This window comes from Castor canadensis, chromosome 16 (genome assembly GCF_047511655.1).
Source record: "Castor canadensis chromosome 16, mCasCan1.hap1v2, whole genome shotgun sequence".
NCBI classification, from domain to species: Eukaryota; Metazoa; Chordata; class Mammalia; order Rodentia; family Castoridae; genus Castor; species Castor canadensis.
The window spans coordinates 60,769,599-60,841,687 of NC_133401.1; the positions used below are offsets into that span (position 1 = coordinate 60,769,599).

A 72,089-nucleotide genomic window follows, 5' to 3' on the forward strand; every position below is an offset into this window, starting at 1 on the left:
TGAAATGTTATTCACAGGTAAATGGATGGAACTGGAGAACATTATTCTGAGTGAGGTTAGCCTGGCTCAAAAGAACAAAAATCGTATGTTCTCCCTCATATGCAGCCATTAGATCAAGGGCAAACACAACAAGGGGATTGGACTTTGATCACAGGATAAAGCAAGAGCACACAAGGAAGGTATGAGTATAGGGAAGACACCCAAAAACTAAATAGCATTTCGTGCCGTAAACGCAGAGAAACTAAAGCAGATACCTTAAAGCAACTGAGGCCAATAGGAGAAGGGGACCAGGAACTAGAGAAAAGGTTAGATTGAGAAGAATTAACTTAGAAGGTAACACACATGTACAGGAATCAATGTATGTAAACTCCCTGTATAGCTATCCTTATCTCAACTAGCAAAAACCCTTGGTCCTTCCTGTTATTGCTTATACTCTCTCTTCAACAAAATTAGAGAGAAAGGCAGAATAGTTTCTGCCGGGTGTGGGGATTGGGGGGCGGGCGTGGGGGGAGGTAAGGGAGGGGACAGGGGAAAGGAGGGAGAAATCACCCAAACATTGTATGCACATATGAATAAAATAAAAATTAAGAAGATTCTTTGTCATTAGTATGTAAACATGTTCAGATGTGTCCTTTCTTAACAAGAAAATACCTGTTGCTCTACCTCATGAGTCATTTTTTTTCTGCTGTCCTTTACTCTTCAGTCCTCTGCAATCTAGCTTCTGTTCTCTTTCCTTGTTGTGACCGCCAATGAGTGATCTCTGTTTCCAAAGCTAGTGGATGCTTTTTTAGTGGCTGCCCTATTTCCTTGTCTCTAAATGACCACTTTCCTGATTTTCATCCTGTGCTAGTGTGTTCTTTTATAATTTCCTTTGCATAACATAAAAGGAGAGTTTTATAAAAGCAGTTCAGTGTGAGCCAAATCAATATGATCTAAGGATGTCTCTGGTTTAGTTTGAGTGTCTAGGATAAGACTTGTATTTCTAATGTATAGATACTTGCTAAGAATTAGGTGGGAGAAAACTAAAATTGTATTTTCTTGCAAAAATTTGGAATGAAGATGTTTTATGTTGCCAGTTATAGGTAGTTTCACATGTATTGATAGAGTTCAGGTCCTTTTAAGGGCATGAACAGATCAAAAACTAATCAAACCTGGTGATTGTAAGGAGTCCACAATTCAGCCTTGATATAACTAAGGAGAAATAATCCCTAGCATGTCATTTCTCTTGTATTTTATCAGTTGTTTGATCAGTGGTATATTTTGTTCACCTGGCTAGTTTTTTTTACCCTTTTTCTTTCTTCCCTACCTTACCTGCACATCAATCTTCTAAACTGTGAAATTTAATGCATATATAAAAGTGCATAACACAAATGTGATATGATTTTTTAAAATACATATACTGAAAAGTGAAGACCTATGTAAGCATCATATAGTCAAAATACAGTTTTTGTCCCAGTCCATCCATATGACCATTCCTGGTACATTCCTATCTCTCCTACCTAACTGCTAGAGGTAACCAGTTTTCAAACTTTTAAGGCTATCACTTCCTTTGTTGTTTTTTTATAGCTTTATTTATTTATTTCTGGCAATACCAGGGTTTGAACTCAGGGCTTCGTGCTTGCTAGGCATTCTACTACTTGAGCCTCTCTACCAGCCCTCCCCTACACTTTTTTTAAAAATAGTTTTACATATACATCCCTAGACTGAAATTTGCCTGTTTTTAACCTTTGTTTAAGTGGTAAATGCAGTCACTAGTTGTGTATATGACTAACCTATTTTTCTTGTCGTCTATCACAGGTTTTGCTTACAGCTGAAGTTCATTCATTGTGTTTGTGACATAATGTTTAATAATCTGAATATATCATAGTATACATAGCTGTTCTGCTATTGGTGAACATTTTGTTTTCAACTTCTAGCAATTAAGAACAGTGCTGCCATGAGCATTCTTCTTTTATCATAAACTTTTCCGGAATAGAATTGCTGTGGTCAACTTTTAGTTTTACCAGAGAGAGAGAGAGAGAGAGAGAGAGAGAGAGAGAGTTTTTACTGTTGCCTAGAGATTGTGCCAGTTTTGATTCACAACAGTGCTACTTGAGAATTTTCACCACACTTGATTATTTAACATTTTTCCTGTTAATCTCTTGTAACTTTACTTCTTTATTGCTGTTTAAACTTTAAATGCTTTCTGTTTTCACATTTCCATATTAAAGAAAAAGCAAAACTATTTTAAAATATGGGTTAACACATATTGACAAAATGTTATGTCATCTATGTCCATGCCATGAAATCTACAGTATATTTTTATTATGTAAAATGTACTTTATATGTTTTAAGTTAACTTTTTATATTCATGTGCAATGACTATATTTTATATATGTTAAGTAATAGTTGCTACTTCTATATTTAAATAAACTAAGTTTGGCTTTGCTTTTATTTTTAATCTAAAAGAGTATAGCTGTATAACTTTTCAGCCCTAAACTAAATAGTGATGTTTTATATAGCGATCTGCTATATGTACTTCAGTAATAATATAACTGCTGTCTCTATGATATAAATTTTACTTATAAGAATACATGTGGATCATTTATTAAAGTAACTGTGATGTCTTTTTTTTTTTTTTCAAGTTGGCCTTTGCCAGAGTTTGATCCAAGTCAAATTCGACTGATAGTGTATCAAGACTGTGAAAGACGAGGGAGAAACATCTTGTTTGATTCCAGTGTAAAAAGAAAAATGAGGACACATCAGTATCCGTGAGCATTATTGTTGATTTGTTTGAAATTTAACGTTGGGTATGTTAATAATTAAAGAATAAGTAGAATTTCAGCTTTGTTACTTTGGTTAGTATGAAACATCTTCAGCATGTTTAAAATTCAGAGTCCTAATTTTGAGATTTTTTTAAAGATGAAAATACTTGCATTCTTTGTCATTAATCTACCCAGAAATTATTTTACTTTGACATTTATTTCCTTATATTATTGTGTTGTTCCATATGGCCAGAGCTACTGGGATCCTCATGGAGGATCACTTTATAATTGTGTAAAATGAGACCTACAGAAATGAAAATACTTGTCAGTGGTTACCTCTTTCTTTTTGAGGAGGTAGTAATTCTTTTTTTTTAAATGGTATTGAGGATTGAAGTCAGGGCCTTGAGCTTGGTAGACAAATACTCTACCAATTCAAACAATCCTTTTGGCTTTTAGTTTGTTTCAGATAGTGTCTCATGGTAAGTTTGCCTAGAATGGCATCGAAATCATGATCCTCTTGAGCAGCTGAAATTCTGTCTGTTATGCCACCATGCCTAGCTGAATCCCATCTCTTAAAGGTTCTACCACCTCATCACTAGCACACCAAGGACCAATCCCCTAGCACATGAGCCCTTGGGGACAAAGTATGACCAAGCCATAGTACACGGAATAGCCAGATAAACCCCAGTGACCACCTCTCAGTGAGAACATGACTCCACAGAACATGTGTCTTCTTGCTCTAAACCCACCAATTAGAACTCGCCAAGGGAAAACTGCTCCAGTAGTGCCCTGGCCCCCAATAAAGATTTGGGTCTACAAGTATTGTGTCATAGCAAGAGGAAACAGATTACATCAGTGACAGACATAGCTCATAAATATACCTATGCATCTTAACATCCTAAAAACCTTACACAGTGGGTAGACCTATGTCTAAGGTTAGATAGGTGTTGCATTCCAGCCATCCTCCAAGTATCTTCTGAATCAGGAGTCCTCATTTCATCCAAACTCACACTTATTACATGGTTTCACTCATGCTATGAATAGGTATAGGGAGAGCAGAGCCAGCTTGTGGTGTCAGACACTTCCTTCGGAAGTGCACACAGCTGTTCAGCAGCTATGTCCTCTGATGTTTCAAATGACAGTTCAGGTACAAGGAAGCAAGCCTCACACTGGCTTTGAAACCCTGAGCCCTACCAGAGCCAGTGTCTCTTAAATAACCTAAGAGCACAGTGTAGTTTCCAGTGTCCCTTCATCCCATGATGTACCTGGACAGGTACAACTTACCCATCAGGAGTCTTTTTATCACGAACAAGGTTGACTAGTAATGTAGCCGTTGAATCTTTTTGAAGGTTAGCAAAGTAATCAGAATCATAAATAAGGTTGCTTAGGAGCTCAGTTGATAAATTTTCTTTGTAGGTTATCAGAAGAATGGAGGTAATAAAGCAATCCAAGAACAAATTCTTTTACAGAGAAGAAGAAAGGATTTTGTTGGTACACATGCAGTTATAGAAATAATCAGAAGATCCTGTGTATCCTTTACCTAGATTCCCCATGGAGATATGTTGCAAAGATGTACCACAAAACAACTCATTGGTAAGTTTGTTTTCTTTCTTGTTTTTTTTTTTTTTGTGGAACTGGGGTTTCAAGTCAGGGCTTCACTTGTAAAGCAAGTGCTCTACTGGGGAAGGCAAGCTGCACTGCATCTTGCTCTGGTTCTGAGGAAGTGTTTACCTGGCGTTCCTCCCAATCTAATCATCCGAAGTAGCTGGGATGACAGGTGTGCACCCCAGAGCCTACTGTGACTAGTTTTTGTGTGTTGATTTTGTATCATGCAACCTTGGCGATAAAATATTACTCAAACAGTAATTTTTGTATGTGGAATCTTTAGGACATTCTGTGATCAGAGATCAGTTTACTTCTTCCTTTGCATTTTGAATATTTTTCTTTCTGTTGAGTAGTTTCTTTGGTTTGACTAGAACTTTCAATACTATGTTGAAGAGAAGTGGTGTGAGTTGCATCTCTATCTTGATCCTGGTCCGCAGCATGGACCACTTTATGGCCTCCACCTTCTTTTTCTTCAGTGTTTTCAGGGTTTACACAAATAAGTACATTCATGTGGTGACCCAGCTCTTCCTCAGTGACAGGCATTTTTAATTGGCTTGATTCCTATTTGCATGAATTCCTGACATTTCTGTGCTCTGATCCTCAGCAGTCCACTTAGGCAGGCAGCACAGGTCTTGCCTTGACCTTCAATGGGTGCTCTAGCAGCTTCTAATTGACCTTCAAAAGGCTAACAGCAGGGGCTGGGCATGTAGTTCAAATGGTAGAGCACCTGCCCAGCAAGTGTGAGGCTCTGAGACCAAACCCTAACCACCACACACACTTTTTGATTTTTCATCTTTCCCTACTGCCACCCCAAGGGCTATCAGCAGAATCTCACCAGAGAAAATCTTCTTGTGTTGATGAATGAAGGCTCCTCGAGTGACATCAAGCTCTGAAGGACACTTACTTCTGCAGCTCTGGCCTAGAAGAAGTTACCGTGACAACTTCTGGTAAGTTCTTTTTCATTTTCATTCATCAGCAGAGATTTTCTAATATCCTTTGTGATTTCTCCTTGGATCCGTTGACTGTGTATGATTGTGCTGTTCTATAATACCTGAGAAAAACAGAGTGTTGGCGTCTAGTAACTTTCCCTGAAACACCCCTTTTCCATTCCTGAGACTCCTGCCAAGTGGAGGGGACAGTGACAGTGGGCCAAGAGTGACACGCTGGGATAAGGCCACCTGGAGGGCCAGTGACTCCCTGTCATGCACATGAGAGTGAGGGCAAACTAGTGTTATCTAGAAGAGCTCTGCTTCTTGTTCACCTTGTAATTCAGCCATTCCTGGGAGTGCTGGTCACACAAGCACAGAGCAGGCTGAGCTGATGTGTTACGACTGTGTGGTCTAACCCTTAACCCCTCTCCCTGTAGTAATTTGGGGTCATAAAGGAGCACAGGGGAGAGGACAAGTGCTCTGGGTCCTGCTGACCACCACTGCACTTCAAGGTGATGTAGTGGTGAAGGTATAGTTACTGGCATCACTGGTGAGGCAGCACAAAGGACAAAGTCGCTACTTGTCCAGCCTGTGTTTTCCGCTGGACCTCATGAGTGCTATGGAGGTCAGGGCTGGTCCACCTTTTCCCCTGGGAGCTTCCCCGTTACTAATTTTCAATAAATCTCATCTCTCAGAGCATATTTTCCTCTCTTGGCAACCTCCCAGACTGCCCTTGCACACTTAGGCTCTACAATATATTAATCATATATTATTAATTTTTCCTTCTGATTCTTCATTTTATGATTAGAAAAGATACCTCAAATGACTGTTTATCTTGTTTTTTTTTTTTCTTTTGGTGGTACCGGGGTTTAAATTGAGGGCTTCATTCTTTCTAAGCAGGCATCTACCTCTTGAGCCACACCTCCAAAGATTTTTCTATCTTTATTCAGGTGATTAAAGGTAATCTTTGGCTGCCTATGTTGTCTATCCTGGCAAAGGTCTGATGTTCACTTCAGGATGTGCATTCTGCTGCTGTTGGGTGGAGTGTTCTATAGGGTGCATAGATCTAATTGCCATATAATATTGTTAACTCCTCTCTTTCCTTATTAATCTGTCTGATTGTTTTATCCATCACTGAAAATGATGTGTTAATGCCACCAACTCTTATCATTAAAATGCCTATTTCTCCTTACAGTTCTGTCAAATTTTGCTTTATATATTTTTGTAGTTCTTGTAAGGTGTGTGTACATTTATAATTTTTGTACTTTCTACCTTGAGCCTTTTATAAATAATTATGTATAATAATAAATACTTTATAATTTCATCTCTTTTGAGTTAAAGCATATTTTTTGACAGTAATGCACCCACTTATCTCTGTTATTTACTATTTGCATGAATATCTTTTTCCTTCCTTTCAACGTCAAAGGAAGATTCTTGCAGTGCATAGACAGGTCATACTTTTTTCTAATGTCCTAATATCTGCATTTTACAGGAAAGTTTCATCAATGACCAAGTTGAGGGTGTTGGCTTTTACCTGTAATCCCATCTACACGGGAGGTGTAGGTAGAAATATGGTCCATGGCTAGCCTGGGCAAAACCCCAAGACCCTATTTGAAAAATAAAGGAAAAAAGGTCTGGGTGGTGTCTCTCAAGTGGTAGAGCACCTGGATAGCAAGCATGATGACCTTAGTTCAAAAACCCATTCTGTCCAAAAAAGGAATTACTGAAAAGGAAGGGTATAATTTTTCCATGTAGCTATTTGTTTTTACATCTCATATTTTTCCTTAATTACATCTATTACTGCCTTCTTTTGTGGTATTTTCTGGTGTATCAATTTTATTCCATTCTCAGTTCTTTTTACCTTGCATGTTTTATTTTCTTAGTTATTGCCTGTGGAATCACAGTAAACATTTTAATTTATAGTAATGTAGTCATATTTAATTAATACCAGCTTATTTTAACAGTATTACAATTGCTTCTATATAGTTGTACCCCTCATTTTGTGCTGTTAGAGTTACTAATTACAGCTTTATATATTGAATATCCATTAACCTAGTCTTATACTTGTTTTATGTGGTCATCTTTTAATTTATGTTGGAAAAGAGGAGTAACAAGCTAATATATTTTAATACTTATTTATCTATTCCTATTTAGTTGCCTTTACTGTTACTCTATATTCCTTCCTGTAAACTTAGTTAATGTCTATTTCTTTCATTTCAGAGTGATGGATTTACTTATCATCTATTACAGGGCAAGTTGACTAGTGATGAACTCCCTAAGATTTTCTTTTTTTGGAAATGTAGTAATTTCTCCTTCATTTTTTGACAGTGCTGGGTATCAAATCCAGGAATTCACACATGCTAGACAGACACTCTGCCACTGAGCTACATCCCCAGTCCCTCTCGGTCATTTTTGAAGGTTAATTTTGCCATAAATAGAATTCTTACATGGCAAATGGCTTTCCCCCAGTACTTAAAATATACCAGTGCACTGCCTTCTGGCCTACATTGTATCTAATGAGAAGTCAAGTGTTAATTCTATTCATGGGACTTGTACACAATGAGTTACTTCTCTTTTGCTGCTTTCAAAATTTGCTTTTTTATTTGGTTTTTCATAATTTTCTAGTGTATGGGTCTCTTTGAGTTTATCCTCCTTGGAATTTGTTGATCCTCTTTACTATATTAATTCATGCTTTTCGTTACATTTAGAAAGTTTTTGCTTATTGTTTCTTCAATACCTTTTTTTTCCTTTTGCCACTTCTGTCTTCCTTTCTTTTTAGGAGTTCCTATGATGTATAGGTTGTTATGCTTGATAATATCCCAAAGGTCCGTTGTGCCCTGTTTATTTTCCTTTATCCTTTCTTCCTCTTCCTCAGACTGGACACTTTAGAATGTTTACATATACAGAATGAGATTATGTTGTGGTTAGGACCCAATTCAGAAAACAGAATTTGTTGATGTTCTATATGTGTATTATGCACATACCTGAGGATATTTTTATATAATATTTTAAAGATTTTGTGCATAATTTGAAACAAAGTCACAGGTGTAGATTTTCCATCTGTATCTTTATACTAGCACTCAGAAAGATTTGGATTTTGGAGAATTTTGGATTATAGATGTTTCAATTACAGTTTCTTATAATTCGAAGTATTTATTTGGCAACGTCAAATTGTCAGTATTTTAATCTACTCTGGCTCCTCCCCCTATATTCCTCTGTCCATCCCTTTTTCTCTGTTATTTTGGGGGGTGACACTGGGCTTTGACTCAGGAGCTCACATTTGCTAGACATGTGCTCTTTCGCTTGATCTACCCTGCCAGATCTTTGTGATGGGATTTTTGGAGATAGGGTCTTGGGAACCATTTGCCCAGGTCTGGTTTTGAATCACAGTGCTCTGATCTCTGCCTCCTGAGGAGCTAGGATTTCAGGCATGAGCCAATGGTGCTCATCTCTTTCTTTTTTCATAGGGTTTGTTACATAGCCCAGGCTGGCCTTGAACTCAGGATGCTTCTGCCTCAGCCATCTGCTCACAGGTGTACGTTATATGCCTGACTATAGATGGGATTTTTCAAGATTGATTTTTGGTTTCATTATGATAAATTTTAAGGACATATATGAGTATTTTATTATAAATATAGAAATTACTTGAACCAAATTGATCTCCAGGTTGTTTCCTGGCATGACTATGATCTGTAGGAATTTTGTGATATAATTATGCTTTTGTACTGTGAATTTGATCTGCACCATTGAGTTTGAATACTTAAGGGACCTTTAGAACCACAATCATTTGAATTCACAGGCAACATGGAAAAATGATGAGGTTTTCATCCAGTTATTCATCATCCTCCAGCAGGTACATGTGGAGCAGTCTGCTCTATCCCCGTTGGGCCACCAGAGAACAGAGACTAGACCCTGTGCTCTGGGAAGAACACTGCATTCCAGAAGGCATTTACTAGACTCACAATTAGCTTGTTCAAAGCCATGGCTGAGCCAAAAGAACTGAGACATGTTAGAAATTCATGAGGCATCTCAGCGGTCACACAATGCCTGGCTTGTGAAGGAAGACACTGGGGAATGGGAGAGAATGAAATATGCTTCTAAAATATGTTTTTAAAGGCTGGTGGAGTGGTTCAAGCAGTAGAGCAACTGCATAGTAATCCTGAGGCCCTGAGTTCAAGTCCTATTACCACAAAAATAAAATATGTTTTAAAGAGTACCTGAAAGGGTGGATATGTTCAAAGCACATTATATGCCTATAGAAATATCACAATGAAACCTCTTGGTACAACTAATACATTTTATAAATCATATATAAGTCAACATGGCACAGTGCACTGTGTACTTATGTGAAGATATGAAATGTCTTTAGTGACTGGGCAGGATTTGGTACCTGTAAGGAACCTCTCCTCCGTTATTCCTATTCCACCTTTGTAGTGTGCTGCTTATGGGGAAGTTGAGGCATAGAAAGACAGGGGAGGCTGACACTCCCAATCCCACCCTGGCTCACATTTAGTCTTTCTAGAATTTGATTTCTTAGCAGATTGTTGTTCTGTGTTTTCCCCTCAATCCAAAGCAGGATGGATGGTGAGGAGGAAGGAGAAGGTGTACTTAGTGTCTCATTCAGTCCTGGGAGAACGGAAATCAAAGGGCTGTAACTTCCAGCTGTTGCAGCCTTTATTCAGGACCACATCTGCTCTCATGGAGAGCACTGTTATACTGCAACCTTGAATCCCAGTGGTTCTCACCCTGAGAAGAGTGTGAGTAGAAGGCCATGTGAAACATCCTCCACATCCAGGTGGTGGCATTGAATGAGCACCTCTCCCATTGCAATTGTCCCTGGTCTTACTGAACTGCCTGAGCTGGTCTGAATTCCTTTCTCTAGCTCTGGCACTGGAGCCTTTGCTCTGCCTCTGGGAAGAATTGGAGGCTCTGTGATTGCCCCACTGGATTAAAGGCTCTGTGACTGCCACACCTGAGTGGGGTTGCGTGACTGCCCAACCTGATTGGAGACTCTGTGACTGCCCCACATAGAGCAGAGGAGCCCCAGCAAGGGCTGTAGTAGGTGAGATGACTGCTTCCGCCTGCTACTCATGGAGAGCCCTGCTGGAGCATCTCCTGCCATATAATCCCTCAGAGACGGGCACCCACCCATCCCCAAAGCAGCCTGTTTCCTTTGCACCCTGTTGAAAACCTCTATGGATTGGGGATTTCGATGACGCTGAGGTCATTTTTGTAACTGTGGGGTTGTTGTGTGATGCATACTTGCCCGAATTTACTGTGTGGAAGACTAGGTCCTGCTTTGGAAGTTAGGGGACGTAGGATCTGCATTTTCTTGGGTGAGAATGACCATGACAGAGCCACTGTGCCAGTTGCTGCCATGTTTTTCCTGTTTCTTATCAGGTAATTGGTGAGGTGTTATTCTTAGGCACTGACTGAATAATATCTAAAGATGATTAGTTGATTAACATGTGTAAGGATTTTTCTCATGCATTATCTGACTTACCTTCTGGAACGGTAGGAGATGCTGTGAAAGACAGAAGTGTGATCACCTCATTAGTAATTAGGGCAAAAATTGAAAACTTTGGGAAAGGATCACATGGTTTCAGATGTATTGGTAGCAACCTCTCTTTTCTCACTTTTCTATGGTGTGGGCACCGTACCTCGGGTCGTGGACAGCACCATCTGTGTTCTTAACCTGTGGGCTGGCTCATAGTCTCGTTTCATGTATGTGGGGGCTTTATGGTCCCCTACAGCTCCTTATTACAGGCAGTTCACATGCGAGTTTGTCTGTGTCCTGCAGATAACAAATGAATCAGCTTCCCTAGGAGCTAATGAAGAAAGAAAGGGGACTAGTGTTCTTATCAGAAGTCAAGGTGATGAGCTTTTGCTATTGGGAATTTGAAAGGATAGTTCAGGTCTCTGTTGATCTGCATTCTCTGTTCTTTCTTTTCTAAATATTCTCTGCCTCAGTTTTATTCTCATCAAAGGAGTAGGAAAGAGGTGAAAGGACACAGATCCTAATTGTGAACAGACCTAACATATCCTCTGATTATTACGTGTATTTGGAGTTGGTTTGGTAACAAAACATGTTAGAGAATTAACTCATACCTGATGGGGTAGACAGTGCCACGAAATGGACAGTGTCTATGTGAGAGTCAATCTGAGTATCCAAAATTAAGATTTTTAATCCTCTTGGTCTTTGTTGAGACACGAACACACCTTGCTGGCCTCCATCCAGTCCTTGACGCCAGTACTTTGTCAGACATTATCATAAATCTGATCCAGCAATCACACACTCTCAGGGATATGGCAAAAGGAATGTGACTCAGGTTACTCCAGTGGCACCTGCACATCCACGTTTATTGCAGCGCTATTCACAATAGCCAAGTCATGAAAACAGCTAAGATGACCCACTACTGACAAGTGGATTAAGAAATGTGGTATTCTACAGTGAGCACTACTTAATTTGCAAGTTAATTCCTCACAGTATAAATTTGTTCATTCCTGGTAGTCTATTTTCTATAAAAATGTATTTTTGCACAACATTTTTAAAAATTGGTGTGCTTTCATCGATGATGTGTGCCAATTGGACAAACAGCTTTCGGGCATAAATCTAGAAAAGTGCTTTATATGAAATTTATCATTTTGAAGTTTGTGATTTTGAAGTTTGTTATTTTACGTTGTTGAAATGTGAATTTTACAATTCTTAGGTAATGATATCATTGGATATTGATGCACTCATGTTACCAGATGATTGCCCATTCCATTGTGATGAAACAAGCCGATTTGCTGTTTGGAAATTATTTTTCTAGAAATTGTCAATCTTTAAAGAGAAATACTTAAGAGATGGCTATTAGTTTTTTTTTCCTTTAAAGGATAGTACCAGGTCTAACAAGAATGAATGTCTGATAATTGCTGTGGCAGAGTGATGATTCTCTGGTTGATGTTTAGAGTAGATTGTCTGGTGATGTTTTTATTTTCATTTGTCATTTTGTTAGTGAAAGAATTTTAACATGGTGTAGAATTTTGTGACAAGATGAGCCTCCTGCTTCTTCTTCTTGGATTCAACTAAGAGATTTATAGCAAATGCCTGGAACCAACCTTGCAGTTATTTTATAGCAGACTACTGTCTTAATATCTTGTTCCTTATAAATTCTTCCAGAAGGCAAAATAGGATTATCCTGTATAATATAAAAATGTCTATAAACAGAGCTTGTATGGTTTGCTGGGTCAAACAGTGTTTCCTATTGAAAAATCTTATCTCCTTGCCACTTCAACTACTTTTAGTCGTATTTATTAAGTAATACAGTTTGTACTTTTTTATTTTGTAACATTTTGTGATTTTTTTGGTACAATACTGTACTTGTACAATAGAACAATTCTCAGCTGATGGAATGAATGAATAAAATGCATACATTTACAATGAAAAAAAAATGTGGTATTCATATACAATGTAATTCTACTCAGCCATGAGGAATTTTGAAACCTTATCATTTGCAAGTAAATGGATGGAACTGGAGAACATCATCCTGAGCGAGGTTAGCAGGCTCAGAAGACCAAAAATCCTATGTTCTCCCTCATATGTGGACTTTAAATCTAGGGCAAAGGCAGTAATGAAGTTGGACTTGGATCACACGCTAAGGGGAGAGCACATACGGAAGGAATGGGGATAGGTAGGAAACACAAAACTTGAAAGTGGTTGATGTCCCGACTGCAGAGGAGCTAACACAATAACCTTAAAATGACAGAGGTCAATGTGGGAAGCTGACCAGGAAATAGTGAAGAGGTCAGGCAGAGATGAATCATTTCAGGTTGTAATACACTTGTGCATGGAAGCAATGCTAGGAATCTCTCTGTATAGCTATCCTTATTTCAACTAGAAAAAACGCTTTGTCTTTCTTATTATTGCATATGTCTTCTCTTCAACAAAACTGGAGAAAAGGGCAGAAGAGGTTCTTCCTGGAAGCGAGGGGGTTGAGGAGGGGAGGGTAGGGGAAAGGGGCAGGTGGAAGAAATGACCAAACAATGAATGCACATATGAATAAATGAATGAAAAAAAATAAAATAATATACAGTTGTAAACTTTTTACCAAGCCTTCTTCTGGTGAGTTGATAGCCTCTTTAAAATAACAACCAAGATGATCTACTCTTCCCCTCTTTTTTGCAATCAATTAGAAAATGAATAAAGGATATGAGAATTAGAAAAGGAGTGGAGGAAACTGGACTTTCTAACAGATGCCTTATTCTCTGTATAAAATATCCAAGAACATTCCAAAAGCATCAGAATAAGAGACCTAGAACATTTTTAAAAGTTCATCATCACCTTAAAAAAGAAATAGCACAGTCATTTTCAAAACTGGAGCTACTGCTATGAAAAATGGTACAGAGGTTCCAGAAAAATTAGATTCACATATGACCTAGCAATTATACTTCTGGTTGTATATCCGAAAGACATGAACATGGTTTTCAGATGCTATTTTCACACCCATGTTCATAGCAATATTGTTCACCATGACTAGAAGTGAACCAAGAGTTCATCTCCAATGACTGGATTAAAAAATGTGACATGTAGACACAGTGGAATACGAGTCAGCTTTAAAAGGAAGGAAATTCAGATGCATACCCCCTGTGGATGAACTTTGAAAATGTTATGCTGTGTGAAGCAAGCTGGTAACCAAGAATGAATACTGTGTGGTTCTACTTACATGACCTATCTAGAACGGTGGAATCCATAGAGCCAGAGAGTACTGTGGTGCTTTCCAAGTGAGTGGAAGGGGACTTGGGGGTATGTTTGGTGCATTCACATTTGAAAACTGAAGACCTGCCACAGAGTTATGTGAACATCCTGAAACACATTCATCTGCATGTTTAATACGATTCAGTTGGTAAATTTTGTTGTATTTATTTCACCATAATTTGAAATAGTTTCATACCTCGCATTTGTAAACATCAATAATAATCAGAAAGAAAACATAGTAGAAAACCAAAGGTTAGCATGACTCCATTGTCATTGTAAATATTAATGCAGAAAATAAAATACTACCTGAAAGATTGTAGAGGTCTACCATATTCATGAATAATGACGATTCTCTGCCACAAGAAACATATATTTTACCCTGAACTAATTCAAATTGTTCTCTGATGTATGTGTAATAAAATTCCAACAGAATTTTTCATAGAATTTTAAAGAAACAAAGATGAAAAAGGAGAAAAACATTTTTGAAAAAGAAATAGGTCATAACTACAGAATTAGGCTGCAAAACTCGAACATATTGTAGATGTATGGATTCAAAACAGAAGGTGTTCACATAGGGAGAGAAAATGGAAGAGCAGAAGCAAGAACCACTAGAAACAGATCCACGCATATATTGAAATTTGATAAGTCACAAAGCCAGATCTTTGGGGAATCCTGGTATTCCAGTAAATGTTGCTGTGAGAAGAGATTTTTGTGGTACTGTGGGGGGAGAGGGGTAAAGTGGTAGAGCACCTTCCTAGCAAACTTGAGCCCCTGACTTAAAACCCCAGTACTGCAAAACAGGGAGAGAGAAAGAGACAGAGACAGAGACAGAGAAATTATCCAAAAGGAAAGAAAAACCAAGTTGAATACAACTGTAATATATTGAGAACCTTTGTAAATGTCACAGTGTACTCCAGTACAACAATAATAAAATAAATAAGTAGATAAAAGTAAAAGAAAGTGGAATTGTAAGACTTCAATATTCAATATAAAATGGAAAAAAATAGAAAATATGAAAGGGAAAAAAGAAAAAGGAAAGTCTGTCCATTCCTCTGTGAAGGAATTGTGCTTTCAAGCAATGGGAATTAAGACTGGTGTGTTAAATATGAATAAATTGTGACATGTCTAAAAGAAATTCTGAGTCTGTATTCAGAAAAACAATAGGTCCCCCTACACACACACACACACACACACACACACACACACACACACATACACACACACACGCACAAACACAAGAGAAAGAATAGAATTTTTCTTAGACTCTATCTATGAGGGTTCCCAGATGAGCTTTAGGATACATGGGAAATCTTTCTTCATTTTACATAAGAACGTGGGCCCTCCTGGAAAAGGTCAGACCAATACCATGTAAAGCTTCCCCCTCTGAGCTGAGGGAACAGCCCATTAACAAATCCTCCCCTGCCACCCCCGAGTCAGCTCTGAAATGGTCTGCTCCACTGTGAGGGTTCCAGGCAGAACTTTGAGTGTTGTCTGCTGAGGCTCAGCCAGGCCTTGGCAACAGCCAAAGCAGCCTTGGAGCCATGGATGGGCCCAAGACTGTCCTTCAGATGTACTCGATGCTGGTCCTAAAGGAATTTTCCAGGCTTGTGACAACAGATCCTGAAGAACTGAGACCAAAGCCCTATGATTTTCCATGGGAGCTAGTGATATGTGTAGCTATTATTGGACTTTTTTCTGTTCTACTGATTTTTGTGGAGAAGTTTTCAATCCGTTCGAAGCCGACTTTACGCAAGAAGAGAAAAACATCTTGCTGTGAAGCTTTCTGGACTAATTGAGGAAAAATGTAAGTTACTTGACAAACTTAGCCTTCTTCAGAAAGAGCACGATGGCTTGCAGTCATCGTTAAAGGACGCTAGATCAGTAGAAAGACACCCTTTTGAGGCAGCCTCCACAAAGGTGGAAATATCCAAGTCGAAACTGGAGGAAGTTCTCCTTCTAGGAAACCAGCTGATAGAAGAGAAATCTAAACACTCAACAAGTTGAATTGAATGTGGAAATGTCAAAAATGATACATTGCCTGGAGGATGAGTCAAAAGTTCTCAAATCCAAAGTAGCTAAAGCCAAAATAACCTTAAGACTCCTTCAGGTCAATGAAGCACATCTTAAGGACTCAACAACAGATGTTTGGAAGGAAAACTCCAAACTTCAAGAAAGCTGTAAGCAACTTTTACGAGAAGCTGAAGCATGCAAAGAACAAGTGAGTGAACTTAATAAACAGAAAATTAAGGGGGAAGACTCTGTGGCACATGCAGAACAACTTCTAAGTACCAAGGAAGATCACATCAGGTCTCTAACTGAATGCTTGCTAAAGATGAAAGTCTGGCCTATTCTTCAAGAATATGTGACAGATAACGGGCACTTGCCATCAGCAATGAAGAGTGGATCAGGAAATGGCACTCTCTTAGATAACCAGACAGAAGAAGCCTTGAGAAAGCTGATGTATGCTGTGAAGTTAGATGGTTCTTTAAAAACCTTAGAACAAGAAAGGAACAAAGTTTATACACAGTTGTGTGACGTCAAGAGAGCAAGTGAAGATCTTACACAGCATATTAAAAATGTCCAGTGTGAACATGAAATTTTACAGTGTGAAAATACCCAGTTGGAAGTTGAAAATAAGAAACTTTGGCAGAATATTAAGAAAATTAAAGAACTGTATGAGGAGAATGGAGTGAAATTCTACATGAAATTTATGGCAGAGGATCATTACCAGCGAGACATAGAGAAGAAAGTTTCCAAAGCAGAAGAAAAGATGAGACAGGCGGCTGAAGACCTGCAGACCTATAAAAATACAGCCAGAGAGCTCGAAGAAAAATTGGAGAGAACCAATCATTATTATCAAGAGCAGATTGTTTCCTATGATCAAAAAGCTTATTTTAACTCCTTGAAAGCCCAGGCTGCTGAAAAACAGCTCAAGTATTTTAGGAAAGTCAATGCTAGCAAGAGTAAAAAGTTACTGAAAATGTACTTGGAATTTGAACATTTAGAGAAATTTGGTATTTCAAACGCAGCATATATCAGAGAGCATTTTCCACGTGATCCCTCACCATTGGGTGAACCATCATCAGAAAGGAAAGCTTTCCTGTCTCCAGTTTTCTTGGAAGGTCAATTCAGACCTCCACCTTTTCTTCCTCAGGGAGAACAAGGCTCCAGAAGACCAGAGAATCCTGTAGAGCATCACATTAGCAATGAAAGAAGACAATCAAGCAATGACAGGGTGACTGTCCCTCGTAGAGCACCTCCTGAGACTGGATCCCTGTCTCCTCCATGCAAACAGGATGGAAGAATGATTTTCCCTCCATCAGATCACCCGTGTACTGATCCAGCTCTTCCTCCACAGAGACATACTTCATATGTGCCTGTTTCATCTCTGCCTATGGAAAGTAAAGTAGTGTGTCCAGGTTTTGTCCCTCCTGTCCCAGGTCCATTCTTCCCAGTGCATCCAAGCCCCGGACAGTATTTTGTCCCAAGGGATTTCCGTGGCCCACCATATCCCCCAGTTCCAATGAGAAATGTCCATTCACCGAGGGGTTTCCCCACTTGTCTTCCCCCAAGAGCTGCATATTCCCCTGCTGTAGCCACATTCTTGAAGTAGAAGTGAGTTTTCTTCAGGGTCAATTCCACCTTCAGATGATCCTGCAGCTGAACCTGTAGAACGACAAGAAGAGACTTGGCAGTGTTTTCATCTCTGCATAACTTTGACTTCTCTCTTGTTTTTATGTAAAAGAACTGCTCTTATGTGTCATTATTTACCTTCAATGTAAGATTTAATAGAAGCTTAATACTCCGGATAGTATTTTATGAGTAGGTGATTTAAATAGGATTCTTATATTATTTCCATTCTGTTTTATTTAGATAGTATGTTTTGTTTTCATTTTGTTCTAGATAAGTTTTCATTTGATTATTTAATCTATAATTACATAAACAAGAATTGGAGTTTTATGTAGGAAATCTTGCAATGGAGCTTTTCAATTCCACAGTTTATGTATTTAGACCTAAAATACATTTAGTACAATGATAGACTGTAAAAGTAAGGTCTCTTTAGATTCTTTTCACTTCTCTCACGTTTTCAGTTAAAATTACTACTGTTAGTCATTGCACTTTATCTCAAATTAAAATAGAATTATAACTATCAGAATAAAATTTTATAAGTAGATGATTAAAATAGGAATATTATTTTATTCCATTCTATTTTATTTAGCTATTTTGTTCCTTTTGCATTATACTCTAGATAGTATATCGATTTGAATTTGATTTTTTAAGGCACTATTACATCAGTAATACTTCGAGTTTTATCTATTTAACCATGCACTGGGCTGTTTAAACTCCAAAGGTTGTGCCTTTATGCCCAAAAATGTATTTAGCATATTTGTAGACCAACAGGAAAGTACGATCTCTTTCAAACTCCTTTTGACTTCTGTCGTTTTCAGTTTCAGTTACTACTGTTACTTAGTAACTATCTGAAGTTGGACCTTAATAGAATGATAATGATGAGGATGGTATTTTATAAATAGATGATTTAAATGGGAATCTTATCTCTTAAATTCCATCTATTTTATTTAGATATTGTATTTTATTTTCAGTTTTGGTCCAGATTCTATAACCTTCTTGACTATTTAATCCACAAATACATAAATAATATTTGCAGTTTTATATATATCATCTTGCAGTGTCTGTATTTTAAACTCCAAAGTCTGTGTCTTTATGCCAAAACAATGTCTTTACTATAATTTTAGAACACTGTGAAAGTAAGGCCTCTTTTCAAAGTAATTTTGACGTCTCATTTTCAGTTTAAATTAACTATTGTTATTTAATCATTATACTTTACATCATATTGAAGTTTAATAACATTTCATTCTCAGGATAATATTTTATAAATTTATGATTTAAATATGAACTTATTTTTTTAGATAATATATTCTCTTTTCCTCCTAGGTAGTTGAAGTATTTTAAATTGATTATTTAATACACTATTATATAAGTCATCGGAGTTTCATGAATTAATCTTGCATTGGGGTCTTTCAAACTCCAAAAGCTTTGTGTCTTTATGCCAAAAGTTTATGTACTGTAATTGTAGTCCAATGGGATAATAAAATATTTTTTCACAGTAAAAAAAAATTAAGTCGAGTCAAGACTAAATGAATTTCTGGAAAACATAGAGGACATTTTCATGGACTTACCTTGAAGATACATGCATTGATAAAATTCAGACCATTAAGGAAAGGATTAGTGTTAATACCTATGTGCATACATGCAAGCACACACATTCCTCATGAGTAGTGAAAATCAAGCTAGAGATTAGGAGGTACTTAAAATGTACATAACCAATAAAGGGTAAAGTAAGCAGAATGTAAAGTGCATGCTTAGATCTTTTACAAAAGAACAAACACTCTAGTAAAAATTTTAAAAATGAGTATGTGAGTCCAAAATAAAATTGGAAAATAAACAATGTAAGCAGATCATCATCCTCATCATCCTTGCTGAAAGTCAGTGAAACACTAAGGATGAGATAAAATTTCACACCCACTCGATTAGCAAACATTTAAGGTTTGTTTGCCTATTTCCCCATTTTTAGGAATAAAACAAGCGATAGAAACTTTATCTTTCAATGTTAAAGGATCTCATTCCCTCTGAGCCAGGACTTTACTCTGTGATAATCCGTGGAGAAACTCCTGCACACAGGCAGAACAGCTAGGTACAAATATGTTTATTGCCACAGAGTCTGAAGAAACAATACGGTAGTTTATTCTTCAAATGTAATGATGAATGTTGATGCCAGTGAAATTCTATATAGCAATGAAAGTGAATATACTTCTAGTAGAGTGTGGGAAAGATTTTCACACTCAGAATCCAAAGGAATTTCATTGCAGTTATGGCTTACCTTATCCATAATTTCTTGGTCACAGGTAATTTTTGACATGATCCCGTGTTTGTGACTTTAAAGTGTACACAGGTCTTTCTATTATATATAAGTGATGAAATAAAGATAAAGTTGTGAGACCTACTCAAATTTCATCCCAGACAAGGGAATGGACCAGGAGAACATAACACTATGTAAAATAACTCAGATGTTGACATTTATTGCATTATCTCACATGTGCAGAATTTTTTAAAGTATTACAGAGATGAAGAAGGAAACAGTGTTGGTAATGTGCAGAGAATATGGAGAAAATAGGGAGGTGTGAGTCAAGGATACACTAGAGCATGAGTGGAATGAAGAACAGATCTAATGTAGAAATGAGGACTGTAGAGGCGAAGTTGGATTGTGTTAGGTAATTTGTTTAGGGGTGGAGTTTATTCAGCACTTGGGATCACGACAGTGAGATGAGGATTATCCCGTGAAATGATAACACGTTAATGTGCTTCACGATAGTGATGACTGTTATCTTTATGAATCCCATATTTCAACCTCAAATATACACAATAAATTTATTTTTAAAATAATGATGTAAAAAAAAAGAAAAGGGAAAGGCGCTCTTATTATTCTACATGCAGGGAAGTCACCTTGGACTACCTCTGTCAGATTGGCAATAGAAGGTGCCTAGCTCTGCCGTGGTTGTAGAGAACCACCATCTCAGATGATCAATTAGCCACTGTCCTGATGAGAAGCTCCAGTGAGACTCGAAGGAGTGCAGGTTCCCAGGGAAATGCAGGCTCCCTCCTACAAAGCAGGAGTTGAAAGGCCATGGCTGTGCCCAGCAATCCCAGTTGCCTCTTAAAATTGCTATAATAGGAGATGTGCCTATTACTTCTGGATAGCACGGGAAGCCCAAACTGTTTTATTAAATTCTGTCTGTGTGTTCAAAAAAGTCCTTTTCTCTACTGGATTATACGCATGATTGTATTATTTATACCTTGATATTCATGGATACAGAGAAGTAAATACATTCATTTCCTGTGGTTTACTGCCTTGAACTAATCAATATAAAAATGTGGATTCTTGGGGTGGTTGAAGATGGGTAAGGTTTGGAGTAAAACAGATTAGATTCAAATCCTGACCCACCACTCAGTATCTGGGTAATTTGAAGTAAGTCAACACAAAGAAATCCGTGGATGTGATAATTGAGTGTTTTCCATGTCTGAAAGTAGAGCTCCCTCACAGCATTGAATTTAGGAACTAATCTAGTAGTGTGTAACCTGCTTTAAAAATTCTATTGTATAAAAATGTAGCATTCATATTTGCTTTTGCTCCTCTTCTTGGTGCATGGGGAAGTTTATTTCAGATTTCAAATCCAGGCTACACTGACATCACAGGCATGAACCCTGATGCTCACACATCTGCTTCCTTCAGCTCAGTGCATGTGGTCAGTGCACCAAACCTCACAGTCCTGCTCATACCAGGTACATCTGTCATGCAGGACTGAGAAGAGTGAATGTCCATTCCTTTGAGGAAAAAATTAGCAACAAATGTCTTCATGTGGAGTGAGGGCGATTGCCCTCCCCATTTCTCAATTGTCAGATCCCATGATTCACCCCCACAGAAGGAGCTGTTCTGTCCTTTCTAGCTGAGTCCTCGTTTTGCTGATGCTTTCTAGCTCTTGTCCACTCACTAACATGCTTTACATATCTTTGACTGCCAGCCAATGATGATTTGTGGTGGATTTTAACTGAGGACTGTCCGATTCTTGAGGTCATGTTCTGACTGCTGTGGTGTACGTAGTCCCTCTCTGCCCTGGCTGGAATGGCCCCAGAGTGAGGCAGCTGGTGGGCTGTGGAGCCAGCCAGGTTTGTTCTGAGTGAGGTTGGGCATGGGTGGGTGCAGTTCCCCTGGCAGGGCCTGGTCTTCCCAACATCTCACACAGCCCCTCTGCATGTCCTGAAATGCTTTCCCAAGTGCGTTGTCTGGGAGGAACCTGGAGCAGGTGTCTCCTTGGCACTCCTGTACATGGGGTTTGGGCTCAGACCCTGTTGTGGGGAGACTGCCCACCTGTCCCTCTGAGAGGCATTGGTGTGGGGTGTTACCTACTTAACTCCCTTGATGGGTAGGGGAGGAGGCTGGTTCATTGACTTCCCAAGTCTGAGGCTTTTCCAGGTGACTTACTGCGTAGTGATTTCTAGTTGAATTCTCTTGTGCTCAGAGAATGTGCCTGTGTGTTTCAGCCTTTTGAAATGGATCAAAATTTGGTTCTGAACTGCATATAGTCCAACTTACTTACCAACTGTTCCCGAGCATTTGAGAAGAATGTGTGGCCTGTGGAGGTCACGGGAATGCCTTACCGATGGTATCCAGGTCACGTGGCTGGTGGTCGTGGACAGTCTCGCTGGGTTTGTTCAGCTGCTCTCTGAACATGATATGGAGTCTCCAGCTGTGAGTGCAGACTTGTGTTTCCATTTTTAGTTAGTGTATTTTCAAGTTGTATGTTTCAGAGTTCTGTGTGATAACCATTGGTGATACTGCCTGGTAAACCAACCCTTTGATCACCAGGAAATACTTCTCTATGTTTGTGCCCTTTGTCCTGAGGTCTGCTTTGATACTGCAATGGCAGTGTTGTCTTTCTTTGCTTTCTGTTTTCTTTCTTTCTCCTTTCAGCTCTTTGTGTCTTGATTATTTTCTTCCCTTCTCCTATATGCATGATGCAGTTGTGTCTGGCTGTTTTAAATCCATACCCACAGTCTCTGCCTTCTAATTTTATAGTTGACCCCATGTATATTTAATGTGATTATTGACAGGGCTGGGTTTAGAGCCAGCATCGTGGTTTGTTTCACAGGACACTAACGATCTTAAGAAGTCCCCTTTCTCTCCCAGCCCTACTCTAGTGGAGGTGGAAGAAAGGAAAATGAGGTCCTGGCTTAGAAGGCACAGTGGCATCAAGCCTGAGCTCAGTACATCAGTCTCTTTTCCCCCTTCACTTGTTCTGCACTGAACTCCACAGCTTTCTTTCTGGTCATGAACTCACTGTGTGTGTCCAAGACTTCTTCCCATGGCACTAACAGGCCACTTTGACTCCTGATTTATGAAGGCCTCTCCCTCCCTCAGCTCCCTGCTCAGGGCCACTTCCTCAGCCTCCCAGGTCTGTTTTCTTCTGAAGTAACCTTGGCTAACTCTTTGTCTCCCATTAAGGCCAGAGCTTGTCTGCTGTGGTCAGTGGCCTGGCCACACAGCCAGCACATACAGGTGATCTGTTAATTTGATGAAGGAGAATGCATGGGTTAAATGGGGTCACAAAATGACAGAGGCCTTCCTGTTGGCACGGTGACCTTGTGGGGGTGTGAGCCCAGGTTTGTGGTCATCTGAGATGAGGCACCTGGGCTGCCTGCCCTGGGCACGCTGGGAGGACGGAGAGACCCCAGTGTTTGATTTGCCCATCAGGGAATTGTGTATGGGCAGCAGCGGCCAGGCCAACGAGTGGGCTGTGTGAGATTGTTCTCCCCATTACAAAGGGGTAAACAGTGAGCTGTGTGTGTCTGAGGGACATCCCCAGTTTGTCTGTCTCCAGCACCATGTGAGGTAAGATGATGTTTGGGTACAGAGCTCACTGGTGTTACACATCTCTGCATGGATGAAGGCACAAAACCAGCTGTGAGTGTTTATGGGCAATTTAATGCAGTTCTCATTCTCTCCCCACCCTGCACAGGCATATTGCTGTTTGGATTCTTTGGAGTGTAATTTTGTTTCAGGCCCTAAATACTCCAGCACCCTTCACCTTCAGACTGAGGTTTCAGTAATGTGAGGATGGGGGGTGTGGTGTTTCTGGTTGAATGTCACTTAGTGTGCCGTTTCTGTCTGCCGGGTCTCATGCTTGCTGAAGCAGAGTCCTCACTACTGTTCACACCAGAAGCACGGGTTCCTTCCTGGTGGTCCTCAGGGCAGATCAGGCGTCTAAGTATGTTTTTGTCAGCGTTGCACAGTGTTTTAAATTTTTCTTAGTTCTCAATGTCTCAAGAAATTATTCAAATGAGAGCATGAACATTCAAAGAGGTATTGCACAGCAAAACCTGCCAGTATGAAGTACAGACATGGTATCTCATGAGAGATGTGACTGTGACTAAGGAGTGCATTTCTGAAATAAAATTGGCAAGGCTGGGATGTAGATCCATGGGGGAGTGCTTGCCTAGAGTGTGTGAACCCTGGATTTGATCCCCGGTACTGCAAAGAAAAGCAAAAAGAACAAAAATGTGCACTTGAAGCAGGTTTATGTGAGTGCAGTAGAGAGATGACTGTGTTGAGTCATTGTCAGTGTGGGCAAATCCAGTGTCACCTGTTACAGGAATTTCCTTGAGTGTGCACTTGAGGAGGATGGCATGGGTAATCTCCATGTAACCTAGGACCTGTGACCACTGCAGACCAGAAGGGGCAAAGCGGCTCCTGTTAGCCAGACCTGGCCTCAAGGCTTATTTGCTTTGTCCCCACTGTAGTTTGCATAGTTGGATGTGGAAGATCTTCTAAAGTACCACGTGTGAAGGGTTTGTCTTCAGGGTGGTACTGTTGGGAAGTGTGGCTAGAGTTCATTTCGGTATTTTCTCTCTCTCTCTCTCTCTCTCTCTCTTTCTCTCTCTCTCTCTCTTACACAGGCTACTTGAATTCAGGATCCTTCTGCCTCACTCTCAAGATCACAGGTGTACACTACCATGCTTTCCTGTAATGGGATTTTTCTAGATTGATTTTGGTCTTGTTATGATAAATTTTAAGGACATATATGAATTTTAAATAATAGAAATTTCTTGATGGATCTGGATCTCCTAGAATGACAGTGACCTGTAGGGAATGTGTGTTGTAACTGTGCTTTTTTAGTGTGGATTTCATCTGAACCATGGAGTTCAGTTTTTTAAAGGACCCCTGCAACTACTTCCATTGAAATTCAAGCTGGTGACCTGGAAAAATGAGGAGGTTTTCATGCCATTACTCATCATCCAGCAGTCCCTGTTGGGCCACCAGAGGACACAAACCAGACCCTGGCCTCTGGCAACACCACTGCATTCCAGAAAACACTAGACTTACAGTTAGCTTGTTCAAAGCCAAGGAGAAGCCAAAAGAACTGAGACGTGTTAGAAATTCATTAGGCATCTCAGCGGTGCCTGCTTATGAAGGAAGACACTGTGGGGATTGCAAGAGAGTAAAACATGTTTTTAAAATGTGTTTTTAAGAGGAATCGCAGGGGTAGATTTATTCAAAGCATATTATATATCCAGGGGAGAGTCAATGGTGAGGATCAAGGAGAGGGTGTATTTAGTGTCTGGTTCATTCCTGGTAAAATGGAGGTCAGAGGGTTGTTACTGTAGGGCTTCTGCAGCCTTTATTCAGAACCACATCCGATATCTTGCAGAACACTGAGCAATGCAACCTGGGATACCAACCCCACCTCACTCTGAGAAGAGATCACCACACCATGTGACAGGAGATGTGAACTGACTCCTCTCACATCCAGGTGGTGGCAGTGACTGAGTAACTGTCCCATTCCATTTGTCCCTAGTGTACCCAGCTGCCTGAGCTGGTCTGAATTCCTCTCTCTAGATTTTGGCACTGGAGCCTTTGCCTTTGCCTCTAGGACTTGATGGGAGGCTCTGTAACTGCCCCACCTGATAGGACGCTGTGCTACTGCCCCAAGTGGTTGTGTACTCTCTGACTGTCCCAGTTGGTGCCAAGGAACTTTGGCAGGGGCTGTGGTAGGTAAGATAACTACTTCCACCTGTCACCCATAGAGACCCTGGTTGGAAGTTACGATGCTCCCACTATGTGGTCTTCAGGGATGGACACCCACCTTTCTCCAAAGCAGTCTGTGTCCTTATGCGCTCTCTTCAAAAGCTCTATGGATTTGGGACTTAGATGACCCTGAGGTCTTTTTTGTAGACCGATGTGGGGTTATTTGAACCAAAATTGAGCAAGTCACTGTCTGAAAGATAAGTTCCTGCTTTGGTGACTTTGGGGATATAGGATCTGCATTTACCTGACTGATACTGTCCATGACAGGGCCACTGTACCATTTGCTGCCATCTTTTTCCTTTTCTGGTGTAGTTAATTGATGAGGCATTACTTTCAGGCACTGACTGAATAATATCTGAAGGTGCTTAGGTGATTAATGTGTATAAGGATATTCCCCGTGCATTATCTGACTTACCTTCCGAAACCGTATATACTTCTGGCTAGGGCTGCATGGGCTATCACTCCACCAGTCATTAGGCCAAAAATTGGCAAGTTGGGAAAGGATCACACAGTTCTAGTAGACTCCTGTCTTTTCTCACTGGTCTGAATTCCTTTCTCTAGATTCTGGCACTAGGGCCTTCACCTCTGCCTCTTGGAGCTGAATGAAAACTCTGTGACTACCTGACGTGATTAGGGGTTCTGTGACTTCCCCACCTGTTCAGAGACACTGTGTGACCTACATGAAGGATAGGAACTTTGAAAGGACTGTAATAGGTAAGACGAGTACTTCCACCTGCCAACCAAGGACACCCTTGCTGGAGCTTCTCAGGATAAATCTGCTGTTCCATACCTGATCGTGTAGGAGAATCCCAGGTTTACTGAGCTTTTAGAGAAGGTGTGCACATGTAAGCTATGGTTCATTCTCCAAACAGTGTGTGAGGTAATGAGGGGATGCGCTATGGATAAAAATGGGTGACACAGGAAGGAAGAGTATGAGGAGAACAAAATAGTCATATAGTTTAGTCCATGTTAGTTTATCTCAACTATTTTCACAGAACTGCTGCTAAAATAAACCTGAAGAGATAAGAACACATGATTTGTCATACGCAGTCATGTTCGCATAGGTACTAGGTTGTGGTGGGAGTCCACACACTGCAGAAGCCCTGTGAGGTGTGCTGTGCAAGTCTGTAGACTATGATATATGAAGAAGTTGGTACAAATGCACAATTATTAGGGTTTTGTAGAATCATGGGTGTCTTGTAGCAGAGAATGAGGAAAAGATAGAGGGAGAGAATTTAGACAAAGCGAACTGTGATGGGAGACAGCACCATTGAAGCTGGTGAGAAAGAAAGCTGTGAACACAGCTTATGGTCAAATTGTGTTTGGCTTTCTATTTCAAGAGAAGGATATTTGGAATATCTTGGCCTCTTCCATGTTTTCTATGAGACTTGGTTGACAGATACAATCAGTGTGTTAGGAGGATTAAAGGAGTCTGTGTTTAGGGTAGAGATGCACAGAGAGGAAGGAGTTGAGAGTACAGGACTGAGACACCTCCTGCCATGATGCTGAAGGTGGAATGGAGGTCAGAATTAGCAAGTAGCCAGATGAAGTTTGGAAGCAGGTAATGGGGAGGACAATGAGGACCTGTGACTTCAGAAAGTGGAGGGGATTGAGAAAGGAGAGCAGTACCAGCTGAGAAGGCCTGTGAAGCAAGGGCTATTTAATGTGAGCACTGGAGATCCAGATGAGCACTGTCTGGATTTCAAGACAGAGAAGGTAGGATATGAGCCTGTTGATGTTTACTCTTCACACACAGAACAGGAAAGAGGCTTGGCATTCTGGAGACTCAGCCATCTGGACTGGAACTGATCAGGATTAGGAATCAGAAGTCCTGGCTTCCACTTGCAATCCTACCATTAATTATGTCTTGATGTCCCTAAGGTGTTACAGCAACTGTAGGCACTTGAGATTTAAGGGAATCTCTGCTTCCTGTAGCCTGGGTGAAATTGAAGGGACACAAAGGGATCCATGTGAAGAGCAGCTCCATCCAAAGAATCCAGTTCTTTATTCCTGACCAGTACCCATGCTGAGTAACAAAACACCATAAGTTTAGTTTTTCAAGCAAACTTAAGTTGTTTTTCTTTATGTTATACTTCAATGAAGTATCATTAGTTGACAAATAGCCATGGGCAAGTGTTCAAACAAGAGCCATAGTATAACCTGATGATTTTATCTGTGACTTTTTTCTTAGATTGTGGAACATATGTGTGCTAGATAGATCTTCCAAGTAATGCGTCCTCAGCACATTATCTGTCATTAAGATGGTTTCCTATGGTGGAGCACCCCTGTAATCCTAGCTACTCAGGAGGTGGAGATCAGGAGGAATGCTGTTTGAGATAAGCCCAGGCAAAATGCTAGAGACCCACATTCTCAGCAATAGGCTGGGTGTGGTGGTTCACACCTCTAATACAACAATGTACAAGGCATATGTAGGAGGCTTTCCCTCAATTTATCTAAAAATTAACTAAGGCAAAATTGCTGGAGACACGGCTCAGTTGCAGAGCTCCTGCCCAGCAAGTATAAAGCCCTGAGTTCAAACCCTAGTTCTGCCAACAAAACAAAGACCTATCCTTAGCAAACAGCTCTTGGTCTGCTGATTACAGGTGGTTGTCAATGGCTGTGCTGCGTCCCCATGCCTTGCTGCCAGCAGAAGAGGAAATGTAGATAGCTATGGCAACTGCATTTTTTTTTCAGTGTTGAAGGGATTCAATGATGAATAAAGAGCAATTTCAAATAGAAAAAAAAACTGGAGGAGTAATTTCAAGTTGTTTATCCAAGACTAAAAAATCACCCTAGGCAGGGTAAGTGGGTCAGGGAAACCATTGTGAGTATAGTACCTCTGGAAGAATCCATGATGTTAAGCAGGAAGGAAAGGAGATGTGATCCCTGGGATATCAAAGGCCTGAGGAAAAGGGAGAAGAAAAACCAGGAAATCATATGTGAGTTGTCCTGATTGCTGGGGTGGATGATTTTGTGGGAATTGGTTAGAGGATGTACATATCATGGGGACAGAGAGGTGCCTACGAGGAAGAAAGTTAAATCACTAAATTAAGGGGAAAACTGCTGAGATGTGAAACTAGTTTTTCCCTGATTCATGTCAGTCACACTAGACAGGGCAGGTCTAGGAAAAGCTAGACAGTGCTCCTGAAGGAACAGGGTTAATATGGACTGTGAATCTGTGAGGGTCGGGAGGGATTGGTGGATTTGTCATGAAGAAAAGTCACAGAGTTACTTGACAGGTGGATGTTAGTATTCTGGCCTTCATGACAGGTAGTTTTTAGAGCCAGGTAGAAAGAGAAGACCAAGATCTCCAGTTATTTCTCCTATGGACTTGAAAGTGTTACTGTTGGGTAGACAGACATGAGTGGGGCCTGAAGGCAAGAGTGGAACAAGAGCCGTGAAGGGACAATCAAGGACAACACTCAGCCACCCTTGGGATGATAAGGCACAAGTCCTTCACTCAGGGATGATCAGAGGCAACTCTTGCCTTCAGAGAATGGTCAGGGTCAGTATCTCCCTACCAGAGGCTCCATGTCAGTGATCAAGGAGTTTGTGCAGGACCTAAAGCCTCCACTCAACTGGCTGGCTTAAGTGTTACAATGTTTTAACTAGAGGGAGTTCTGGTGAACTTCACAGACAACAAAGGGTGAATGTAAAAATTAAGCAGAAGAGCAAAAGCTCCCACAGGAAGGGAGGGGTTCTGAATAGGTTGCCAGTAAGTAGCAGAGTCTACTTTAGATATAGTTCTGGGAGTAGCTCAGTTTACATGCTAATTAGGTGCATGAAGGGCACTGTGCTCATTGGCTGATTGCAGAGCTACTATGTTCACCTTATTAGCATCAAGCGCAACCAGCAATTCCCATGTAGGTGTGTCCTGCCCTTCTTCTCTCTTCCTTAATTCTCTCCCCACCTCTTAGGTCAATAGGAATGCTCCAAGAAAACAGAATATTTTTCTCTTCACTTTGAAACAGTTTGATGAACTTGTATGCAAAGCTGTTTCAGAAGTTAAGTGGTTACTGTGTGGACTTCCTGTGGAATTTCCTGGGACCCCTACCTATTCTACATATTCTTTTTTTTTTTATTCTACATATTCAACAGTGGAGTCACACACAGAGGCTAATCCAGCCTCAAGTGGTCTAATGGGCATGAGTACTAAGATACACCCTTTTTGATAAGTAACCTTTTCATTTTTGTTTTCTTAGTGGAACTGGGGTTTGAACTCAGGGCTTCATGCTTGCTAGGTAGATGCTCTACCACTTGAACCAGCCCTGCCACATTTATGCTGTGGCTTTTTTGGAGCTTGACCTTAACTGCTATCTCTGTTCATGCTTCCCAGCATACCGCAGTTGACAGGTGTATGCCTCTGCACCCACCTTCTTCACATTGAGATTGAGTCTTGCAAATTTTTTCCGGGGCTGGCCTGCATGTGGGATCCTCCTGAGCTCAGCCTCCACATCAGCTAGGATTACAGGTATGATCCAGCAGCACCCAGCTACCATGCATTGTAATACCCTTGGCTCTAGGGCCACTTGTGCAATTTGCAACGAGCCTCGCTGAATTTCTAAAAGGGAATTATATTGCTTGGATTAAACATTCTGTGGAACTTTCTCGATACATTTCATGGCCCAAGGGAGAATTTGGTCACATTTGGCTTAAAAACTTGAAGGTTTAGATTGTTCCCGTGGCTTCTTACATGAAACATTATTATAATAGAAAGCACGTGTGGAAGTTTTTAGGAAATTAGGCTTGCCCTTACCTCACTGCCCTGGCTGGTTACCAGTCTCTGGATGTGGGGATACCCTATTCAGCATGTATCTATTTTGTTCTTGTGTTCTAAGCTCCTAAAGATGTCAATACTTTCCACTGTAAGTGGCTCGAGTTTGACATTAACTGACAGAAGAAGGACCAGTATACTTTTTGTGTGTATCTGTATAACTTTGAGTTCATAGACACTCCATAAATCTTCAATGAAAGAAATGTAATTTATGTAAGATTGCTTAAAAAATAGATACTCTTTGATGCTTTTCTTGAGTGTCTGTCACCTAATCCCTGAGCTTTAATCCAAGTCTGTTTCCTTTGGTCCTTCTAATTGTGTTTACCAAACCAAACTTCATAATACCAAAATACATAAGAAGAAACAATATTATAAGGACATTGAGGTACCTTTAGTAAGACATAGAGGAAACATTTCTCCCAGGTGTCATTACCAAGAACATTTCTAATTGTTAAAGAAAATTTGATATATATACACAATGGAATGTTACTCAGCCATAAAAAGAATGAATGAAATCCTCACATTTGCAGCAATGAAATTGGAACTAGAGGACACTATGTTAAGTAAAATAAGCCAGGCAGAGAAAGACAAATACACCATGTTCTCACTCCTTTAAGCAGCTAAAAAGTTCTACCTCATAGAAGAAGAGAGAACAATGGTTACTAGAGACTGCAAAGCATAGAAAGGATGATGGATTTAGAGAGATTAGATAACAGGAACCAAAAGAGATAGGATGAATTCATTCTGCTGTTCCAGTAGTACAGAAGAGTAACTGTATGTTACAGCACTATGATATATTTCAAGGTAATTAGAAGGGTCTGAATGTTCCCAACACATAGAAATGATGAGTGTTTAGAGAGATAGAAATGAAAAATACCCTGAATTTGTCATTAAACATTGTATATCTGCATTAAGCTGCCATACTGTACGTTTATGGGAAATATGTAGAGATATATGTCAATTTAAAAAATCCTCATGAGGCAAGATATGGTGATTCACACCTGTAGTCCCAGCACTTAGGAGGTGGAGGCAGGAGGATCACAAGTTAGAGGACAATCTTTGCTGCACAGTCCTAGTCTCAAAAAGAAAAGAAAACAGTGATATAATTATTTAATGATGTTAACCTTCATCTCTGTTTTATCTCTATTAAAATTTTCTATTTTAAACAATGTTGAAAAGCATATATTCCCTTTCCCCCTCAATCTCCTTTACCACTGAATTTTATTTGTAGTTGACAATGTCAAGGGTATTGATTTTACTCATATACACACACTTGGTTATCACTGTTGGTTTGTCAGTTTTGTTGGCATCCTTTTTTCCTAGCTATTTAACTTAGGAAAATGAGCGTATGAACTCTATCAGGTAAGATTGTTTTTTTCCATTTTGCCTTCCCAAAAATGTGTTGAATATGACATTTCAACATTTTCAAGGCATATGTGGATTACATTTTCTTCTGTCACTGTTTTAATACTAGTTTACATTTGGCCTGGTAGGAAAATTCTGGGCATACTTCTAATTTTTTGCATATAGATTTTTAGATCATCTCTGGATTAATATGGACATTTCTATAAATTTGATGGGTGTAAAACTTTGATTGAGATAAAATAATTTACTTTACAGGTCAATGTTGTCCTGTGACCCATGAAAACAGGGCTTTTTCCCTGCCTCCACACCTCAGGATACTCCACACTTTGACATTCCTCCCTTACATATTCTATCACCATGTAGTGGTTAGAACCCTCTGGGAAGTAGTGCTGTATAGGTGAGTGAGCTACCCTGGCCCCAAAAAGGTCCAGGTCCTCCTTTGTCACCTGTTTTCCACTCTATTCTGCACATGGAGGTCTACCAGATGCCTTGACAAGCTCTGACCTTCTCACCTTCATCAGCCACCATGGCAACTCTTTCATGAGATTAAACTTTTTATTGTAGTTAAATATACATAATACAAAATTTACCCTTTAATCATTTTTAATGAACAATTCCACTGTATTAGTTACATTTGTGTAGTTGTGTGACCATCACTATTATCCATCTCAGGAGCTTTTTCATCATCCCAACCTGAAATTCTATATCTATTAAAGCATGAATTCCCTGCTTCCTCTCCCCGCAGGCCCTGATAATCCCATCCTACCTTCTCTTCCTATGAGTTTGATTATTCTAGGTGCATAATGTAGTTAGAATGATACAGTACTTGTTCTTTCCGGCTAGCTTGTTTCACTTAAAGTGAAGTTTTCAAGGTTCATCCTGTTACAGCATGTGTTAGGATTCATTTCTTTTTGAGAATGAATAATAGTGCAGTGGGTATGTGTATGCCACACTTTCATTCTTCTTTTTCCCTTTGGTTATCTGTTGAGGGACACAGGCTGCTTCTAACTTTTGGCTATTGTGAACAATACTGCTCAGAGCATTGGTGTGCTAATACCTGTTCTGGTCCCTACTTGCATCACTCATGAGTGTATGGCCAGAATTAGAATTGGTCAGTCATATAGTAATTCATGTTTATTTACTTATTTTTCCAGTACTGGGGTTTGAAGTCAGGGCCTACACCTTGAGCCACTCCACCAGCCTTGTTTTTTGGGGGTTTTTTTTTTGAGGGTTTTTTTTCAGGAGACAGTTTTGCAAATGATTTGTCTGGGCTGGCATTGAACCGCAGTCCTGATCCTCTGCCTTCTGAGAAGCTAGGATTATAGCTATGAGCCACCGGTGCCCGGCTTTATGTTTAATTTTTTGAGAAACTGATACATTGTTTTCCATAGCCGTCCTATTGTTTTTACATCTTTACCAACAACATACAAAGATTCCTCATTAATGCTTGGTCTTTTTAAAAATTAACCATCTGAGTGTGAAGTAGTTTTTCACTGTGATTGAGAATTGCATTTCCTGATGACTAGTGAGGCTGAGCATATTTCCATGGGCTTATTGGCCATCTGAACATCTTCTTAGGAAGAAATGTCTAGTCAAGTGATTTGACCATTTTAACACTGAATTGTTAAATATTGTTTAACATTGCTAAACATTGAATTATTTAACATTGACTTGAATTGTTCACTTTTTGGAATATATATATCTCCACAAAAATATTTTCCTAGACACATCCTGAAGCAGCCCTATCAATTTTTCTATTCCAGTATGAATACTGTAGAAATATCAGATTTATTTTTTCTCTCAATTGACTTAATCCATTTACCTATCTTCTCAAAGGATTCTGTATCTTAGACTTTCACAGCTTTACCAAGGACTGTCTCAGTGCTGACCTGATGTAGATCAGTTTCTCAGACAACATGAATATTCTTTAAATTTGTTGAGGTAAAACTTTAATTTTAGGAATGCTTTCTAATAGTTTATTTAAAAATTTGTGTTCTATTCCAGCATTTTCATTTTCTTCCTTGAGTACTTCAACTTTATATTTTTCTTTCTTTTTTTTGTTTTGTAAAGTCTTTAGATTTCATTTATTTCTGTTTAAATTTGTTCAGTTCTGTCATCTCTTTCTTCTTCTTCCCTAAATGTGTATTATCCTTGTCTCTTCTTCCTTGTGCCCACCCAAGTTTGCATCTTTGCTGTGAGAATTTAGTCATGTTTCCTTCCTGGTGTTTTCTCATCTTTGCTGGGTCGTACTGTGTGTGCAAACCAGGCATGGTTTAGGTCCTGGAAGTAAGGTTTGCCATCAAATGCTTCATGACATTTTATTTACTTAAGTTCATAATTATAATTTCTTTTTCTGTCTGCTAATTAATTACTTCATTAAGGAAACACTTTAATATTTTTAATTGAGTGGCTAATCAGTGAAAGGCCTAATAAAGAGCATTCTGGAAGAGTAAAAGGGTAAGACAGTGCTTTTCAGAGTTTTCCAGAGGCACTAATGTCTCAGGGGACACAAGCCAGCAGCAATAGCATCTCCTAGGAATTTATTAAGTGCAAATTGTTGGATTTAGCTGAAACTTGCTAATCAGACTCTGTGCCCTCCTGGTGATCTTAATGTACACACGTAAGAATCCCTGGTATCATTCATGCTTCTGTACATTTTTAAAATAAATAGTGGATCTCTGTGGTGACTGGATGAGCTCAGCTTGTAATGATCCTAAAGTACAACGTACTATACATTTTTAGACATTTTTTCCACCATAAAAGGAAACAAATTATAATGGGATTTGCTGAGTGTAGCCTTCTCTTTTATAGAGTTTGAATAGGGAATCATGAATTAGCTTTAATATCAAGATCAATGTTTTCTTTAAAGCTTACCAGTCATGGAAATTGTTAATAGAAATTTGGATCAGGGCTTTCCTTTATGGGTATAGAGCCAGAGGAAGTGAAACTCCCAGTCTTCTATTTAATGAGAATAAAACAGATATCAACATAGATGTGCAGCTGTGAGTAGGAAAAGAAGTCCAAGAAGAAGATATCATGGGAATGAGAGATGGAAGAGTTTTACTGTTTTTTTGGCACTAGACAAACAGAATGAATATTTGTCTTCATGACGCTGTGGTATTTCCTTCAACCAGACGGGAGTGAAAACCATCTATCAGAAGCCTAGATATCTGCAAATTTTAGGCATAGAGACAGTCTTATTCATTTTATCTTCAGTGAGTGATGCCTTTTGAGGAGGGAATTCTCTTGTTTTTCACTTCATTGGGGGATTTGGTTGATGCTTAATTGACAATTGGATAAGAGTTCATGGGACATAAAACAGGTAAGTTTAGGATGGGAAATGTAATGATGCGCTTAGGGACAGAAACAGAGCTCCTAGAGAAAAGCAGGGAGGGAGAATTGTGCCAACGTGACTATCAACAGAGGAATGAATTAAAAATATGGCATATATGCACAACAGAGTATCCAACCATAAAGAATGAGGTCATGTCATTTTCAGGAGAATGAAGGGGAAGAACAATATTTAATTAGGTAAGATCTTGTGACAAAATCAACAACTACAAAATGGTCTACATCCTTGGCTCAAAACCTCAGGGGTTGACCATCAAGGCACCACCTCATTCTGTTGCAAACCCCAACCAATTAAGAAGCAGTTTCTTCCCTTTATGGATTATCCTCTTATCCCAAAACTGCTCTCATTCCCATGGTCCCACTCCCCTTAGCTGTAGTCAATGAAGGTGTAATGTAAAAATTTATGTTTTCTTTCCTCCAATTTGTCATAATACAATAAATAATCTCTTAGACTTTTTTTTTTTAGTCTACTATCTAGACTTGCTACTGGTAACTGAAGAAATTTGTTTCAGAACAGGTTGTTTTGGGTTCACATCTGTAATGACTCAATACATACCTTTATTTCAGAGATCTGACAAATAACTTTGGTTTAACAGTTTCATGTCACCAAACAAAAACTGAGTTGGTATCTGGACATACAAGAAATCAGGAGAGGGTTAAAATCCAAATTCCAACTAGGTCAGCTGAATTAGTATGATAATGAAGTTACCTCTACTTTGACCCTGGCAAAAACCTAACCTGTAGTGAGATGCTGTTAGCTATCAGTTATTTTTCAATTGCTCTGTCTGTCTTGACTTACAAGAAAAGTAACTTTAAAGTGATTGATCTACTTTTTAAACTTGTTTCTACTTTTTAATCTCTTTCCTGTCTCTGAAACAGTAACAGGGGTCCCAAGGATTAATTCCTACAGAAAATGCCATACTAGGAGTAAAATGGGTCTCCTGATAAAGCCCTGATGACAGAGGAAATACTCATCTCTCAGGAGAAAGGCTATCTCTGTATGCAGATTTCCTGGCTTTCCTTTCATCTTTTCTACAAATCCTACTACTGCTACAGGTAAGACCAAAACAGATTAAGAATTTCTCCCTCCTCTGGTTTAACCAAAACTATAAATAAAGTAATTTTTCCTTATCTCTCTATTTTTTGTCATTTTATCTTTATGAGGGTCAACATTAGGAACCTCATCCAGTCTTAATGTCTGGGGCTCTGGCAACAAAACCAAATTCTCCCATCAGAACATATATTCTACATCCTGGAATGAAATGTTGCTTGATTCTAGAATTTAAAGTAAACCAAACACAGATCTTTACCTTAATTTGTAATTTTGTCCTTTGACATTAACCATCACAGACATGCAAGTTAAAGTCACCCTGAGAAGGATGGAGATTTCACCTCACACCTGGGCAATTATCAGAACAAATTAAAGATAAAAATAAATGGAGAAAAGAGGCCCTTGTTGATTATTGATGGGAATATAAATTACTACAGTCATTATGAAAATCTTTGAGAGAGATCCTAAAACAATTAAAATAAAACAATAAAATAAAAGATAGAATAAGCTCCAGCAATATTGGCACTTGTGTATGTTTTTGTTATGGACAAAGACTTACAGATAGGTGAGAAAAATAAATCCTGTTTGCAACCCAGAACTCATTATTTAATATGAGTTTGACACAAAGAAGAAGGAATATTATGGGACTTAAGACAGTTTAAAGTGATGAGGAATTGATAACCCTTAAGGTTGGTTCTAAGAATAAAGAGTTGATAATTGAAAAGCATTAAAAAAAGATCCAGCAATCCTGCTACTCCACATACCCAAGGGAACTGAAGCCAGCATGTCAAAGAACTATGTGCATTCCCATGTTCATTACAGCATTCTTCACAACAGTCAGATATGGAGTCAGCTTAAGTGTCCATCAACAAATCAATGAATAAAAATGTTTATTCTGCTGCTCTTGGATACAATGTTCTGCATGTCTTTAGGCCATTTGGTCCATGAGTAATTTGCATCCAGTATTTTCCTATGTATTTTTGAGTTGATGATCTCTCCAAAACTGAGAATGGAGTATTGGAGTTCACCTTCATTATTGTATTACAATCAGTCTTTCCCTATTTATATTTGATACACATATTTTAGTGCTGAAATAAGAGGTTATTGGCATGGAAAAATAGATCTGTTCGTTACACAAAACACCATGTAAATTTAAATCATAGATAAGAAAAAGCAAATACTCAGCCTTTCAAGAGAGCACATGGAAGAATATCCATAAGGGCCTTATAAGGATCAAACCTTCAGGACATAAAGGAAAGGATTGTATTAAATGCCCATGGGTGCATGTACACACACACACACACACACACACACACACACACACCCCTTAGAAAGTGAAAAATCAAGCTAAAACTTAGGAGATAGAAGCAATGTACCTAAACTAACAGACAATTAGCATGCAAAATATAAGATACATCGTACAAATCTTTTAGAAGTGTCTAAGTAGCCTAAACAGTAAAAACATATATGAGCAGATAAAGTAAGAAGATAATTGAATGGGCCATAAACATCATTAAAAGTGACAAAATATGTGAGATGACACAGTAGCTCTTCAAAAATAATGATTAATCAGTAGTATTTCATGCAATTGTGTGTAGTGAAATCAATGAACTCCCAAATCCTTCTTCCTCAGTGTAGAAACCAGTGACAGCTACTTTAATTTGTTGCTCATTTCTTCATATTTAATATCATTATTATATATTTTATTAAAGTGTGTTCACACTCAGAATGAATGGAATTTTATTTTAATTATGACTTGACCAACTTCCTAATTTCTTAGTGATGCACAACTTATCAAATTGTTTTTGTGGCCTTTAACTATCTATGAGACTGTGTGTTATTGTAAGTGATAATAAAAAAAAAGTTGTGAGTCTGCCTAAGTTTCATCCTAAGCAAAGAAAAGGAAAATTTCAATTAAGGATTAGTGATATAGGAAAATAAATTTGCTTTAATGATTGCAAACAATGAGCACCATTTAACTAATATCCATATTGCCAATATATTTTCAATATAAGTGTTACAAAAATATAATGGGTAATGCAACTTTTCTTCTTAAGTACTTGTGGTGGAGGTTGAGGGAATGTGGCTTACATTATTCAAAAAAGATTGTGCAAAGCAATGAAATGCACATAATTCCAATGAGTTATATACCCCAAATTGACAGAATATTATGGATTTTTCACCAAAATTTGAAATTTAAAAACTCAGCTGTGGGCTATTGATGTACCTAACTAGTAGAGTACTTGTCAGGCAGGCACAAGGGGCTGGGTTTGATCTTAGCACAAATGAATGAATAAATAAATAATAAGCTCATAGAGCTGAATACTAAAAATACATTCAGTATATTTACACATAAAATATACTACACTCAAGTTGATTAAAAAAAAAAGAGACTGTGATCTCTGCATTTGTGGAAGATAGAATTTAATTTTCCTTGTGATTCCAAAGGGGGAAAGAAGGATGGATATATTGACACTTATGGAAAACATAATTTGGTTGTGCATAAGGTTGAAATTTTTACTAAGGCAAAGAGGAGTCCAAAATCATAAGTGACTGTCTGAGAGGTAGCAAGTTTCCCTTTCCTGAGAATTTAACAGGATCTATGCAGCCATCATTAGGATCTGGTATAGAGAATGTCTGTAAGTCAGGTAAGGGCCTCAGAAGTTGCTCTCAAAGCTTGTATACCATCCTATGCTTTCCAACATATTTCTTCTATCTGCTTCTTAAGAGCTTAGGGTTGCACATCCCAATGCCTAGAGTACATGGGGAAAATGTGCAAAATGTGGCTGGTTGGTTGTAGCAGCTATACACTCCTTCAAAGGGGGCCCAGCTGTTGCTATGATCCAATAATGCTGAATATTTTGAACTATCAGAACAATAAAAATCCAGATATTCATATGGATTCTATTGATTTTTATATGTCATAAAAATTCCACAAAATAAAACTGTTGTATTGGTCAAACAGCTTTTCAGGGTGTTGCCAGATTGTGATCTCTGTGCACCCAGTTGGACTAATCCCTTCCCTTTCTTTGCTACTTCTACTGAAGAGAGCAACATAATCTGTAGAAAATTTCTTTCTTTTCTATATTTCCATGTATATGGTTAGCATCCTTATTTTCTTTAAAATATTTAATTGATTTTCCTTAAAATTACTAAAATCAATATGTACATATAACTCATACACAAATCTTCATTGCAATCTTATTCATTATAGTAAGAATGTGGAAACAATTCAAATGTTCATTAATAGATGAATTAATCAACAAAATATCTTATATCCATACAATGGAATGTTATTCAGCCACAAAAAGGGCAAGATGATACATGCTACTACATGGATGGACTTCAAAAACTTTATACTAGAGAGGAAAAGTAAGACATAAAATATTCCATGTTGTAAGTGTCAATTAATATGAAATGTCCAGAAATAGCAAACCCCTAGACACATAAAGTGCATTAATCCTGACTAGAGCTGAGGATGAAAGTGAAGACTGAGTGCAAATAGGTATGAGGCAAGTTTATGAGTTAATGTGGATCCTACAATGATGGATGCACATTTCTGTGAATACAGTAAAAGCCACAGAATTTTATCTTTAAATATATTAACTGTGTGATATGTGAATTAAGTCTCAATAAAACAGTAAAATATTTTTTAATTATGATCATATGTCTCTTGGGTAAACATATTATGTAAGCAATTAATATTAAACCATTTCTTCATAGTCCAAACATCATAGTGTGTACTTACAGAAACCTGCTACATGTACCCTACTACACACCGAGACTGTGTACAGAAGAGCATATTATTGGGGAGGTTCGATATGGTGCATTAGAGACACATAGCACTTTCCAGAATCTTCATAAATCTAAAACAAATGGCATGTATGTGACTGTGGGAAGATATGGGTGGCATAGAAAAGCAAGGGAAGACAATGAACAATAGGCAGAGACCAGGGAACGTTCTGAAATATCAGTCATTAATTCTCCAATCAAAAGTCACAGACTTAATGATTTGATTAAAAAAGAAGATCCAATTGTTTCTTGTATACTAGACAAACACTCCACTCATAAAGATACACACAGACTGAAAGTGAAAGAATAAAATTGACATAGTGATAAACTGGAACTTGGAAGCAAGCTGGAGTAGCTATACCATATCTGACACAGTAGACTTCAAGCTAAAAGTACTTGGGAGAAATGCAGAAGGTCACTACATATTAATAAATTTTATAAAACAGATACTACTAGAGAAGAAGCAACAGAGAGGTCCAGATATGATAAAATATTAGGTGATGTCAACAAACCATTTACATATCCAGAGATACATATAGCTATCTGGAGGAAAACAACCAACAAACATCAGAGTTAAACTGAACCACAGATCAAACGGACTAAACAAACATGTACAGATTGTTTCATGCAGTAGTTACAGAATACACATTCTTCTCAGAAGTCCATGGAACATTTTCCAAAATAGATGACATTTTAGCTCATAAAGTGAGTTTTAACAAATATAAAAAAATCTAATTTCCTGAATCTTAACAAACCACAATGGAATAAAATTAAAAATGAATAGCAAGAGAAAATATAGAAACTGTACAGCACATTGACATTGACCAGTACACTCTAGAATGATGAGTGGGTCATTAAGGGAGGAAATATAACATTCCTAGAATTAAATGAAAATGAAAACACAACTTACCAGAAACTATGGGATGCAGTAAGGGAGCACTAACAGGGAAGTTTATAATTTTGAGTACCTCCATTCAAAATAACCAGAGAAATCTCAAATAAATGACTTAATAGGGCACTTTAAGATCTTAAAAAAACAAGAACAAGTCAATCCCCAAATTAGCATATGAAAAGAAATAATAAAGATCAGGGCAGAAATTAATTAAATGGAGATGAAAGAATAATGTAAGTATTCAATGGAACAAAAAGTAGGTTCTTTGAAAAGAAAAATCATATTGACAAACCATTAACCACACTAAACAAAAACAATCAAAGAGTAGACACCAATTAATTAAATTAGAAAAGAAAGAGGCAATATTACATCAGACACTACTAAAATACAGAAGATCATTAAGGAATATTGGAAAACTTATTTTCAAATAATCTGGAAGAAATGGCTAATTTTATAGATAGAAATTAAACCAAGAAGACATTAACAACTTAAACAGATGTATAATGGGCTGAGATTGAAGCAGCAATAATGAGTCTTCCAACAGAGAAAAGACCAGAACTGGACAAATTCACTGCTGAATTCTATCAGCTCATAAAGGAACTAACACCAATACTCCTGAATCTAGTCCATAAAATAGAAACTAAACTAAGTATACAATGCCAGTAAAACCTAGATACCAAAACTGAACAAACATACAACAACAAAAGAGAAAACTATAGACCAATTTCCTTTATGAACACAGAAGAAAAAATTCTTAATAAAGTAGATCGAATTCAACAACACATTAAAATGATCACCCACTATGATCAATTTTGTTTCATTCCAGAAATGCAAGGGTAGTCCAACAGATAGAATTAATTAATGTAACCAGCACATAAATAAAACCACGTTCATGTCAATAAATGCAGAGAAAGGCTTTGACAAAATTCAACATCCCTTTAGGAAAAAGTCCTGAAGAAGTTAGAAACGGAGGTAATATAATGAAAAACCTATAACTAATGTCATTTTAAATGGGGAAAATCTGAAAGCATTTCCTCTCATGTCAGGAATGAGGGAAAGATGTCCAATTTCTCTCCACTCTTATTCAATATAGAGCTTAAAGTTTTAGCCATAGCAATAAGGCAAGAAAAAGAAATTAAAATGATACAATTAAGAAAGGAGGAAGTGAAATGATCCCTCTTTGTATTAAAAGACCCTAAAGACTCTATTAGAAAACTCTCAATCTGCTAAAAACTTTCAGAAAAGTAGCAGAATACAAAATTAGTATATAAAAACCTTTAGGTTTTCTATGTATGAATAATAAATGTTCAAAAGGTTCTGTGTTGGTGTCTAGTTCTTAGTGCTATTGAGAGGTGATTGGATAATGAGGGTACTCAACTGCATGGGTGAACTAATCCACTGATTAGTTCATAGCTGAATGTACTATTAAGAGACGGAAACTGATTGTTGAAAATGAGCCACAGTGGACATGCCTTTGAAGGGTGTATCTGTCTCTGGATCATTCTCTGTCTCTCTGCTTCCTGGCACCCATGAATTGAGCAGCTTTCCTCTGCCATGCCCTTCTGATAGTTTCTGCCTTATCACAGACCTAAAAGCAATAAAGCTAGCTGAGCTGGACTGAAAACTGAATCTGTGAGCTAAAATAAATTCTTTTTATTCATTTGCTCAGGTATTTTGTCAAAGTGATGGAAAGATGGATGACACATTACCTCATAATTAGTTTAGATGAAGTCATTTTTCCTGGACAAAATTTTATAGTAAACATGGTAACTAAAGTATAGAAACTGGATATGACACATGAGAACTTAAATTTAAACTTTGTTGTGTACCTTGTTAATGAATTTCCCCATTTTTTATTATCTTACCTATAAACTATGGATGATGGCATTTAAGGTAGAAGACTGCTATAAAGTTTAAGTCAGATAATGTGTGTGAAGGTGCTTTATAAACTAAAATGTGGGATGTTTTTGTTGTTTACATGATTGATGTTTTAAAGGGTGGTGAATTGTTGCACTATGTTATACTCTCCAAATCACATTGGTGTTTAAACTAAATGACTAGAGAACTTAAGTGCTCCCTTTCTACTCAAACTGTCCTTGAGTGGTACTACCAACTTCCATATGATCGATAGAGATAAAGGATGAAGGATAGAAGTTACAGGAATATTTTGCCATATTATACTGATTACCAAAAGACCCCAGAATAATGTACTTGAATATGTTAGAGCCCAACACTTCACAAAACTGTCTTCCTGGCTACATATTCATATATGTTGGCTTAATACCCCCAAATCCAGATTCCTTATATGGTTTCTTTTCCCCCCTGAAGTGCTAGGCCAGTCTGCCTGCTTCTGATTGACATGTCTTCCATATATTACATGGGTAAATGACATATAGGCATTGTACTCATTTTTAGTAAGTTCATTTGGGCTTTCTAAGGGGAAAGTGGTTTCCTAAGGAACACAGCCACGCCCATTGCTCTTAGCTACCTGTGTCTTTTCAGAAGAGCTAATTTTCTATCTGAGCATGATTAGCCCATTGGATAGTATTTCAAAGAATGCAGTGGAAACATTTATTGCCCAAATAATTTTAAGCTAAGCAGAACCCACCTGTGGAGAATGTTGTATAGGGAATGGTGCTACAATATTGCTTAAATTGATCTTTAAGTGAACTTTTGTTTTCTGCCTACTATGTGTAAAGCTAACAAATGGGCCTCAGTAACTCCATTTTGTATCTGGACTCCATTTTGTATATGCTTCTGGCTAACCATGCTTATCTTTTCCAGACTAGATCCAGCAGTAACTACTCTACTCTATTCTACTTTGAGAAATCACAGCACCAGAAACATTGAAGACATAGTTCTGGGCCAAACTGCTTCCTGGTCAATGTGCTGCTCTAATCAGAGTAGCCACCCCACTGTCTTTCAGAGGGATCAAGGACTGCCTGTTCTACTCCCTCTTCCACATTCCTACAACCACTGCCTCACAAAAGCCCTTAAAACCTCATGTTAATTACACTACAGGGCCAATGCTGTCTGTGGCATCTAGGCCTTTCCTCCTTTAGAAAGTAAATAAAACTTTGTCTCTGCTTTTAAAAAATAATGAACATGTTGAGAAAGAAATCAGGAAAACAATCTCATTCATAATAGCCCAAAAAACTACATAGGAATAAACCTACCCAAGGAGGTGAAAGGCCTCTACAAAGAAAGAAATGGAAGAAGACACTAGAAGATGGAAATACCTTCCATGTTCATGGATTGGAAGAATGAATATTGTGAAAATGGCCATGTTGCTGAAAACAATATACATATTGAATGTATTTCTCATCCAAAATTCTGTGAATTCTATTCACAGAATAGCCAAATAGCCAATGCAATACCAAGCAAAAAGAGCAATGCAACAGGATTAGAATTACTGCTTTGTAATTATACTACAGAGCTATATTTGCAAAAACAAGCATGGCACTGGCACAAAAACAGATATGTACATCAAAGGAAGAGAATAGAGGATCCCAAAATAAGTCCGTGCAGTTACAGCCATTTAACTCTCAACAAAGGTGCCAAAAACATGTTAGAGAACAGACAGACTCTTCAACAAATAGTGCTGGGAAAACTGAATATCCATATGTAGAAGACTGAAGATCCATATCTCTCACCCTGTACAAAAATCAATTCAAAATGGATCAAAGATCTTAATGTAAGACCTTAAAAAGATCACACACCATGATCAAATTGGTTTCACTCCAGGAATGCAAGTTTGGGCCAACAAAATGATAAATGCAATCAGCACATAAATAAAACCAGGCCATAGTCACATGGCCATGTCAATAGATGCAGAAAAAGCCTTTGATACTATAAGAAGATAACATAGAAAACACTTCTAAATATAGGGATAGGCAATACCTTTCTAAATAGGACTCTAATAGTTCAGGATACAATAGAAATAACTGACAAGTGGGATTGCATCAAATTTTAAAAATTCTGACAAGAAAGGAAACGTACTATAGTTAGAATACAGTGTATAGAATATGTGACAAACTCTTACTGCCTATTTAGTTCAAAAGGTATTAATATTCAGAACGTATAAATAACTCCAAAAATTAAATGCCATAAGAACAAACTCAATATATAAATGGGCAAATGAACAGACAGTTCTCAAGAATTATAAATGGCACATAAATTCGTGAAAAGATGTTCACATCCTTATCCATCAGGGAAGTGCAAATCAAAGGTACATTTGTATTCCATCTCACCAATGTCAGAAAGGCTGTCATCAAGGAAACAAACAACAATTAATGATGTCAAGGATGTGGTCAATGTGGACCCTTATACACTGTTACTGGGAATTTTAATTAGTTAAGCCACTGTGGAAATAAGTATGGAGGCTCCTCAGAAAACTAACAATGGAACTAACCATGTGATCCTATTATACCACTTGTGGGCATATACCAAAGGAATCAAAGTCAGCATACAATAAAGATACCTACATATCCATGTTTAATGCAGTACTATTCACAATATCCGAGTCATAGAATCAGCCCTGTGTTCCCAACAGATAAAGAAAATGTGTTATATATATACAACAGCACATTATTCAGCCATAAAAAAAAAGAAATTATATCATTTGTGTAATTGGAAATCACCAATAACAGTCATTAGTATCATTATCAAGTGTTATCTATTACATATAACTGCATGTGCTATTCTTTTTCAGGAGCAGTATAATTTAAAGGAACCACTGTCATACATGTGGTTGATAAAAATGACATTATGTGGCAATAAATATTTACACTAAACAAAACAACTATTTTATCAAGAAAATTCCATCAATCTCTGCTACACCTTTCTCATATGCTAAATCAATAAGCTCCATAATCATAATTAATTTGGAGTTAATCTTTTCATATTTTTCTTATGTTTGCATAGGTTCTCATGTGCATGTGTAGATTCTCACCAATCTAAAATAATGTAAGATTTATTTGGTAAACTAGTGGGTATCATGAAATCTATAATATGACTGACTACAGAATCACTTTGATGCTTTCTAAAAATGAGATACGACATTAAATTTAGGCTAAAAGAAATGTATGAACAAAGACTCTAAAGGAATGAATTGCCTCCACGCACCTGTTTTTGTTTTTTACAAGTATAGGACAACACTGCTGCCGAGATCCTACTTTGTACATCCACACCTGGATTTATAGTCTGGTGCTGTAACTAGGTAGCTTTGGAACTGTGGAAAAGTTACTTGACCCCTCTGGGCCTTAGTACCCTCCTCTGTAAAATCAAGATGATAATGTAAATACCACTCAAGACTATGGTGGGGATTAATTGGCTTAATAGGTGCAGAGTTCTTAGAATAGTGTCTGCATGAATTCAGCTTGACATGGCTGAAGCCATCTTGACTCCTTTCATGAAAGCCCTGAGTAACCATACCTTGATTTTCCTGAATAGTTTCCCAGCCAGCTGTAGGTAGATAAAACTGTTAGAGTCATATGTAGGGCTTTATAACCATATGGTGCCTCCATGGATGCACCTGACACTTAGGTATTACTTAAAAATAGACCAGGCAAGTCAGGATATAACAGACACACTTGTGCACCAGTGTGCATCATAGCACTCTTCATAATAGCCAAGCTATAGAAACAACCCAGAAACCCTACAACTGATGAACGGATGGATCAAGAAAATTTGGCATATGTATACAATGGAATTTTACCAAGCCATAAGGAATGACGACATGTAGTTTTAAGATAAATGATTGTAATTGAAGGGCATCAAGTTAAGTGAAGTAAGTCAGGCTCACAAACACAAAGGCTGCATGTTTTCTCTCATTTGTGGAAGATAGATCCAAAAGATAAACATATACACAAAAACAAATATATTAAAACTCATATGTAGAACATATTTATAATAATGAAACTACTCTATGGAGCTTGGGGAAGGGGGGGAAGAAAAAAGAATGATAGAGCATCAGTAACATTGTAAAACAAAACATCTGTGAAGGTAGGTAATATAAGGATATGTGTTGACAGCTATTGAAAAATGGGGGTTGGGAGGTAAAAGGGCAAGGGAGAGAAATGGAAGGGGTTGAATAGACCAAAATAAAGCATAATCACAGTGCTGATACATTGAGAAAAGTCTTTGAACATCAACTTAAATATTAATAATGAAAGGTAGGTAAAATAGGTACAGTGTGTGGGAGGGTACTTGTGGAAGCGAGGAGGATGAATGAAAGAGATTAAGGTGAGAGTATATGGTTGATGGATTTAATATACAAAATAGAACAACAAAACCTCTTGCAATTGCTTTAAGAGGCTCAGAAAGGGGACTAAGGGGAAGAGATGGTGGGGTGATCTACCCAATATACAGTATAAGCCTATTTGGAATAGTCACAATGAATGCCTCCTGCACAATTAATATATCCTAGTAAAAAATGGACCAGGAACATTCCAGCCTGATGAAGTCACATTTTTCCTAAATACACCCTCATGTTCTCCAAATTGCAGGGATCCAACTGGACTTGCTGCTGCCTAGAACCATACCTGTCATTAAGTTCTGCAGTAAATGACACTCTGAATCCTAGAGCTGTCTGCTTCTATTTCTTCAGTCTTGCAGCACCTTGGAGGTAATACTCATCCACTAGGACTGAGTTGCTCTGGAACAGTGCCTGATGCATAGTAAGCACTGATCTTTTGTGGATCAGTGTAAGAAGACTTTTCTCATCCTCTTAGAAAGCAACTGTAAATAGTATTTTCTACTATTTGCATCAATTTTATACAAAGTGAGACCCAAATAGGTAGTAATACTTTAAATAATTTTGATGTTTCATGCAATGGTTTCAAGTTGTCTGAATGAAAGGAGAACCACTACACTTGTCACCTTGATTATAATTAGTGCAGGGAAGACTGTCCCTTATTAAAATGTGAACATCCTTTTAGCTAGAGAACATATTTTCTGTACTTCTTTCGGGTAAAAGGAAGGCAAAGGATGAGTGTTGGGAGTATTGTAACACTAGCTCCTACTGAATAAGTGTCCACCACACACAAGAAACCTCACACGCATTGTGTCATTAATTCACAAATGGTGGCACAAGATAGGTCCCATTAACATCCTCTTACTGAGGCTCAAGCATGTCAGGAAACTTTCCAGGGTTGAAAATGTTATAAGGGCAGAGCTATTCTTTCTATGTAATATTATGGTTCCTTAAGTGGATACGGGTGATCTTATCTGTCAATTAAGATATTGACAAAAATGTGTTACTTTTTAAGTTTTTTTGTGGATAAAAACAGGAAAAAAAAATAAATACATTTCCTGTGTGTGACAGAAATATAAAACACATTTTTCATCAAGAAATAGAGATGAAGAGAGAGAATATGGTTAATGCACTTCATATACATATATGAAACAGTGATGAACCATTTTCAATTGCTTTAAGTGGGGTGGTAAGCAGGTTGAATTGGGGGGATGGAGCCGGTGATCTAACAAATGTACAATGTAAAGCTGTTCTTATTTGTCACAATGATACCTACCCCCGTCTAATGAAAATATGCTAATAAACATGCAAAAAAGAAATACATGTTGGATGAACAAACACACAAATGAAAAGATGAGCATTATATGAGAACTCCAGAAAATGAAAACATTTCAAATGTTTGGTGAATATGATAGCATTGAGGGAGACATGGAACCTGGTCTGATTGACAAAGGGCTGGTAGGTTTGGGGTCAAACTAGGGGAAATGTGAAGAATCCCAGGCTGTAGAGAAAGTAAGGTGTATTCTGAGGACACAGCATGGGGAATAGAGAGAATTGAGGACTGCAAGGAAAATTTTGGCAAGCCAATAAGTTGGTTTAATTGCTCACATTGTGACCCAGATATGGCAACACTGGTAGTCAGTTCTTCCACTGATACTACTAAGGAAACCAATAGCAATGGTCCCCAGTGCATCTGTGGTGCACTAAGCCTTAGGGTCAAGAGGTATTTTGATAATATGCCAGCTCTATCTTGGTCTCAGTTGCTTAGGGTATATGGTGAGGATGCTACCATCACTCTGGTTATGATCCTCTGCAAAGTCTCTGCTAGAGAGTGAAACCATAAATAATGATGATTTCTCCAGGATAGGAGCTCTGACCCAAGACTTCTGCCACAAAAGAAACCAAGACCAAAGAGGGACATATCAACCCTGAAAATCTCTGGATGGCAATAGTCTCAACTGGGTCACACAACACCCTTGATGCAACAGAAATGGGTGTACTAATGCAATAGTTTTCTTTCCTGGAATCCTGGGTGAGTATTGGCTGAGTGAGCTGCTCTAGATTCACAGTTTAAAACCAGAAAAAAAGAAATGTTCCATTAGGTACTTAACACTGGGTTTCACTTCTGTTGGTTGCCTGTTTTGAGGATGTAGAAATGTTAAATATAGGCAAAAAGTCTTTTATTGCTGATAATCTTTCTTTCTCTTTCACCCATGGCCCTATCCACCCACCCTACAACAAAGAACATGTAGAAAATATTCGCACTTGCATAGTTATCTCTGACTGGATAAATGTAGGAGTATAAGCATTCTAATATAAAGTTTGAATGTTGATTTCAAATAATTTTTAAATCCTTTCTATAATAACTCATATCCTAAAATGCCAAGGGCCTATATACAAAATAAATTGTATACATCAGAGGCAAGAGAAAAAGTACAAAGGCATGGTCATTGTTATTGAAGAAAAATAAAAAAACACATGGTGGAACAGTAGACAAATCTTTCTTTCTCTTTCACCCACAGCCCTATCCATCGACCCTACAACAAAGAACATGTAGAAAATATTCTTACTTGCGTATTTATCTCTGACTACATAAGCTTAGGAGTATAACTATTCTAATATAAAGTTTGAATGTTGAGTTTAAGTAATTTTAAAATCCTTTCTATAACTCATATCTTAAAATGCCAAGGGTCTATATGCAAATAAATTGTATACATCAGAGGCAAGAGAAAAAGTACAAAGGCATAGTCATTGTTTCTGAAGAAAAATCAAAAAACACATGGTGGAACAGTAGACAAAAGGAGGGTATCCATCCCAAATGGGGATATGATTCTGTGTGAGGTGTCAAAAGTTAAAAGAAACAATTTATTGATTTAGTCTTTGAATGTTAAGTAAGCTGACTGGACTCAAACCCTGGTTATCTTCTATTATATTAAGAAATGTGTTTGTGGTACTTTGGGCATTTAAGAGTGTTGAAAATCACCCTAAAAACTTGAGGGATACGTTGTGATTCAGTGTGACTTCTGTGTGAATGGGAAGAGGGCCATTTTGGAGAATGATTGCGTCTATAGAAGAATAGATGGTGATGGAGAATGGGTAGAAAGATTGCTTGATCCCTAGCAAGCTTTGATAGTGAGCTAATCTCCCAAACACTAGTAAAAGAGCTACACATGTGTGAATAATAGTAGGAAGCAAAAACATACTCAAAATTTAAAAAACATAGTGTAACAATGAAGGCGATTAGGAAGGAAAAGGTAGAAGGCAGGGTTAGTTAAAATCCTTGTGCTACTAAATGTGCAACATAGATGTGTAATAGCTGTTGCACAGAAAAGAGATTTCTGGGAAATTTATGTGCAACACACATGGATCCAGGGTTTAAAAATGCATTCAGTAGTTCTTCAACAATGTCTGTTGAGAACTTTTTATTCCCCTGACACTGCACTGAGCAGTGGAGATACAATGCTGAATAAATTAAGCATACCCAGTAGCATGGCACTTAAAGAATTGTGGTGCAGACTGACAAATTTTAAAAGTGCACGTAGCCTATTCATTGTCACTTCACATTGTATCAGTGAAGTTAATATGTATCAAAATCTTATAAAACAATATGCCTTTTATTTTATATTTAAATGATCTGAGAGTCTCAGAGAGGAAGGAGTCTTCACGAGATGTGACCTGGGTAGTGATAAAGGTGACATGTACAGATCTGACCATGGACTTCATACAAAGGTGGTCATTCAGACACTCATGTGCTGGTTAAGCAACATAGGTATTAACATTTTGTGTTTCAAATTCACATTTTCTCCATTTTTTCTGCAGGTGCATTATGCATGTCATCCAAACACATTCCTGGCATTGAAGCTCTGATGATGACCTTGAAGTACAGCAGATTTAATGAAAAGAGAAATGTGTTAATTTGGCAAAACTAGCCATACTAGTCATAGATGTTTACTGGTTTATTTGCTTCCTTTCTTTTGAATTTTCTTTATACTATTTAGATTTTTGTCACAAGAAATATCAGCTTTTAAAAGAAGGTAACATTTTATGCATATCCCACTGCCATGGTTCACTGAAGTATGTTGCAGTTAATTCTAGGTTTCCTTGTGGAAATGGATTTTCACAAAACTTGAAGAATCAAACGTTTCACTCAACTAACATTGTTTAATATCTACTACCTGCCATGGATTTAATTAAGCACCTCTTACATGCCATAAGTGAAGGCATTAATATTTAAAAATTCACCATATTTTGTAGCACCCAGGAGTTCACAGCTTGTAGAGGGATAAAGACATGTAAAAAACTCAGTGTGTAGGACAAGTGCTAGAGAGAAACTGTACAAAGAAGATTTGGCTAAAAAGTACACTTTCTAGGAAGTTCAGTAATAAATTCTTTTCATTAGTAAAAAAGTGCTGGGGGGTACTCCCAGTCTGATCACTCATGATAAGAACTAATTCGTGGCAAATTCTTTCTTTCCCTTCTCTACTCCACTGTTCTACACTCTACCCAGTCCTTTGCATAACAAGGTCCAGATGAGCACACAGGAATCCAGCTTGTGACTCCAGCCTGTTTAGACCTCGATCTTAATATAGAAACATTCCATGCACTAAGTTAAGAAGAAGAAAAAAATGAGATTTTCACATTAGATTTTCTTTACTTATTAACTGAATAATTTATCAATTTTGCAATGCTAGTTGTTGAAATCAGTGTCTTCCATATGTTAGACAAGACCTTTACTAGTAGGTTGTACCCTAGATCTACATTTGATTTTTAATACTAGTTTCCATGTTATTATATTTAGATTCTGATCACAGTGCTGAAAGGGAGGCATTACATCATTTCTATTTGGAGAAAGGAAGCCTCAGAGCCAAGGACTGAGTGGTCTCAAAAAAGTCATGGGAAAAAAAAGGCAGCAAGACTAGAATTCAAACCAAGACCACATCACCCTAAGTCAGTGATCAGCAGTCTAAACAAGAGAAAAGAAAGAATATTGGACAAACATAAAAGGATAGCAAAACAAAAAATGAAATCTATGATTTTGGAATATTTACAGAAAGTTGGGGATAATGTTTTTACATGTATTTTCCATAGGAGACATTGAATTGTCTTCTGATATTTGTGTAGGTGAAAGGCTATGGGAAGATTCAACACCAGTTCAGGAGAGGGCTTCATTTTGGTGGGCTTCTCTGATTGGCCTCAACTGGAACTCATTCTTTTTGTCATCATTTCAATTTTCTACTCCTTGACTCTTTTTGGTAACACTACCATCATTGTTCTCTCCCAACTGGACCTTTGACTTCATTCACCCATGTACTTTTTTCTCTCTCACCTCTCTTTCCTAGACCTCTGCTATCCCACCAGCATTGTGCCCCAGCTTCTGATCAACCTTCATGGACTTGACAGGACCATCAGCTATGCAAGGTGTGTGGCCCAGCTCTTCATTTTCCTTGCCCTTGCCACCACAGAATGTGTGCTCCTGGTGGCGATGGCTTTTGGCCACTATGATGCTATCTGTCATCCACTCCATTATACCACCATTATGCACTTCCTTCTCTGCCAAGTATTGGCTATGGCTTCCTGGTGGGGTGGTTTAATGAACTCCATAATTCAGACAAGTATTTTCATGGCTATGCCACTCTGTGGCCATCAACTGAATCACTTTTTCTGTGAGATGCCCATATTCCTAAAATTGGCTTGTGAGGACACAAGAGGAAAAGAAGCCAAGATGTTTGTGGCCAGAACCATATTCTTGGTCTTTCCTGCAGCAATAATTCTAAGCTCCTATGCCCACATTGCCAGGGTAGTGCTGAAGGTCAAGTCAACAGCTGGGTGCAGAAAAGCCTTTGGGACTTATGGATCCCACCTCCTGGTGGATTCTCTATTTTATGGCTCAGCTATTTTCACTACCTCCAACCTACTCACAGGTGTTCTGAGAGCAAAAGAAAGTTTGTTGCCCTTTTTTATATTATAATCACCCCCATGCTCAATCCTCTGATCTATACACTGAAGAACAAGGATGTTCAGGGGATTTCTGGAAAGTTCTAGGGAGACACTGAGAATCCAGGAAGTAAACTTCTCTGCCATATCTCTGATATCTTGAAACCCATCCTGTTCTTTGCAGGTTATTGGTCAGCAGAAAAGAGCCCTCAGTAGACCTCAGGGTTTTAGTGCCTTTGTTCTAATTGGAGATGGCTGGAGATGCTTTCTAGTTCGGCATCTATGCTTGTAGTGCCAGAAGGAGTAAGAGCTGATTTGTGTCACAGCTTTCGGCAAGCATGTGCTTAGCTACAGGGTTATTCTGGTCACATGTGGAGAGTAGTTATGCAGTCTAGGCATTACTGAGAGTGAAGGAAGACTTACTTAAATGCCATCTACAAAGCCTGTGATTCCCTATGTGGAGTCATGTAGATGGCCCTTTGATTACAGCAAAGGACCTGAGTTTATTGCTATTTTTCTCATTAATTGTTACCATGACCACATCCCTTCACATCTCAAAGACTGTTTCTAAGTTCTCTAACATTTGCTACCCTTCTGACTTCTAGCAGATACTATTACTTAGAGCAAAGGAGATTGTGGTCAAAGGTACTTCATAGAACATGTAGAATATTAGATAGACTCTTATTACCAACTTGAGTTAAAAACTGAAGTCATTGTGGTAGCACTGGAAAAGGGAGGCATCCTGATCTTATCAGCTCAGCCAAGGAAACACCTTTCCTTACTGTCATGGAAAAGGAATTTTCATACAAGAGAGAGGGGATAGAGAATGTAGGGGCATAGGAAGTGGTATAGGATAGAAGAAAGACTAAATAGTAAAACAAATGTTATAATAGAGACAGGGAAGTTCTGTGGTATGGTGATGGGGGAAATAAAATGGTACGAGGCTAAAGACAGAAGACAGTAGATTCAGGAAATTCCACAATCATCATTTGCTCTCATGTACTTCAATGATGGATTCATATCAGAGTGCGGGTAGCTTTGTAATTAAACTTTTGCCCTCATATGTGCATATACTAAATAATTAGGGCATGAAAATAAAAATGGAAGATTATAAAAAGTTCAAAAGAGAATATAAAATAATTTTCTATAGCATTCTTTTGAACATAAAGTGTTAACATTTTATAACTTTTTTCTTCAAGTGCATAAAAACAAATTAATATTAAAATAACTTAGTTTTTAAAGATGATTTCGTGTGTGATTTTAAAAAAATCATAATTCTTCTTTTGCTACTTCCTAAAATTATGTCAGATTCATAGCAACATAGTTCATTCCCAATGAACATTGTTTGCATGTGGATAGTAATATTTTCAGATTTTTAAAATAAGCTAAAGCATATATATTTACTATGCATAAAATGCAACAAAAAGTACATTTTAAGAAACCTTTATATTTCAATTAAAAACTTATTTTTTGCATTAGTGAGTTAAGGTGATGAAAATAATACCTTGGGCAGCCAAAGTACACTTACTTTCTTAAGAATACCAATGGACAAAGCAACTGAATTAAAAATTTTGCACAGAGGGCTAGGGGTTTAGTTCAGTGATAGAGTGCTTGCTTACCAAATATGAGACCCTGAGTTCAAACTCCAGTACTGCCAAAAACTCATAACTTAAAAACTTGCTCCAGTTTAAGTTTCATTATAATATTTTAGAATACTAGGGACAAGTAAACAAGTAATAGTCCCACATATTTCCAGAGAAGACCAGCCAATTTCACATAAAAGATCAAAATCAGTCTTCTCAATGGCATCACTGAAGCTAGAAAACAATAAGGCAGTGCCTTCAAAATTCTGAAGAGTATCGTATCCTGCCTAGAATTCCAAAACCAGCCCATTTCTCAAGTGAGTGAGTACACAACAGGGCATTTTTCAGTTCTGCGAAATTAAGAGAAATTTAAGCTGCCCTATGCATTTCTGAAGAACTCTGGAGGATATGTTTCACCAACACAAGAGTACAAACAAAGAAAGAAGATGAACTCAGGATGCAAGAAACAGGGGATCTAACCAAGAGAGGCAAAAGAAATCCCTAAGGTGATAAGGGAAATCTCAAAATAGAAGCCATGGAGCAGACTGGGAAAGCATCGGAATTGGGGCTGGTCAGATGACTCCAGAAGAGACTTCTTAGGAAGATGAAGTCATAACCTAATGTGTCCGAATATGAAAGGTTTCTGTAACTGAAAGAAAGTGTCACTATATGTTCTTGAAAATGCAATCACATGATAAAAAGATAGGATTATTAACTTCAGGAAAAGCAAAAACTATTAATGGAAAGGAAGAGTAATTGTAATATATGTTTGGGCACTAAGTAACATTTCCATTTTACTTATCTAACCATAATTGAAAATAGCTGTATGGGAAGCCTGGAGGTATGGGAAATGTGTCTTGTGTAGTTCTGCAGGTAGATAGGAAATGAAAGAGAAGTTAATCCTTATCTCACATAAAGGGAAGTCATAGATGAATCTACCTTGGCCTGTTTGAGCTACTGTAATATAATACCAGAAACTGGGTGACCTATAAATAACAGAAGTTTATTTCACACAGTTCCATAGACTGGAAAGTCCAAGGTCAAGGTACCAGCAGATTCAGGGTCTGGTAGGGAGTGTCTGCTTCCTGTTTCACAGCTCTCTGTCTTTTTGCTGTGTCCTTACATGCCAGAAGGGGGCACATGAGCTCTCAGGAATCCCTTTTGCAATCCATTCATGAGTGCTCCATCCTCATGACCTAATCACCGCCCAAAGCTTCCACCTCCTAATACCATAACATTGAGGGTTACAATTTCAATATGGGAACTGGGGTGGGAGCAAAAACATTAAGTCTAGGGCAGTGTCTGAAATGAAAAATCAAGAAGTATCTAATTTAGAGATATGGACATAAATGTCAAAAGAAGCAGCTAAAATATTTGAAATTATTGCCTCTGAGGATCAGAAAGTAGAAGAAAGAGGAGCAAGGTCTAGTTGTTGTTAAAACTATCATTGTAGAAGTTTTTGATTTTTAAAACTAAGCATGTATGCATTCGATTTTTAAATACTAAATATAAAAAAACAAGAAAGCAAAATTATTAAGCATGTGTTGGAGAAACTCATATCTAGTTTGCTAAAACTAATTGTTAAAATTTCCAGTAGTTAAGTAGTCATTATTAAAAAGTAAATTATCAGCCTGGGCAAAAATTGGCAAGAACTGATCTCAATGAAAGGCTAGGCACCATGGCACGCACCTGTCATCTCAGTTACCCGGGGAAGCAGAAATAGAAGAATCTTGATCCAGGCCAGCCCCGGCATGAAGCAAGAACCTATCTCAAAAATAACCAAAGCAAAAAGAACTGGCAGAGTGACTCAAGTGGTAGAGCACTGCTTAGTAAGTGTGAGGCTCTGAGTTCAAACCCTAGTAGCTAAGTAACGTGTATTAAAAACAGAGGTTTATCCACACCTCATTTTTGACAAAGGTGCCAAAAATACACAGCGGAGAAAAGACAGCCTCTTCAACAAATGTTGCTGGGAAAAGTGGTTATCCGTCTGCAAGAAACTGAAACTAGATCCATGTCTATCACATTGTACTAGCATCAACTCAAAATGGATCAAGGACCTAAATATCAGACCTGAAACTCTGAAGTTAGTACAGAAAGGAGCAGGAAACACTCTGGAACTAATAGGTATAGGCAAGGACTTCCTCAATAGAACCCCAGCAGCCCAGCAACTAAGAGAAAGTATGGACAAATGGGACTTCATCAAATTAAAAAGCTTCTGCACAACAAAAGAAAAGGTCTCTAAACTGAAGAGAACACCCACAGAGAGGGAGAAAATATTTTCCAGCTATACATCAGACAAGGGACTGATAACCAGAATACACAAGGGACTTATGAAACTAAACTCTCCTAAAATCAATGAACCAATTAAGAAATAGGCAACTAAACTAAACAGAACTTTCTCAAAAGAAGAAATTCAAATACCAAAAAACACAGGAAAAAATGCTCACCATCTCTAGCCATAAAGGAAATGCAAATCAAAACTACACTAAGATTCCACCTCACCCCTCAATAAATGGCACTCTGCAGTTGTAAAGCTGTCTGCTTCTCTTTTCTTATCCTCTTAGATAGGAATTCTCTCTTTCATAATTGTGCATAGCACATGGTATCATCTGCATCAATTGTATAAAAAGTAAGTTCCGGTAAGTTTTTGGTATTTTAAATTTCCCTTAAGGCTTTTAAGCTTTCTGAATTAAAATAGAGACCATCACACTTACCACCTTGATCACAATCAGCTCGGGAGAAGTCTGTCCTTCATTGCTTCACGAGGAGTCAGAGATCCTATTTTCTGCACTACTTTCGGCTGAAAAGAGGGCACTGCATAAATGCTGGCATGACACTAACACCATTCCTACTGACTGAATGAATATATACCACATGACAGGTTCCTGACACACATCGTATCATTAATTCACAAACAGTGCTACAGTGTAGGTGAGAGTAACATCAGTGTACTAATGGGGAAACTAAGAGTCAAGTACATGAGAAAAGCATTTCAGTGTTGAAAAGTTTGAAATGGAGGAACTGTTTTCTCCACATTATATTGTAATTCCTTACATGAATATAAATAACTGATTGTTAATTTTTATTTCTTAACAGTATATAGGGTAGTGTTCATTGCTTAGTAAATAATGTTTCAGTACATTAGCAATAAACGTATTAGTTTTTAAGCACATTGTGGGTAAAAAGAGGACAAAATGAAAGCAAATTAAATACTGCTGTGACAGAAATATATAACATAAAACTTTTTATCAAGAAATAAATACTCTGTTGCATCAATGAGCACATAAATGGGTTAATATGTGCAGAGTTCTTAGAATAGTGCCTACATGAATTCTGCTTGACATGGCTACAGCCATCTTAACTCCTACCTATCATGACTGACCCTGAGTAACCCTAGCTGAGTTTCCTGAATAGTTTCACAGCAAACTATAAATATAGTTAAAGATAAATATATGTATATAAATACATATAAAGCTATTACAGTGATATGTAGTACTGTACGACAGTGACTCCATGGATGTACCTGACACTTTGATATTACTTTAAAATATACCAGGAACATTCCAACCTGATGAAGTCACTTTTTTCCTCAATACCCCCTCTTTTTTCTCCAAACTGCTGCAATTCAACTGAACTTGCTGCTTCCTAGGACCATGTTTCTGACACTGTATTTCTCAATAGATTGTGCTCTGCAACCTGAGAACTGTCTGCCTCTATTTCTTCAGCACCTTGGGGTCAAGTACTCATACACTAAGACCGAGTTGCTCGGGAACAGTGCTTGATGCAAAGTAAGCACTGATCTTTTGTAGATCAGTGTGCAAAAACTTTTCTCATCTTCTTAGAAAGCAATCCTTAGAAAGCAATGGCAGATAGAATTTTGTAACTTTTGCATTAATTGTATTCAATGTAAGGTCCATTTAAGTGATAATATTTTAAATATTTTCAGTGTTTTCCCTAATGGTTTCAAGTTCTCTGAATGAAGGAACTACTGCTTGTATCAGTTTGAATCGTATTTAGTTCAGGAGATGACTGTCCTCATAAACTATGAACATCCTTTGAGGTAGAGATCATATTTTTGTACTTCTTTAAGGTAAAAAGATGGCACTGAATGAAAGTTGGGTGTATTGTAACACTAACTCCTACTAAGGGAATGTCTACACACACTGACACTGCATACATTGTGTCATTAACTTACAAACTGTAGTACAAGAAAAGTTATATTAGCATCATACTGATGGAGAAACTAAGGCTCACGCATGTCAGAAAACTTTTCTGCTTTGAAAAGTTTGTAAGGGGGGAGCTCTTATCTCCATATAATATCATGGTTCCTTATATGGATATAGGTAATTTTTATTGTCATTGCAAAACTTTTCCATACTATGTAGAACAGTGTTAATTGCTAAAAATAAATGTTTAAATATTTTGACAAATATGTGTTGATTTTTAAGTTCATTGTGGATAAAAACAATAAAAATGAGAACTAAACACCTTTTCTTATGAGTGAAATATAAAGCAAACTTTTCATCCAGAAGTAAATATTTTGTTGGATCAACAAACACATAAATGAGAACATGAGCATTACATGAGGAGTCCAGAGAGTGAAAAAATTTCAGGTGTGTGTTGAACATGATGGGCATCAAGAGAGACATGCAGTGTGATCTGATTGATGAATTGCTGGTAAGTTCAGGGTAGAACTAGGGAAATGTGAAAAATCCCAGGCTGTATGGTCCCATGAGCAAGTAAGAATGTGTACTCTGAGGACACTGAAGAGATCATTCTGACATGAGCAGAGAATAGGGAATAGACAGAACTGAGGACTGCAAGGAAAATCCTGGAGAGCAGGGAAGTTGCTTTAATTGCTCACATTGGGACCCAGATTTCTCCAACACCACATTTGGTAGTCAGATATTTCTTTGCTGCTATTAAGGAGGCCAATGGCAATGTCCCCAGTGCATTTGTGGTACACTAAACCTTAGGATCACGAAATGTTTTGATAATATACCATCTCTATCCTGGTCACAGTTGTTTAGGATGAATGTGGTGTATATGAGGAGATGCTGTCACCCATCTGGTTACGAGCCTCAGCAACCTCTCTGCTAAAGGGTAGAACTGTAAGTAAAGTTGATTTCTCCAAGACAGGAGCTCTGATCCAAGTCTCCTACCATGTAAGGAACCAAGACCAAAGAGGAACATATCCACCCTGAACATCTCTAGAGGGCAACAGTTTCAACTGGATCACACATCACTTTTGATGCAATAGAAGTGGGTGTGGTGATGCAGTAGTTTTCTTTCCTGGAGTGTGGATGAGTATTGACTGAGTGAGCTACTCTAGATTCCCAGTTCAAAACCAGAAAAAAGAAATGTTCCATTAGGTACTTAGCACTGGGTTCCACTTCTATTAGTTCCCTTTATTGAGAATGTAGAAATGTTAAATAGATGCAAAATTTGTTTTATTACTGATAATCTTTCTTTCTTTATCACCCATGTACCATCCCACAACAAAGAACATGGAAAAAACATTCCCACTTGCACATCTATCTCTAACTGCATAGACTTAGGAGAAAAAGTATTCCAATATAAAGTTTGAATGTTGATTTCAAATCATTTTGACATCCTTTCTATAACTCATATTCCAAAATGCTAAGGGTCTATATGCAAAGTAAATCACATACATCAAAGGCAGGAGAAAAAGTACAGAGGCATGGTCATTGTTGTTGAAGAAAAATCAAGGAAGACATTTTGGAACCATAGACAATAGAAGAGTATCTGTCAGATGAAGACATGGTTCTCTGTGAGAAGTCAAAAGTTAAATGATTTATTGATTTAGTCTTTGAATGTTAATTAAGCTGGACTCAAATCTTGCTTATTTTTTATTACACTAGAAAATGTTTTAATGGTATTTTGGATATTAAACAGTTTTGAGTTATCACCCTAAAAACTTGTGGGATAGGTTTGGGCACTGTGTTATTTCTAGGGTGAATTGGATGGGGACAACTTCAGATAATGATTGAGTCTTTAGAAGAATAGATGGTGATGAAGAATGTGTGGATGATTGATTGTTTAAAGTTTAATAGAGAGTTAATCTTCAAATCATTAGGAAAATCACTACACACACAGGAAAAATAGAAAGAAGAGAATTTGTTCAAAATTTTAAAAGCATAACCTAACAATGAAGGCGATTAGGAAGGATTTCTAGAACTTCCCCTTATCTTCTGATCAAAGACTAAATTTTACGGCTTAAATGTGGTTTCATTATTTATATAATATCCATAAATTTATGGACTGATGTGAAACACAATACTAAATTGTATTAAGAAACATTTAAAACATGCATTCTCATCAATAAATTTACTATGAACACCCAATCATGCATAGACAAACAGATGTATGTACACACGTATGCACTTATACACAGAGAATTGAACACTGATAACTGTTGACTTTTGCATTACAGAAAACCAAATATGCAAATATCAAAACTCTTTGCATGTGCTAAGCAGATTAGAATTAAGCATCAAAATTTTTTAAAAATAGTTTTAAATTAGGAAAATAAAGAAAATCTGGGCTATGCCCCATAGTATCTCACCAAATCATTCTGCTAATGTGTTAACTTTTTTTTTTTACAATTTCTTGAAATAACAAGCTCATCCTTTTATTGAAAACTTTTTGAGCAAGAAACTTTCAAGTATAGGAATATCACTTCCTTTGCAGGTTGATTTAGACTCTTCCTGTTCATTTGATTTTAACATTACTACTTACCCACAATCTAGTCTCATTATATTTCCCTATTTGATTTGAATTTAGGCCTTTTGAGAAGAACAAAGACAACTTATTTGGGATATTTCTCATGTGAAAGGTCTTTTATCATAAATAGAAGTTAGCAGGCACATTTCAAGCATTTTTTTCCAAACTAAAAATTCAATTAAAATGCCTGCTGCTCATGCAGTGTTTATTGATTTTCTATTGATTTTTATTTTGTATTGATTTAAAGCAAGACCACTGCCACGATCTTGGGTAACATCAATATTCCATCTGGGAAATTCAGGCTACTGAGTCACATCATTTATATTTGAGTGTGAACTTTTAGAAGGATAATCTATGAACACCTATGAATGATTGGGATGAAAACATGAGTCATTAAGAATCAGTTATATCAGCTTCACATCATTTCATTCTTTTACTGGGATGAAAGATTTGGGCAAAATGAATGGATGTGGAAATTTTCAAGTGGTCATCCATTGAGGAATATGAAGCCTGTAAAGCTTGTACACAATGATTATTTTCCTCAATATTTGGAGGATTGGCAGTGGAAGGAGGTTTGTGTTTACTCTAAATTTCCAATCAGGAGGCTTCTCCACTCTCTACCCTACCTGCCTTGTAGCTTGCCAGGCATAAAGACTCATTACTGCCCATTTCCTGAGCCACTGTGACCAGGGTCAAAGCCTACCTGAGGAGAGAGATTCCAAGATGGCAACTAGAAGGAAGAAGCAGAAAGCATGGTTCTTAAAGTAAAATCTTGGAGAGACACTAGAGGTACACCTTGCAGGAAAAACCACCAAGAAGAGGCAAAACTCCAACACTTACACACACCCAGCCCACACATAGCATCCCCACTCCACATTAAGTGGAGAAACCAGGAGGGCTCCCGTGGCCCCAGATGCCAGCTCCTAACCTGCTTGGGACAAGCAGACCACCAGGTTAGCTAAGTGGCACATGGTACTCCCACAGACAACCCTGGGCCAGATCAGCATAGCCCCCTGGAAAGACTGACCCCCACTCAGGGAAAAAAGAGAAAAAAAACAAGCTGAAAAATAAACAAGCAGCTGGAAAAAATAGATACGTAGCAAAGATGGAGGGGGGCCCTGAACTCCAGAGAGTGGGGAAAGGGCACTCCCTCATGTGACCTGTAAATAAACAAGCCCGCTGGAGAAGGAGGGTCTGGTGCCACCTCCCCCTGTGTGCTTGGAGAGGGGAAGGCTTCCAACGGTGGCTAAAGTGTGGCACGCTACACTGGAGAGTGGGGGAGGGGCACATCCCCATGTGAACTCTAGATAAAAAAAGACTGCAATTGCAACAGGCAGGTAGGGCTATATGCTGGAGAAAACAAAAGGGGCAGTGTCCAGGAGAACTCTAAATAAACAAAGCCTGCAGAGCTAGGTGAGTGTAAAGCTCATTCCTGAGATGTGCAATAAATAAAGCCTGCAACAGCCTTTGATGAGACAATGACAAAGCTAGGACTGGATGCTGAAGGACTAACTGAAATTGTATTGCATTTGAACTTGGGATTTTTTTCCCCCTTTGATGAGACAACAGCAGAACTACTTCTCAGACACCAACACCAGGACTGGAGGCTGAAAGACTAACACCAAAATTATTAAGACTGAAACTTTATTGCATTTGAACTTGGGGATTTTTTTTTATTATTATCCTCTCTCTGGCTAATGTCTGTTTAGCTTACCAATTATTAGTACACTATCTCTCCCTGTTTATTTCTTTGGCTTTGTTTTTTGTTTGTTTTGTTTTTTTCCCTTTTTCTTTACCTTCTTTGCTTTCCCTCTCCTCTCACCCTTCCATTCTAGACATCAATATTGTTACTATTACAAGCTAGACAATAATGAATTACACACAGTACAGGGACAGTAACAATAGCAAGGGAAATGATGGGAAGACAGAAAAAGGAGGGAAACCATTTTCCCTCCAATAACAAATTAGTACAGGAACCAGAGAGAAATGAAGAAAACAGATACCCAGATCCAGACTCCAACAAAACGAAGATAAACTATGCCAAAGAACCCAATGAAGCCCAAAAGAACACTCTGAAAGAAGAAATCCTGCAAGTAATCCATGAGAATATTATAGAGATGATACTGGATATGGTCAAACAAAATATAGAGGAGACACTCAGGAAATTCCAAGACAACAAAAATAGAGAATTTGAGAAAGCACAAGAACAAATAAAAAAGGAAGAATTCCAAGATGGCGGCTAGAGGTAGGAAGCAGAAAGCGACCCTCCTATAGTGAAATCTTGGAGAGACACTGGAGACACACTTTGCAGGCATAATCACCGAGAAAAGGCATAACTTTGACTCCTCCACATCTCCAGCTGAGAATCTCCACTTCCCCGGGGCCGCCAGTGGCCGGCGCCCATACGGCTTGGGAAGATGCGGACCAGGTGAGCTTCGTGGTACCGCGGTAGCCCCACAGACAAGCCTGGGCCAGAGCAGCATAGCCCCCTGGACAGACTGACCTCCACCCGGGGAAAAAAAGAGAAACTGAGTACTAAGCAGTAAGAACAGTTAAGACAAGCTGGAAAGAGGGTGGGGCGCCATGAGCGCTGAAGATTGGGGGAAGGGAATCCTTCCCGGGACTGTAAATAAACAAGCCGGGCGGGGCGGAGAGGCTCTGGCGGGAGCGGGGCGCGTGCCCAGCAACCAGGAGCGGGGACGCTTGTGAGAGGAGGGAAGACCCACTTCCCACGTCAACTGTAAATAAACACGCAGGCCTGACAACGTGGGGCAGTGTCACCTTTCCCAGTGCTTGGAAAGGGGAAAGCCTGTGGCAGAGGCCCCCGCACAGGAGAACTCTGAACAAACAAAGCCTGTGCGACCAGGTGAGTGCTAGCTCACCCCAGAGATCTGCATAAATAACGCCGCCAGCTACAGGCTGAGAGCAGCAGGCAGGCAAGCCACAGTTGCAGATACCACTCTCAGAACTGCCTCCAGATGCTTTTTTTTTCTTTTTCTCCCTACCTTTGATGAGAGAACAACCGAATTACACCTGCAAGCCGAAAAACTTACTGAAACTGTATTGCATTTGAACTGGGGACACTTGGTGGGGCTTTTTTTTTTTTCTTCTGTGTGTGTGTGAGTGTAGTTATGTTCTACTTTATGCATCCCCTTTGATGAGACAACTACAGAACAACATCTGAGGCACCAACTCCAGGACTGGAGATTGAGACGGACATCCAAATTATTAAGACTGAAATTGCATTGCATATAAACTTGGAAGTTTTTTGTTTTTTGTTTTTTTTTAAATTTTCTATTTTCCATTTTATTTTAATTCATTTTTATATATAGATATTACTTTCGTATACTTATTTCTTATTTTTTTATCTTTGATTTTCAATCCTCTCTCTGTCTCTCTATTGTCTGTTCAGCTTACTGTCGATGAGTACACTAACACTCCCTGTTTATACCTTTGAAACTCTCTTGTCTGATACCTTGTACTGCTTTCTCCCTCTTGTCTGTATATTTGTTTTCCCCTTTTCTTTAACTTCTTGCTTTCCATCTCAGCTCACTCTTCCATTCTCAATATTACCATTGTTATTATTACAAGCTAGAAAATACTTAATTACACACAGTACAGGGACAGTAACAACACCAAGGACAATGACAGGAAGACAGAAAAAACAAGGAAACCAGTTTCCCCACAGCAAAAAATTAGTACAGGAACCAGAGGGGAATGAAGAGAATAGAAACTCAGATCCAGACTCCAACAAAATGAAGATAAACTATGCCAAAGGACCCAATGAAGCCCACAAGAATAATTTAAAAGAAGACATACTACAAGTACTCAATGAGAATTTTATAGAGATGATACTGGATAGGGTCAACCAAAATGTACAGGAGACACTCAAGAAATTCCAAGACAATAAAAATAGAGAATTTGAAAAAGCAAAAGAAGAAATAAAGGAAACCATAGAAGCACTGTATAAACACCAAAGTGAAAGAGAGAACACAATGAATAAATGGATAAATGAACTCAGGACAAAAATAGACAACAATAAAGAAGAAAACAGCCAGTATATGGAAAACCTCAGAAAAAAGAACGAAACAGAACTGCAAAACAAAACGGAAGGACAATCCAGCAGAATAGAACAAACAGAAGACAGAATCTCAGAACTTGAAGATGAAATGGTAATTAAAGGAAAAACTGAAGAACTATTAATTACACAACTCAAGACCTGTGAAAAAAAAATGCAAGAACTCACTGACTCCATCAAAAGACCAAACTTGAGAATCATGGGCATCAAAGAAGGAGAAGAGGTGCAAGCGCAGGGAATGCGTAATATATTCAACAAAATAATAACGGAAAATTTCCCAAATCTAGAAAAAGATATTCCCATACAAATGCAAGAGGCCTCCAGGACACCAAACAGACCAGATCAAAATAGAACTACTCCACGACATATCATCATTAAAACAACAAGTTCAGAAACTAAGGAAAGAATATTGAAGACTGTAAGAGAGAAAAAACAAGTAACATACAAAGGTAAACCCATCAAAATCACAGCAGACTTCTCAACAGAAACATTAAAAGCAAGAAGAGCGTGGGGTGAGATCTTCCGGGCACTGAATGAAAATAACTTCAACCCCAGGATACTCTACCCAGCAAAGCTATCATTCAAAATAGATGGAGCAATAAAAGTCTTCCATGATAAGCAGAAACTAAAACAATATGTGACCACAAAGCCACCATTACAAAAGATTCTGCAAGGGATCCTGCACACAGAAAGTGACACCCAACTTAACCATGAAAAGGCAGGCAGCACCAAACCACAGGATAAGAAAAAGCAAGACAGTAGAGAGTAACATCAAGTTAGGTACACACAATCAAACCTTCAAACAACTAAGATAACTAAATGGCAGGAATCACCACATACCTATCAGTACTAACACTTAATGTTAATGGACTTAATTCACCCATCAAAAGACACCGTTTGACAAAATGGATTAAAAAAGAAGATCCAACAATTTGTTGCTTACAGGAGACTCATCTCACCGACAGAAATAAGCATATGCTTAGGATGAAAGGCTGGAAGAAGATTTACCAAGCCAATGGCCCCCGAAAACAAGCAGGAGTAGCAATACTTATCTCTGACAAAGTAGACTTCAAACCTACATTGATCAAACGAGATAAAGAAGGACATTCCATACTAATAAAAGGGGAAATAGACCAAAAGGAAATAATAATCATCAATCTGTACGCACCCAATGTCAACGCACCCAATTTCATCAAACATACCCTGAAAGACCTAAAAGCATATATAGACGCCAACACAGTGGTTGTGGGAGACTTTAACACTCCATTATCATCAATAGATAGGTCATCCAAACAAAAACTCAATAAAGAAATCCAAGATCTAAAATATGCAATAGATCAAGTGGACCTAGTAGATGTCTACAGAACATTTCATCCAACCTCTACACAATATACATTCTTCTCAGCAGCCCATGGAACCTTCTCCAAAATAGATCATATCCTAGGGCACAAAGCAAGCCTCAGCAAATATAAGAAAATAGAAATAATACCATGCATACTATCTGACCACAATGCAGTAAAAGTAGAACTCAACAACAAAAGTAAAGACAAAAAACATGCAAACAGCTGGAAACTAAATAACTCATTACTTAATGAAGAGTGGATCATCGATGCAATAAAAGAGGAAATTAAAAAGTTCCTGGAAGTCAATGAAAATGAAAACACAACCTACCGGAACCTATGGGACACAGCTAAGGCAGTCTTGAGAGGAAAGTTTATAGCCATGAGTGCATATATTAAAAAGATTGAAAGATCCCAAATCAATGACCTAATGATACATCTCAAACTCCTAGAAAAACAAGAACAAGCAAATCCCAAAACAAATAGAAGGAGAGAAATAATAAAAATAAGAGCTGAAATCAACGAAATAGAAACCAAAAAAACCATACAAAGAATTAATGAAATAAAAAGTTGGTTCTTTGAAAAAATAAACAAGATCGATAGACCCCTGGCAAACCTGACTAAAATGAGGAGAGAAAAAACCCAAATTAGTAGAATTAGGAATGCAAAAGGGGAGATAACAACAAACACCATGGAAGTCCATGAAATCATCAGAGACTACTTTGAGAACCTATATTCAAATAAATTTGAAAATCTAAAAGAAATGGACAGATTTCTAGATACATATGATCATCCAAAACTGAACCAAGAGGAAATTAATCACCTGAATAGACCTATAACACAAAATGAAATTGAAGCAGCAATCAAGAGTCTCCCCAAAAAGAAAAGTCCAGGACCTGATGGATTCTCTGCTGAATTCTATCAGACCTTTAAAGAAGAACTGATACCAACCCTCCTTAAACTGTTCCATGAAATAGAAAGGGAAGGAAAACTGCCAAACACATTTTATGAAGCCAGTATTACACTTATCCCAAAACCAGGCAAAGACACCTCCAAAAAGGAGAACTATAGGCCAATCTCCTTAATGAACATTGATGCAAAAATCCTCAACAAAATAATGGCAAATCGAATTCAGCAACACATCAAAAAGATTATTCACCACGACCAGGTAGGCTTCATCCCAGGGATGCAGGGGTGGTTCAACAAACGAAAATCAATAAACGTAATAAACCACATTAACAGAAGCAAAGACAAAAACCACTTGATCATCTCAATAGATGCAGAAATAGCCTTTGATAAGATCCAACATCATTTCATGATAAAAGCTCTAAGAAAACTAGGAATAGAAGGAAAGTACCTCAACATTATAAAAGCTATATATGACAAACCTACAGCCAGCATTATACCTAACGGAGAAAAATTAAAACCATTCCCTCTAAAATCAGGAACCAGACAAGGATGCCCACTATCTCCACTCCTATTCAACATAGTACTGGAATTCCTAGCCAGAGCAATTAGGCAAGAAGAAGGAATAAAAGGAATACAAATAGGTAAAGAAACTGTCAAAATATCCCTATTTGCAGACGACATGATCCTATACCTTAAAGACCCAAAAAACTCTACTCAGAAGCTTCTAGACATCATCAATAGCTATAGCAAGGTAGCAGGATATAAAATCAACATAGAAAAATCATTAGCATTTCTATACACTAACAATGAGCAAACGGAAAAAGAATGTATGAAAACAATTCCATTTACAATAGCCTCAAAAAAAATCAAATACCTAGGTGTAAACCTAACAAAAGACGTGAAAGACCTCTACAAGGAAAACTATACACTTCTGAAGAAAGAGATTGAGGAAGACTATAGAAAGTGGAGAGATCTCCCATGCTCATGGATTGGTAGAATCAACATAGTAAAAATGTCGATACTCCCCAAAGTAATCTACATGTTTAATGCAATTCCCATCAAAATTCCAATGACATTCATCAAAGAGATTGAAAAATCTACTGTTAAATTTATATGGAAACACAAGAGGCCACGAATAGCCAAGGCAATACTCAGTCAAAAGAACAATGCAGGAGGTATCACAATACCTGACTTCAAACTATATTACAAAACAATAATAATAAAAACAGCATGGTACTGGCACAAAAACAGACATGAAGACCAGTGGAACAGAATAGAGGACCCGGATATGAAGCCACACAACTATAAGCAACTTATCTTTGACAAAGGAGCTAAAAATATACGATGGAGAAATAGCAGCCTCTTCAACAAAAACTGCTGGGAAAACTGGTTAGCAGTCTGCAAAAAAACTGAAACTAGATCCATGTATATCACCCTATACCAAGATTAACTCAAAATGGATCAAGGATCTTAATATCAAACCCCAAACTCTTAAGTTGATACAAGAAAGAGTAGGAAATACTCTGGAGTTAGTAGGTACAGGTAAGAACTTTCTCAATGAAACCCCAGCAGCACAGCAACTAAGAGATAGCATAGATAAATGGGACCTCATAAAACTAAAAAGCTTCTGTTCATCAAAAGAAATGGTCTCTAAACTGAAGAGAACACCCACAGAGTGGGAGAAAATATTTGCCAACTATACATCAGACAAAGGACTGATAACCAGAATATACAGGGAACTTAAAAAACTAAATTCTCCCAAAACTAATGAACCAATAAAGAAATGGGCATGTGAACTAAACAGAACTTTCTCAAAAGAAGAAATTCAAATGGCCAGAAAACACAGGAAAAAATGCGCACCATCTCTAGCAATAAAGGAAATGCAAATTAAAACCACGCTAAGTGCTGGGGCATCTTGGCTGTTTCCATAACTTGGCTATTGTGAATAGTGCCGCAATAAACATGGGTGTGCAGGTGCCTCTGGAGTAACCTGTGTCACAGTCTTTTGGGTATATCCCCAAGAGTGGTATTGCTGGATCATATGGTAGATCAATGTTTGGATTTTTAAGTAGCCTCCAAATTTTTTTCCAGAGTGGTTGTACTAGTCTACATTCCCACCAGCAGTGTAAGAGGGTTCCTTTTTCCCCACATCCTCGCCAACACCTGTTGTTGGTGGTGTTGCTGATGATGGCTATTCTAACAGGGGTGAGGTGGAATCTTAGTGTGGTTTTAATTTGCATTTCCTTTATTGCTAGAGGGGAAGGAGAAATTTTAAAACTTTGTCTTTAAAATGCAAATTGGATATACCTATAATATATCCAATTAGAAACAGTAAAGTCAATGGAATGAGTAAATCTAGAACATAGGAAAGAATACACTTAGTGGTTATAAATAAGGGAAATATCTTCATGCAGCTGGTGTGTAAAGTCATGGGATGGATGAAATAACTATGCGAAAATGTGTAGGCAAAGGACATGACCAGAGTCATAGGTAAAGAAGTTTTACAATGAAAGTGGGAGTGAGAAGAAAGAACAAGCAAATAAAAAGACAAATAAGGAGGATATAAATGGGCAAGAGAAAACTTAGGAGAATGTGGTATCCAGGAAACTACAAGATAAGTTTTAGGAAATTGAGGGAGGTCAGCAGTAAATCGTGAGTAAGAGAGTACAAAGAAGGGACTGTTAGTTTTGATAACATGGTGACCATGCACAGGAAAGCTTTTGAGAAATAATGGTGGTGGAAAGAAGAATGAGCGAGCTAAAACAATAGTGCACGATGAGGAACCAGATGTAGTGATTAAAGACCACTCTTTCAAAAAGATTCACTGAGAAGGAAAAGAGGGAAACAGGACAGTGAAGTAGAATTTGGATTACGAGAGGACAATGTAAAATGTGAGAGTATTTGAAAGGAATGAACCACATACAGGACCATACAGGAGATGGTGAGGGGGGAAGGGGGGGGAAGAACTACAGAAATGACACCTGTGAGAAGTCACAAGCACTAGCAGAAAGCAGAAAAGGACAATGGACTGGGATAGAAGCAATGAAAACATTGAAAAGACAGATATGGGTTCAAATGAATATATGCTCTGGACTTGAGAGTGTGCATCTGAGAGTCTCCTGTGCTTCTTTTTTTTGTTTTTTAGGCAAACTATCAGGTAAGAATAAAGCCAGGCTAGATTAACTCATGGTGTCACTATTCCTGGAGAGGTCACTATCCCTGCCTGGATTCAAGTCTGAGGAAATGAAGTATAAAAGAATTGCACTGTGAGGTGGAGATCAGAAGGACCGTGGTTCACGGTCAGCCCAGGCAAAAAGTTCACAAGACCCTACTCCCCCATCTCAACCAATAAACTCTGGGTAAGGGGGCATATGCCTGTCATCCCAGCTAAGTGAGAAGCATAAATAGGAGGATGGTAGTCCAGGCCAGACAGGCATAAATGCAACACCCTATTTCAAAAATAACCAAAGCAAAAAGACTGAAGTGTGACTTAAGTGGTAGACTGCCTGCCTAACAAGCATACCTGAGTTCAAATCCCAGTACCATCAAAAAAAAAAAGCTTCCCAGAGAGGAGAAAATAAATTTACCAGGATGAGAATTCTAAGCAGTGTGAGGGCCCATTTGGGCTTTGTGGACCGTGGGTGAGTCGCCACACTTTCCATCTAGCTGTCCATCTGTTTAGTCCAGACATAGGTAAGGTAAACACTTAAATTCAGTCTGCTCTGGGTATGTTGTTCAGGGTGTTTATGAGAGCATGATTACCATGACAGACAAGAGACTCTCAGCTGGGTAAGGAGGCAAATATAGATAGAACAATGCTCAGTGGTGCATGATGGGGGTGGGCAGGGAAGACAGGGGAGGTCACTGCAGTGGGGTCTCAGTTGGGGTAAAAACATTGTAGTGGGGACAGGCTGGTGGTCAGAGAATCAGGTGGTTGGAATAAAGATTTCAGAGGCGGTGTGGTTAAATGATGATAATAAGGTCTGGGCTGAAATGGGATAGGAGACAAGAAAATTAGAGACCAAGGCCATCCCAGGGGAAGATCATGGAAGAGTAATTTGCCAGATATTCTTATGGCTTTTGCAGACTCTTCACATTGTATTAAAATGGGGAGGGAGGTGTCCTTAGCCTACAAAGGCTCTTCACTGAAGGCCTAAGTCTTTGATTACATGATGCTTCAAAAGCCACTGTGCTTTGGAAGTCTATGAGAATGGTGCTCTGTGGAACTGTCTCTGAACACCCCTGTACACACACTTAGCTTAGCCAACAATCTAATTCAGTCCTCAACTGGAGACAATTTTCTCCCCTAAGGGGACATTTGACAATGTCTGGAGACATTTTTGGTTGTC

At 38.1% G+C, this 72,089-nt stretch overlaps 1 protein-coding gene and 2 pseudogenes across 1 annotated transcript; all 3 read left to right on the forward strand.

Annotated features, from left to right (window-relative positions):
- The first annotated feature begins 16,041 nt into the window (after positions 1-16,041).
- On the forward strand, positions 16,042-17,628 carry LOC109677596 (melanoma inhibitory activity protein 2-like). The gene has a single exon (XM_074057394.1). It carries the CDS (start codon positions 16,042-16,044, stop codon positions 17,626-17,628), a length of 1,587 nt encoding a protein of 528 aa, XP_073913495.1.
- Positions 17,629-36,736: 19,108 nt separating this feature from the next.
- LOC141418379 (small nucleolar RNA SNORA40) lies at positions 36,737-36,856 on the forward strand (annotated as a pseudogene).
- Positions 36,857-52,283: 15,427 nt separating this feature from the next.
- LOC109677598 (olfactory receptor 2Y1B-like) lies at positions 52,284-53,220 on the forward strand (annotated as a pseudogene).
- Positions 53,221-72,089: the final 18,869 nt, after the last annotated feature.

What these genes read in the sequence shown, in the direction of transcription:
- LOC109677596 (XM_074057394.1), top strand. Translation starts at nt 16,042, where the DNA reads ATGATACATTGCCTGGAGGATGAGTCAAAAGTTCTCAAATCCAAAGTA.